The following is a 72,089-nucleotide window of genomic DNA, read 5'->3' on the forward strand; positions in this document are numbered from 1 at the left end:
AAGATTTTGACATTTTCACCTGAAGTGTACAATCAGGCTGAAAATGCATTTAAAGCCATAAAAAGTTCATTTTGGCTCTCACACCTTAACTAAATGTTGTAGACTCAAACTTTTTGCTGTCATTAGTGTATTTTAGCAAAATGAAGATGATTCAAGCATTAATTTCATTGTGCTTTTGCTCATTTTGAAGATTTTGACATTTTCACCTGAAGTGTACAATCGGGCTGAAAATGCATTTAAAGCAATAAAAAGTTCATTTTGGCTCTCACACCTTAACTAAATGTTGTAGATTCAAACTTTTTGCTGTCATTAGTGTATTTTAGCAAAATGAAGATGATTCAAGCATTAATTTCATTGTGCTTTTGCTCATTTTGAAGATTTTGACATTTTCACCTGAAGTGTACAATCAGGCTGAAAATGCATTTAAAGCCATAAAAAGTTCATTTTGGCTCTCACACCTTAACTAAATGTTGTAGATTCAAACTTTTTGCTGTCATTAGTGTATTTTAGCAAAATGAAGATGATTCAAGCATTAATTTCATTGTGCTTTTGCTCATTTTGAAGATTTTGACATTTTCACCTGAAGTGTACAATCAGGCTGAAAATGCATTTAAAGCCATAAAAAGTTCATTTTGGCTCTCACACCTTAACTAAATGTTGTAGACTCAAACTTTTTGCTGTCATTAGTGTATTTTAGCAAAATGAAGATGATTCAAGCATTAATTTCATTGTGCTTTTGCTCATTTTGAAGATTTTGACATTTTCACCTGAAGTGTACAATCAGGCTGAAAATGCATTTAAAGCCATAAAAAGTTCATTTTGGCTCTCACACCTTAACTAAATGTTGTAGACTCAAACTTTTTGCTGTCATTAGTGTATTTTAGCAAAATGAAGATGATTCAAGCATTAATTTCATTGTGCTTTTGCTCATTTTGAAGATTTTGACATTTTCACCTGAAGTGTACAATTAGGGGCTGAAAACGCGTTTAAAGCAATAAAAAGTTCATTTTGGCTCTCACACCTTAACTAAATGTTGTAGACTCAAACTTTTTGCTGTCATTAGTATATTTTAGCAAAATGAAGATGATTCAAGCATTAATTTTATTGTGCTTTTGCTCATTTTGAAGATTTTGACATTTTCACCTGAAGTGTACAATCGGGCTGAAAATGCATTTAAAGCCATAAAAAGTTCATTTTGGCTCTCACACCTTAACTAAATGTTGTAGACTCAAACTTTTTGCTGTCATTAGTGTATGTTAGCAAAATGAAGATGATTCAAGCATTAATTTCATTGTGCTTTTGCTCATTTTGAAGATTTTGACATTTTCACCTGAAGTGTACAATCAGGCTGAAAATGCATTTAAAGCCATAAAAAGTTCATTTTGGCACTCACACCTTAACTAAATGTTGTAGACTCAAACTTTTTGCTGTCATTAGTGTATTTTAGCAAAATGAAGATGATTCAAGCATTAATTTCATTGTGCTTTTGCTCATTTTGAAGATTTTTACATTTTCACCTGAAGTGTACAATCAGGCTGAAAATGCATTTAAAGCCATAAAAAGTTCATTTTGGCTCTCACACCTTAACTAAATGTTGTAGACTCAAACTTTTTGCTGTCATTAGTGTATTTTAGCAAAATGAAGATGATTCAAGCATTAATTTCATTGTGCTTTTGCTCATTTTGAAGATTTTGACATTTTCACCTGAAGTGTACAATTAGGGGCTGAAAACGCGTTTAAAGCAATAAAAAGTTCATTTTGGCTCTCACACCTTAACTAAATGTTGTAGACTCAAACTTTTTGCTGTCATTAGTATATTTTAGCAAAATGAAGATGATTCAAGCATTAATTTTATTGTGCTTTTGCTCATTTTGAAGATTTTGACATTTTCACCTGAAGTGTACAATCGGGCTGAAAATGCATTTAAAGCCATAAAAAGTTCATTTTGGCTCTCACACCTTAACTAAATGTTGTAGACTCAAACTTTTTGCTGTCATTAGTGTATGTTAGCAAAATGAAGATGATTCAAGCATTAATTTCATTGTGCTTTTGCTCATTTTGAAGATTTTGACATTTTCACCTGAAGTGTACAATCAGGCTGAAAATGCATTTAAAGCCATAAAAAGTTCATTTTGGCTCTCACACCTTAACTAAATGTTGTAGACTCAAACTTTTTGCTGTCATTAGTGTATTTTAGCAAAATGAAGATGATTCAAGCATTAATTTCATTGTGCTTTTGCTCATTTTGAAGATTTTGACATTTTCACCTGAAGTGTACAATCAGGCTGAAAATGCATTTAAAGCCATAAAAAGTTCATTTTGGCTCTCACACCTTAACTAAATGTTGTAGACTCAAACTTTTTGCTGTCATTAGTGTATTTTAGCAAAATGAAGATGATTCAAGCATTAATTTCATTGTGCTTTTGCTCATTTTGAAGATTTTGACATTTTCACCTGAAGTGTACAATTAGGGGCTGAAAACGCGTTTAAAGCAATAAAAAGTTCATTTTGGCTCTCACACCTTAACTAAATGTTGTAGACTCAAACTTTTTGCTGTCATTAGTATAGCAAAATGAAGATGATTCAAGCATTAATTTCATTGTGCTTTTGCTCATTTTGAAGATTTTGACATTTTCACCTGAAGTGTAAAATCAGGCTGAAAATGCATTTAAAGCCATAAAAAGTTCATTTTGGCTCTCACACCTTAACTAAATGTTGTAGACTCAAACTTTTTGCTGTCATTAGTGTATTTTAGCAAAATGAAGATGATTCAAGCATTAATTTCATTGTGCTTTTGCTCATTTTGAAGATTTTGACATTTTCACCTGAAGTGTACAATCAGGCTGAAAATGCATTTAAAGCCATAAAAAGTTCATTTTGGCTCTCACACCTTAACTAAATGTTGTAGACTCAAACTTTTTGCTGTCATTAGTGTATTTTAGCAAAATGAAGATGATTCAAGCATTAATTTCATTGTGCTTTTGCTCATTTTGAAGATTTTGACATTTTCACCTGAAGTGTACAATCGGGCTGAAAATGCATTTAAAGCCATAAAAAGTTCATTTTGGCTCTCACACCTTAACTAAATGTTGTAGACTCAAACTTTTTGCTGTCATTAGTGTATGTTAGCAAAATGAAGATGATTCAAGCATTAATTTCATTGTGCTTTTGCTCATTTTGAAGATTTTGACATTTTCACCTGAAGTGTAAAATCAGGCTGAAAATGCATTTAAAGCCATAAAAAGTTCATTTTGGCTCTCACACCTTAACTAAATGTTGTAGACTCAAACTTTTTGCTGTCATTAGTGTATTTTAGCAAAATGAAGATGATTCAAGCATTAATTTCATTGTGCTTTTGCTCATTTTGAAGATTTTGACATTTTCACCTGAAGTGTACAATCAGGCTGAAAATGCATTTAAAGCCATAAAAAGTTCATTTTGGCTCTCACACATTAACTAAATGTTGTAGACTCAAACTTTTTGCTGTCATTAGTGTATGTTAGCAAAATGAAGATGATTCAAGCATTAATTTCATTGTGCTTTTGCTCATTTTGAAGATTTTGACATTTTCACCTGAAGTGTACAATCAGGCTGAAAATGCATTTAAAGCCATAAAAAGTTCATTTTGGCTCTCACACCTTAACTAAATGTTGTAGACTCAAACTTTTTGCTGTCATTAGTGTATTTTAGCAAAATGAAGATGATTCAAGCATTAATTTCATTGTGCTTTTGCTCATTTTGAAGATTTTGACATTTTCACCTGAAGTGTACAATTAGGGGCTGAAAACGCGTTTAAAGCAATAAAAAGTTCATTTTGGCTCTCACACCTTAACTAAATGTTGTAGACTCAAACTTTTTGCTGTCATTAGTATATTTTAGCAAAATGAAGATGATTCAAGCATTAATTTTATTGTGCTTTTGCTCATTTTGAAGATTTTGACATTTTCACCTGAAGTGTACAATCGGGCTGAAAATGCATTTAAAGCCATAAAAAGTTCATTTTGACTCTCACACCTTAACTAAATGTTGTAGACTCAAACTTTTTGCTGTCATTAGTGTATGTTAGCAAAATGAAGATGATTCAAGCATTAATTTCATTGTGCTTTTGCTCATTTTGAAGATTTTGACATTTTCACCTGAAGTGTACAATCAGGCTGAAAATGCATTTAAAGCCATAAAAAGTTCATTTTGGCTCTCACACCTTAACTAAATGTTGTAGACTCAAACTTTTTGCTGTCATTAGTGTATGTTAGCAAAATGAAGATGATTCAAGCATTAATTTCATTGTGCTTTTGCTCATTTTGAAGATTTTGACATTTTCACCTGAAGTGTAAAATCAGGCTGAAAATGCATTTAAAGCCATAAAAAGTTCATTTTGGCTCTCACACCTTAACTAAATGTTGTAGACTCAAACTTTTTGCTGTCATTAGTGTATTTTAGCAAAATGAAGATGATTCAAGCATTAATTTCATTGTGCTTTTGCTCATTTTGAAGATTTTGACATTTTCACCTGAAGTGTACAATCAGGCTGAAAATGCATTTAAAGCCATAAAAAGTTCATTTTGGCTCTCACACATTAACTAAATGTTGTAGACTCAAACTTTTTGCTGTCATTAGTGTATGTTAGCAAAATGAAGATGATTCAAGCATTAATTTCATTGTGCTTTTGCTCATTTTGAAGATTTTGACATTTTCACCTGAAGTGTACAATCAGGCTGAAAATGCATTTAAAGCCATAAAAAGTTCATTTTGGCTCTCACACCTTAACTAAATGTTGTAGACTCAAACTTTTTGCTGTCATTAGTGTATTTTAGCAAAATGAAGATGATTCAAGCATTAATTTCATTGTGCTTTTGCTCATTTTGAAGATTTTGACATTTTCACCTGAAGTGTACAATCGGGCTGAAAATGCATTTAAAGCCATAAAAAGTTCATTTTGGCTCTCACACCTTAACTAAATGTTGTAGACTCAAACTTTTTGCTGTCATTAGTGTATGTTAGCAAAATGAAGATGATTCAAGCATTAATTTCATTGTGCTTTTGCTCATTTTGAAGATTTTGACATTTTCACCTGAAGTGTAAAATCAGGCTGAAAATGCATTTAAAGCCATAAAAAGTTCATTTTGGCTCTCACACCTTAACTAAATGTTGTAGACTCAAACTTTTTGCTGTCATTAGTGTATTTTAGCAAAATGAAGATGATTCAAGCATTAATTTCATTGTGCTTTTGCTCATTTTGAAGATTTTGACATTTTCACCTGAAGTGTACAATCAGGCTGAAAATGCATTTAAAGCCATAAAAAGTTCATTTTGGCTCTCACACATTAACTAAATGTTGTAGACTCAAACTTTTTGCTGTCATTAGTGTATGTTAGCAAAATGAAGATGATTCAAGCATTAATTTCATTGTGCTTTTGCTCATTTTGAAGATTTTGACATTTTCACCTGAAGTGTACAATCAGGCTGAAAATGCATTTAAAGCCATAAAAAGTTCATTTTGGCTCTCACACCTTAACTAAATGTTGTAGACTCAAACTTTTTGCTGTCATTAGTGTATTTTAGCAAAATGAAGATGATTCAAGCATTAATTTCATTGTGCTTTTGCTCATTTTGAAGATTTTGACATTTTCACCTGAAGTGTACAATCGGGCTGAAAATGCATTTAAAGCCATAAAAAGTTCATTTTGGCTCTCACACCTTAACTAAATGTTGTAGACTCAAACTTTTTGCTGTCATTAGTGTATGTTAGCAAAATGAAGATGATTCAAGCATTAATTTCATTGTGCTTTTGCTCATTTTGAAGATTTTGACATTTTCACCTGAAGTGTAAAATCAGGCTGAAAATGCATTTAAAGCCATAAAAAGTTCATTTTGGCTCTCACACCTTAACTAAATGTTGTAGACTCAAACTTTTTGCTGTCATTAGTGTATTTTAGCAAAATGAAGATGATTCAAGCATTAATTTCATTGTGCTTTTGCTCATTTTGAAGATTTTGACATTTTCACCTGAAGTGTACAATCAGGCTGAAAATGCATTTAAAGCCATAAAAAGTTCATTTTGGCTCTCACACATTAACTAAATGTTGTAGACTCAAACTTTTTGCTGTCATTAGTGTATGTTAGCAAAATGAAGATGATTCAAGCATTAATTTCATTGTGCTTTTGCTCATTTTGAAGATTTTGACATTTTCACCTGAAGTGTACAATCAGGCTGAAAATGCATTTAAAGCCATAAAAAGTTCATTTTGGCTCTCACACCTTAACTAAATGTTGTAGACTCAAACTTTTTGCTGTCATTAGTGTATTTTAGCAAAATGAAGATGATTCAAGCATTAATTTCATTGTGCTTTTGCTCATTTTGAAGATTTTGACATTTTCACCTGAAGTGTACAATTAGGGGCTGAAAACGCGTTTAAAGCAATAAAAAGTTCATTTTGGCTCTCACACCTTAACTAAATGTTGTAGACTCAAACTTTTTGCTGTCATTAGTATATTTTAGCAAAATGAAGATGATTCAAGCATTAATTTTATTGTGCTTTTGCTCATTTTGAAGATTTTGACATTTTCACCTGAAGTGTACAATCGGGCTGAAAATGCATTTAAAGCCATAAAAAGTTCATTTTGACTCTCACACCTTAACTAAATGTTGTAGACTCAAACTTTTTGCTGTCATTAGTGTATGTTAGCAAAATGAAGATGATTCAAGCATTAATTTCATTGTGCTTTTGCTCATTTTGAAGATTTTGACATTTTCACCTGAAGTGTACAATCAGGCTGAAAATGCATTTAAAGCCATAAAAAGTTCATTTTGGCTCTCACACCTTAACTAAATGTTGTAGACTCAAACTTTTTGCTGTCATTAGTGTATGTTAGCAAAATGAAGATGATTCAAGCATTAATTTCATTGTGCTTTTGCTCATTTTGAAGATTTTGACATTTTCACCTGAAGTGTAAAATCAGGCTGAAAATGCATTTAAAGCCATAAAAAGTTCATTTTGGCTCTCACACCTTAACTAAATGTTGTAGACTCAAACTTTTTGCTGTCATTAGTGTATTTTAGCAAAATGAAGATGATTCAAGCATTAATTTCATTGTGCTTTTGCTCATTTTGAAGATTTTGACATTTTCACCTGAAGTGTACAATCAGGCTGAAAATGCATTTAAAGCCATAAAAAGTTCATTTTGGCTCTCACACCTTAACTAAATGTTGTAGACTCAAACTTTTTGCTGTCATTAGTGTATTTTAGCAAAATGAAGATGATTCAAGCATTAATTTCATTGTGCTTTTGCTCATTTTGAAGATTTTGACATTTTCACCTGAAGTGTACAATCGGGCTGAAAATGCATTTAAAGCCATAAAAAGTTCATTTTGGCTCTCACACCTTAACTAAATGTTGTAGACTCAAACTTTTTGCTGTCATTAGTGTATGTTAGCAAAATGAAGATGATTCAAGCATTAATTTCATTGTGCTTTTGCTCATTTTGAAGATTTTGACATTTTCACCTGAAGTGTAAAATCAGGCTGAAAATGCATTTAAAGCCATAAAAAGTTCATTTTGGCTCTCACACCTTAACTAAATGTTGTAGACTCAAACTTTTTGCTGTCATTAGTGTATTTTAGCAAAATGAAGATGATTCAAGCATTAATTTCATTGTGCTTTTGCTCATTTTGAAGATTTTGACATTTTCACCTGAAGTGTACAATCAGGCTGAAAATGCATTTAAAGCCATAAAAAGTTCATTTTGGCTCTCACACATTAACTAAATGTTGTAGACTCAAACTTTTTGCTGTCATTAGTGTATGTTAGCAAAATGAAGATGATTCAAGCATTAATTTCATTGTGCTTTTGCTCATTTTGAAGATTTTGACATTTTCACCTGAAGTGTACAATCAGGCTGAAAATGCATTTAAAGCCATAAAAAGTTCATTTTGGCTCTCACACCTTAACTAAATGTTGTAGACTCAAACTTTTTGCTGTCATTAGTGTATTTTAGCAAAATGAAGATGATTCAAGCATTAATTTCATTGTGCTTTTGCTCATTTTGAAGATTTTGACATTTTCACCTGAAGTGTACAATTAGGGGCTGAAAACGCGTTTAAAGCAATAAAAAGTTCATTTTGGCTCTCACACCTTAACTAAATGTTGTAGACTCAAACTTTTTGCTGTCATTAGTATATTTTAGCAAAATGAAGATGATTCAAGCATTAATTTTATTGTGCTTTTGCTCATTTTGAAGATTTTGACATTTTCACCTGAAGTGTACAATCAGGCTGAAAATGCATTTAAAGCCATAAAAAGTTCATTTTGGCTCTCACACCTTAACTAAATGTTGTAGACTCAAACTTTTTGCTGTCATTAGTGTATGTTAGCAAAATGAAGATGATTCAAGCATTAATTTCATTGTGCTTTTGCTCATTTTGAAGATTTTGACATTTTCACCTGAAGTGTAAAATCAGGCTGAAAATGCATTTAAAGCCATAAAAAGTTCATTTTGGCTCTCACACCTTAACTAAATGTTGTAGACTCAAACTTTTTGCTGTCATTAGTGTATTTTAGCAAAATGAAGATGATTCAAGCATTAATTTCATTGTGCTTTTGCTCATTTTGAAGATTTTGACATTTTCACCTGAAGTGTACAATCAGGCTGAAAATGCATTTAAAGCCATAAAAAGTTCATTTTGGCTCTCACACATTAACTAAATGTTGTAGACTCAAACTTTTTGCTGTCATTAGTGTATGTTAGCAAAATGAAGATGATTCAAGCATTAATTTCATTGTGCTTTTGCTCATTTTGAAGATTTTGACATTTTCACCTGAAGTGTACAATCAGGCTGAAAATGCATTTAAAGCCATAAAAAGTTCATTTTGGCTCTCACACCTTAACTAAATGTTGTAGACTCAAACTTTTTGCTGTCATTAGTGTATTTTAGCAAAATGAAGATGATTCAAGCATTAATTTCATTGTGCTTTTGCTCATTTTGAAGATTTTGACATTTTCACCTGAAGTGTACAATCGGGCTGAAAATGCATTTAAAGCCATAAAAAGTTCATTTTGGCTCTCACACCTTAACTAAATGTTGTAGACTCAAACTTTTTGCTGTCATTAGTGTATGTTAGCAAAATGAAGATGATTCAAGCATTAATTTCATTGTGCTTTTGCTCATTTTGAAGATTTTGACATTTTCACCTGAAGTGTAAAATCAGAAGTGTACAATCGGGCTGAAAATGCATTTAAAGCCATAAAAAGTTCATTTTGGCTCTCACACCTTAACTAAATGTTGTAGACTCAAACTTTTTGCTGTCATTAGTGTATTTTAGCAAAATGAAGATGATTCAAGCATTAATTTCATTGTGCTTTTGCTCATTTTGAAGATTTTGACATTTTCACCTGAAGTGTACAATCGGGCTGAAAATGCATTTAAAGCAATAAAAAGTTCATTTTGGCTCTCACACCTTAACTAAATGTTGTAGATTCAAACTTTTTGCTGTCATTAGTGTATTTTAGCAAAATGAAGATGATTCAAGCATTAATTTCATTGTGCTTTTGCTCATTTTGAAGATTTTGACATTTTCACCTGAAGTGTACAATTAGGGGCTGAAAACGCGTTTAAAGCAATAAAAAGTTCATTTTGGCTCTCACACCTTAACTAAATGTTGTAGACTCAAACTTTTTGCTGTCATTAGTGTATTTTAGCAAAATGAAGATGATTCAAGCATTAATTTCATTGTGCTTTTGCTCATTTTGAAGATTTTGACATTTTCACCTGAAGTGTACAATCAGGCTGAAAATGCATTTAAAGCCATAAAAAGTTCATTTTGGCTCTCACACCTTAACTAAATGTTGTAGACTCAAACTGTTTGCTGTCATTAGTATATTTTAGCAAAATGAAGATGATTCAAGCATTAATTTTATTGTGCTTTTGCTCATTTTGAAGATTTTGACATTTTCACCTGAAGTGTACAATCGGGCTGAAAATGCATTTAAAGCCATAAAAAGTTCATTTTGACTCTCACACCTTAACTAAATGTTGTAGACTCAAACTTTTTGCTGTCATTAGTGTATGTTAGCAAAATGAAGATGATTCAAGCATTAATTTCATTGTGCTTTTGCTCATTTTGAAGATTTTGACATTTTCACCTGAAGTGTACAATCAGGCTGAAAATGCATTTAAAGCCATAAAAAGTTCATTTTGGCTCTCACACCTTAACTAAATGTTGTAGACTCAAACTTTTTGCTGTCATTAGTGTATTTTAGCAAAATGAAGATGATTCAAGCATTAATTTCATTGTGCTTTTGCTCATTTTGAAGCTTTTGACATTTTCACCTGAAGTGTACAATTAGGGGCTGAAAACGCGTTTAAAGCAATAAAAAGTTCATTTTGGCTCTCACACCTTAACTAAATGTTGTAGACTCAAACTTTTTGCTGTCATTAGTATATTTTAGCAAAATGAAGATGATTCAAGCATTAATTTTATTGTGCTTTTGCTCATTTTGAAGATTTTGACATTTTCACCTGAAGTGTACAATCGGGCTGAAAATGCATTTAAAGCCATAAAAAGTTCATTTTGGCTCTCACACCTTAACTAAATGTTGTAGACTCAAACTTTTTGCTGTCATTAGTGTATGTTAGCAAAATGAAGATGATTCAAGCATTAATTTCATTGTGCTTTTGCTCATTTTGAAGATTTTGACATTTTCACCTGAAGTGTACAATCGGGCTGAAAATGCATTTAAAGCCATAAAAAGTTCATTTGGCTCTCACACCTTAACTAAATGTTGTAGACTCAAACTTTTTGCTGTCATTAGTGTATGTTAGCAAAATGAAGATGATTCAAGCATTAATTTCATTGTGCTTTTGCTCATTTTGAAGATTTTGACATTTTCACCTGAAGTGTACAATCAGGCTGAAAATGCATTTAAAGCCATAAAAAGTTCATTTTGGCTCTCACACCTTTACTAAATGTTGTAGACTCAAACTTTTTGCTGTCATTAGTGTATTTTAGCAAAATTAAGATGATTCAAGCATTAATTTCATTGTGCTTTTGCTCATTTTGAAGCTTTTGACATTTTCACCTGAAGTGTACAATTAGGGGCTGAAAACGCGTTTAAAGCAATAAAAAGTTCATTTTGGCTCTCACACCTTAACTAAATGTTGTAGACTCAAACTTTTTGCTGTCATTAGTATATTTTAGCAAAATGAAGATGATTCAAGCATTAATTTTATTGTGCTTTTGCTCATTTTGAAGATTTTGACATTTTCACCTGAAGTGTACAATCGGGCTGAAAATGCATTTAAAGCCATAAAAAGTTCATTTTGGCTCTCACACCTTAACTAAATGTTGTAGACTCAAACTTTTTGCTGTCATTAGTGTATGTTAGCAAAATGAAGATGATTCAAGCATTAATTTCATTGTGCTTTTGCTCATTTTGAAGATTTTGACATTTTCACCTGAAGTGTACAATCGGGCTGAAAATGCATTTAAAGCCATAAAAAGTTCATTTGGCTCTCACACCTTAACTAAATGTTGTAGACTCAAACTTTTTGCTGTCATTAGTGTATGTTAGCAAAATGAAGATGATTCAAGCATTAATTTCATTGTGCTTTTGCTCATTTTGAAGATTTTGACATTTTCACCTGAAGTGTACAATCCGGCTGAAAATGCATTTAAAGCCATAAAAAGTTCATTTTGGCTCTCACACCTTAACTAAATGTTGTAGACTCAAACTTTTTGCTGTCATTAGTGTATTTTAGCAAAATGAAGATGATTCAAGCATTAATTTTATTGTGCTTTTGCTCATTTTGAAGATTTTGACATTTTCACCTGAAGTGTACAATTAGGGGCTGAAAACGCGTTTAAAGCAATAAAAAGTTCATTTTGGCTCTCACACCTTAACTAAATGTTGTAGACTCAAACTTTTTGCTGTCATTAGTGTATTTTAGCAAAATGAAGATGATTCAAGCATTAATTTCATTGTGCTTTTGCTCATTTTGAAGATTTTGACATTTTCACCTGAAGTGTACAATCAGGCTGAAAATGCATTTAAAGCCTTAAAAAGTTCATTTTGGCTCTCACACCTTAACTAAATGTTGTAGACTCAAACTTTTTGCTGTCATTAGTGTATGTTAGCAAAATGAAGATGATTCAAGCATTAATTTCATTGTGCTTTTGCTCATTATGAAGATTTTGACATTTTCACCTGAAGTGTACAATCGGGCTGAAAATGCATTTAAAGCAATAAAAAGTTCATTTTGGCTCTCACACCTTAACTAAATGTTGTAGATTCAAACTTTTTGCTGTCATTAGTGTATTTTAGCAAAATGAAGATGATTCAAGCATTAATTTCATTGTGCTTTTGCTCATTTTGAAGATTTTGACATTTTCACCTGAAGTGTACAATCAGGCTGAAAATGCATTTAAAGCCATAAAAAGTTCATTTTGGCTCTCACACCTTAACTAAATGTTGTAGACTCAAACTTTTTGCTGTCATTAGTATATTTTAGCAAAATGAAGATGATTCAAGCATTAATTTTATTGTGCTTTTGCTCATTTTGAAGATTTTGACATTTTCACCTGAAGTGTACAATCGGGCTGAAAATGCATTTAAAGCCATAAAAAGTTCATTTTGGCTCTCACACCTTAACTAAATGTTGTAGACTCAAACTTTTTGCTGTCGTTAGTGTATGTTAGCAAAATGAAGATGATTCAAGCATTAATTTCATTGTGCTTTTGCTCATTTTGAAGATTTTGACATTTTCACCTGAAGTGTACAATCGGGCTGAAAATGCATTTAAAGCCATAAAAAGTTCATTTTGGCTCTCACACCTTAACTAAATGTTGTAGACTCAAATTTTTTGCTGTCATTAGTGTATGTTAGCAAAATGAAGATGATTCAAGCATTAATTTCATTGTGCTTTTGCTCATTTTTAAGATTTTGACAGTTTCACCTGAAGTGTACAATCAGGCTGAAAATGCATTTAAAGCCATAAAAAGTTCATTTTGGCTCTCACACCTTAACTAAATGTTGTAGACTCAAACTTTTTGCTGTCATTAGTGTATTTTAGCAAAATGAAGATGATTCAAGCATTAATTTCATTGTGCTTTTGCTCATTTTGAAGATTTTGACATTTTCACCTGAAGTGTACAATTAGGGGCTGAAAACGCGTTTAAAGCAATAAAAAGTTCATTTTGTCTCTCACACCTTAACTAAATGTTGTAGACTCAAACTTTTTGCTGTCATTAGTATATTTTAGCAAAATGAAGATGATTCAAGCATTAATTTCATTGTGCTTTTGCTCATTTTGAAGATTTTGACATTTTCACCTGAAGTGTACAATCAGGCTGAAAATGCATTTAAAGCCATAAAAAGTTCATTTTGGCTCTCACACCTTAACTAAATGTTGTAGACTCAAACTTTTTGCTGTCATTAGTGTATTTTAGCAAAATGAAGATGATTCAAGCATTAATTTCATTGTGCTTGTGCTCATTTTGAAGATTTTGACATTTTCACCTGAAGTGTACAATCGGGCTGAAAATGCATTTAAAGCAATAAAAAGTTCATTTTGGCTCTCACACCTTAACTAAATGTTGTAGACTCAAACTTTTTGCTGTCATTAGTATATTTTAGCAAAATGAAGATGATTCAAGCATTAATTTTATTGTGCTTTTGCTCATTTTGAAGATTTTGACATTTTCACCTGAAGTGTACAATCGGGCTGAAAATGCATTTAAAGCCATAAAAAGTTCATTTTGGCTCTCACACCTTAACTAAATGTTGTAGACTCAAACTTTTTGCTGTCATTAGTGTATGTTAGCAAAATGAAGATGATTCAAGCATTAATTTCATTGTGCTTTTGCTCATCTTGAAGATTTTGACATTTTCACCTGAAGTGTACAATCGGGCTGAAAATGCATTTAAAGCCATAAAAAGTTCATTTTGGCTCTCACACCTTAACTAAATGTTGTAGACTCAAACTTTTTGCTGTCATTAGTGTATGTTAGCAAAATGAAGATGATTCAAGCATTAATTTCATTGTGCTTTTGCTCATTTTGAAGATTTTGACATTTTCACCTGAAGTGTACAATCAGGCTGAAAATGCATTTAAAGCCATAAAAAGTTCATTTTGGCTCTCACACCTTAACTAAATGTTGTAGACTCAAACTTTTTGCTGTCATTAGTGTATTTTAGCAAAATGAAGATGATTCAAGCATTAATTTCATTGTGCTTTTGCTTATTTTGAAGATTTTGACATTTTCACCTGAAGTGTACAATCGGGCTGAAAATGCATTTAAAGCCATAAAAAGTTCATTTTGGCTCTCACACCTTAACTAAATGTTGTAGACTCAAACTTTTTGCTGTCATTAGTGTATTTTAGCAAAATGAAGATGATTCAAGCATTAATTTCATTGTGCTTTTGCTCATTTTGAAGATTTTGACATTTTCACCTGAAGTGTACAATCGGGCTGAAAATGCATTTAAAGCAATAAAAAGTTCATTTTGGCTCTCACACCTTAACTAAATGTTGTAGATTCAAACTTTTTGCTGTCATTAGTGTATTTTAGCAAAATGAAGATGATTCAAGCATTAATTTCATTGTGCTTTTGCTCATTTTGAAGATTTTGACATTTTCACCTGAAGTGTACAATTAGGGGCTGAAAACGCGTTTAAAGCAATAAAAAGTTCATTTTGGCTCTCACACCTTAACTAAATGTTGTAGACTCAAACTTTTTGCTGTCATTAGTGTATTTTAGCAAAATGAAGATGATTCAAGCATTAATTTCATTGTGCTTTTGCTCATTTTGAAGATTTTGACATTTTCACCTGAAGTGTACAATCAGGCTGAAAATGCATTTAAAGCCATAAAAAGTTCATTTTGGCTCTCACACCTTAACTAAATGTTGTAGACTCAAACTGTTTGCTGTCATTAGTATATTTTAGCAAAATGAAGATGATTCAAGCATTAATTTTATTGTGCTTTTGCTCATTTTGAAGATTTTGACATTTTCACCTGAAGTGTACAATCGGGCTGAAAATGCATTTAAAGCCATAAAAAGTTCATTTTGACTCTCACACCTTAACTAAATGTTGTAGACTCAAACTTTTTGCTGTCATTAGTGTATGTTAGCAAAATGAAGATGATTCAAGCATTAATTTCATTGTGCTTTTGCTCATTTTGAAGATTTTGACATTTTCACCTGAAGTGTACAATCAGGCTGAAAATGCATTTAAAGCCATAAAAAGTTCATTTTGGCTCTCACACCTTAACTAAATGTTGTAGACTCAAACTTTTTGCTGTCATTAGTGTATTTTAGCAAAATGAAGATGATTCAAGCATTAATTTCATTGTGCTTTTGCTCATTTTGAAGCTTTTGACATTTTCACCTGAAGTGTACAATTAGGGGCTGAAAACGCGTTTAAAGCAATAAAAAGTTCATTTTGGCTGTCACACCTTAACTAAATGTTGTAGACTCAAACTTTTTGCTGTCATTAGTATATTTTAGCAAAATGAAGATGATTCAAGCATTAATTTTATTGTGCTTTTGCTCATTTTGAAGATTTTGACATTTTCACCTGAAGTGTACAATCGGGCTGAAAATGCATTTAAAGCCATAAAAAGTTCATTTTGGCTCTCACACCTTAACTAAATGTTGTAGACTCAAACTTTTTGCTGTCATTAGTGTATGTTAGCAAAATGAAGATGATTCAAGCATTAATTTCATTGTGCTTTTGCTCATTTTGAAGATTTTGACATTTTCACCTGAAGTGTACAATCGGGCTGAAAATGCATTTAAAGCCATAAAAAGTTCATTTGGCTCTCACACCTTAACTAAATGTTGTAGACTCAAACTTTTTGCTGTCATTAGTGTATGTTAGCAAAATGAAGATGATTCAAGCATTAATTTCATTGTGCTTTTGCTCATTTTGAAGATTTTGACATTTTCACCTGAAGTGTACAATCAGGCTGAAAATGCATTTAAAGCCATAAAAAGTTCATTTTGGCTCTCACACCTTTACTAAATGTTGTAGACTCAAACTTTTTGCTGTCATTAGTGTATTTTAGCAAAATGAAGATGATTCAAGCATTAATTTCATTGTGCTTTTGCTCATTTTGAAGATTTTGACATTTTCACCTGAAGTGTACAATTAGGGGCTGAAAACGCGTTTAAAGCAATAAAAAGTTCATTTTGGCTCTCACACCTTAACTAAATGTTGTAGACTCAAACTTTTTGCTGTCATTAGTATATTTTAGCAAAATGAAGATGATTCAAGCATTAATTTTATTGTGCTTTTGCTCATTTTGAAGATTTTGACATTTTCACCTGAAGTGTACAATCGGGCTGAAAATGCATTTAAAGCCATAAAAAGTTCATTTTGGCTCTCAAAACCTTAACTAAATGTTGTAGACTCAAACTTTTTGCTGTCATTAGTGTATGTTAGCAAAATGAAGATGATTCAAGCATTAATTTCATTGTGCTTTTGCTCATTTTGAAGATTTTGACATTTTCACCTGAAGTGTACAATCGGGCTGAAAATGCATTTAAAGCCATAAAAAGTTCATTTGGCTCTCACACCTTAACTAAATGTTGTAGACTCAAACTTTTTGCTGTCATTAGTGTATGTTAGCAAAATGAAGATGATTCAAGCATTAATTTCATTGTGCTTTTGCTCATTTTGAAGATTTTGACATTTTCACCTGAAGTGTACAATCAGGCTGAAAATGCATTTAAAGCCATAAAAAGTTCATTTTGGCTCTCACACCTTTACTAAATGTTGTAGACTCAAACTTTTTGCTGTCATTAGTGTATTTTAGCAAAATGAAGATGATTCAAGCATTAATTTCATTGTGCTTTTGCTCATTTTGAAGATTTTGACATTTTCACCTGAAGTGTACAATCAGGCTGAAAATGCATTTAAAGCCATAAAAAGTTCATTTTGGCTCTCACACCTTAACTAAATGTTGTAGACTCAAACTTTTTGCTGTCATTAGTATATTTTAGCAAAATGAAGATGATTCAAGCATTAATTTTATTGTGCTTTTGCTCATTTTGAAGATTTTGACATTTTCACCTGAAGTGTACAATCGGGCTGAAAATGCATTTAAAGCCATAAAAAGTTCATTTTGGCTCTCACACCTTAACTAAATGTTGTAGACTCAAACTTTTTGCTGTCATTAGTGTATGTTAGCAAAATGAAGATGATTCAAGCATTAATTTCATTGTGCTTTTGCTCATTTTGAAGATTTTGACATTTTCACCTGAAGTGTACAATCGGGCTGAAAATGCATTTAAAGCCATAAAAAGTTCATTTGGCTCTCACACCTTAACTAAATGTTGTAGACTCAAACTTTTTGCTGTCATTAGTGTATGTTAGCAAAATGAAGATGATTCAAGCATTAATTTCATTGTGCTTTTGCTCATTTTGAAGATTTTGACATTTTCACCTGAAGTGTACAATCCGGCTGAAAATGCATTTAAAGCCATAAAAAGTTCATTTTGGCTCTCACACCTTAACTAAATGTTGTAGACTCAAACTTTTTGCTGTCATTAGTGTATTTTAGCAAAATGAAGATGATTCAAGCATTAATTTTATTGTGCTTTTGCTCATTTTGAAGATTTTGACATTTTCACCTGAAGTGTACAATTAGGGGCTGAAAACGCGTTTAAAGCAATAAAAAGTTCATTTTGGCTCTCACACCTTAACTAAATGTTGTAGACTCAAACTTTTTGCTGTCATTAGTGTATTTTAGCAAAATGAAGATGATTCAAGCATTAATTTCATTGTGCTTTTGCTCATTTTGAAGATTTTGACATTTTCACCTGAAGTGTACAATCAGGCTGAAAATGCATTTAAAGCCTTAAAAAGTTCATTTTGGCTCTCACACCTTAACTAAATGTTGTAGACTCAAACTTTTTGCTGTCATTAGTGTATGTTAGCAAAATGAAGATGATTCAAGCATTAATTTCATTGTGCTTTTGCTCATTATGAAGATTTTGACATTTTCACCTGAAGTGTACAATCGGGCTGAAAATGCATTTAAAGCAATAAAAAGTTCATTTTGGCTCTCACACCTTAACTAAATGTTGTAGATTCAAACTTTTTGCTGTCATTAGTGTATTTTAGCAAAATGAAGATGATTCAAGCATTAATTTCATTGTGCTTTTGCTCATTTTGAAGATTTTGACATTTTCACCTGAAGTGTACAATCAGGCTGAAAATGCATTTAAAGCCATAAAAAGTTCATTTTGGCTCTCACACCTTAACTAAATGTTGTAGACTCAAACTTTTTGCTGTCATTAGTATATTTTAGCAAAATGAAGATGATTCAAGCATTAATTTTATTGTGCTTTTGCTCATTTTGAAGATTTTGACATTTTCACCTGAAGTGTACAATCGGGCTGAAAATGCATTTAAAGCCATAAAAAGTTCATTTTGGCTCTCACACCTTAACTAAATGTTGTAGACTCAAACTTTTTGCTGTCGTTAGTGTATGTTAGCAAAATGAAGATGATTCAAGCATTAATTTCATTGTGCTTTTGCTCATTTTGAAGATTTTGACATTTTCACCTGAAGTGTACAATCGGGCTGAAAATGCATTTAAAGCCATAAAAAGTTCATTTTGGCTCTCACACCTTAACTAAATGTTGTAGACTCAAATTTTTTGCTGTCATTAGTGTATGTTAGCAAAATGAAGATGATTCAAGCATTAATTTCATTGTGCTTTTGCTCATTTTTAAGATTTTGACAGTTTCACCTGAAGTGTACAATCAGGCTGAAAATGCATTTAAAGCCATAAAAAGTTCATTTTGGCTCTCACACCTTAACTAAATGTTGTAGACTCAAACTTTTTGCTGTCATTAGTGTATTTTAGCAAAATGAAGATGATTCAAGCATTAATTTCATTGTGCTTTTGCTCATTTTGAAGATTTTGACATTTTCACCTGAAGTGTACAATTAGGGGCTGAAAACGCGTTTAAAGCAATAAAAAGTTCATTTTGTCTCTCACACCTTAACTAAATGTTGTAGACTCAAACTTTTTGCTGTCATTAGTATATTTTAGCAAAATGAAGATGATTCAAGCATTAATTTCATTGTGCTTTTGCTCATTTTGAAGATTTTGACATTTTCACCTGAAGTGTACAATCAGGCTGAAAATGCATTTAAAGCCATAAAAAGTTCATTTTGGCTCTCACACCTTAACTAAATGTTGTAGACTCAAACTTTTTGCTGTCATTAGTGTATTTTAGCAAAATGAAGATGATTCAAGCATTAATTTCATTGTGCTTGTGCTCATTTTGAAGATTTTGACATTTTCACCTGAAGTGTACAATCGGGCTGAAAATGCATTTAAAGCAATAAAAAGTTCATTTTGGCTCTCACACCTTAACTAAATGTTGTAGACTCAAACTTTTTGCTGTCATTAGTATATTTTAGCAAAATGAAGATGATTCAAGCATTAATTTTATTGTGCTTTTGCTCATTTTGAAGATTTTGACATTTTCACCTGAAGTGTACAATCGGGCTGAAAATGCATTTAAAGCCATAAAAAGTTCATTTTGGCTCTCACACCTTAACTAAATGTTGTAGACTCAAACTTTTTGCTGTCATTAGTGTATGTTAGCAAAATGAAGATGATTCAAGCATTAATTTCATTGTGCTTTTGCTCATCTTGAAGATTTTGACATTTTCACCTGAAGTGTACAATCGGGCTGAAAATGCATTTAAAGCCATAAAAAGTTCATTTTGGCTCTCACACCTTAACTAAATGTTGTAGACTCAAACTTTTTGCTGTCATTAGTGTATGTTAGCAAAATGAAGATGATTCAAGCATTAATTTCATTGTGCTTTTGCTCATTTTGAAGATTTTGACATTTTCACCTGAAGTGTACAATCAGGCTGAAAATGCATTTAAAGCCATAAAAAGTTCATTTTGGCTCTCACACCTTAACTAAATGTTGTAGACTCAAACTTTTTGCTGTCATTAGTGTATTTTAGCAAAATGAAGATGATTCAAGCATTAATTTCATTGTGCTTTTGCTTATTTTGAAGATTTTGACATTTTCACCTGAAGTGTACAATCGGGCTGAAAATGCATTTAAAGCCATAAAAAGTTCATTTTGGCTCTCACACCTTAACTAAATGTTGTAGACTCAAACTTTTTGCTGTCATTAGTGTATTTTAGCAAAATGAAGATGATTCAAGCATTAATTTCATTGTGCTTTTGCTCATTTTGAAGATTTTGACATTTTCACCTGAAGTGTACAATCGGGCTGAAAATGCATTTAAAGCAATAAAAAGTTCATTTTGGCTCTCACACCTTAACTAAATGTTGTAGATTCAAACTTTTTGCTGTCATTAGTGTATTTTAGCAAAATGAAGATGATTCAAGCATTAATTTCATTGTGCTTTTGCTCATTTTGAAGATTTTGACATTTTCACCTGAAGTGTACAATTAGGGGCTGAAAACGCGTTTAAAGCAATAAAAAGTTCATTTTGGCTCTCACACCTTAACTAAATGTTGTAGACTCAAACTTTTTGCTGTCATTAGTGTATTTTAGCAAAATGAAGATGATTCAAGCATTAATTTCATTGTGCTTTTGCTCATTTTGAAGATTTTGACATTTTCACCTGAAGTGTACAATCAGGCTGAAAATGCATTTAAAGCCATAAAAAGTTCATTTTGGCTCTCACACCTTAACTAAATGTTGTAGACTCAAACTGTTTGCTGTCATTAGTATATTTTAGCAAAATGAAGATGATTCAAGCATTAATTTTATTGTGCTTTTGCTCATTTTGAAGATTTTGACATTTTCACCTGAAGTGTACAATCGGGCTGAAAATGCATTTAAAGCCATAAAAAGTTCATTTTGACTCTCACACCTTAACTAAATGTTGTAGACTCAAACTTTTTGCTGTCATTAGTGTATGTTAGCAAAATGAAGATGATTCAAGCATTAATTTCATTGTGCTTTTGCTCATTTTGAAGATTTTGACATTTTCACCTGAAGTGTACAATCAGGCTGAAAATGCATTTAAAGCCATAAAAAGTTCATTTTGGCTCTCACACCTTAACTAAATGTTGTAGACTCAAACTTTTTGCTGTCATTAGTGTATTTTAGCAAAATGAAGATGATTCAAGCATTAATTTCATTGTGCTTTTGCTCATTTTGAAGCTTTTGACATTTTCACCTGAAGTGTACAATTAGGGGCTGAAAACGCGTTTAAAGCAATAAAAAGTTCATTTTGGCTGTCACACCTTAACTAAATGTTGTAGACTCAAACTTTTTGCTGTCATTAGTATATTTTAGCAAAATGAAGATGATTCAAGCATTAATTTTATTGTGCTTTTGCTCATTTTGAAGATTTTGACATTTTCACCTGAAGTGTACAATCGGGCTGAAAATGCATTTAAAGCCATAAAAAGTTCATTTTGGCTCTCACACCTTAACTAAATGTTGTAGACTCAAACTTTTTGCTGTCATTAGTGTATGTTAGCAAAATGAAGATGATTCAAGCATTAATTTCATTGTGCTTTTGCTCATTTTGAAGATTTTGACATTTTCACCTGAAGTGTACAATCGGGCTGAAAATGCATTTAAAGCCATAAAAAGTTCATTTGGCTCTCACACCTTAACTAAATGTTGTAGACTCAAACTTTTTGCTGTCATTAGTGTATGTTAGCAAAATGAAGATGATTCAAGCATTAATTTCATTGTGCTTTTGCTCATTTTGAAGATTTTGACATTTTCACCTGAAGTGTACAATCAGGCTGAAAATGCATTTAAAGCCATAAAAAGTTCATTTTGGCTCTCACACCTTTACTAAATGTTGTAGACTCAAACTTTTTGCTGTCATTAGTGTATTTTAGCAAAATGAAGATGATTCAAGCATTAATTTCATTGTGCTTTTGCTCATTTTGAAGATTTTGACATTTTCACCTGAAGTGTACAATTAGGGGCTGAAAACGCGTTTAAAGCAATAAAAAGTTCATTTTGGCTCTCACACCTTAACTAAATGTTGTAGACTCAAACTTTTTGCTGTCATTAGTATATTTTAGCAAAATGAAGATGATTCAAGCATTAATTTTATTGTGCTTTTGCTCATTTTGAAGATTTTGACATTTTCACCTGAAGTGTACAATCGGGCTGAAAATGCATTTAAAGCCATAAAAAGTTCATTTTGGCTCTCAAAACCTTAACTAAATGTTGTAGACTCAAACTTTTTGCTGTCATTAGTGTATGTTAGCAAAATGAAGATGATTCAAGCATTAATTTCATTGTGCTTTTGCTCATTTTGAAGATTTTGACATTTTCACCTGAAGTGTACAATCGGGCTGAAAATGCATTTAAAGCCATAAAAAGTTCATTTGGCTCTCACACCTTAACTAAATGTTGTAGACTCAAACTTTTTGCTGTCATTAGTGTATGTTAGCAAAATGAAGATGATTCAAGCATTAATTTCATTGTGCTTTTGCTCATTTTGAAGATTTTGACATTTTCACCTGAAGTGTACAATCAGGCTGAAAATGCATTTAAAGCCATAAAAAGTTCATTTTGGCTCTCACACCTTTACTAAATGTTGTAGACTCAAACTTTTTGCTGTCATTAGTGTATTTTAGCAAAATGAAGATGATTCAAGCATTAATTTCATTGTGCTTTTGCTCATTTTGAAGATTTTGACATTTTCACCTGAAGTGTACAATCAGGCTGAAAATGCATTTAAAGCCATAAAAAGTTCATTTTGGCTCTCACACCTTAACTAAATGTTGTAGACTCAAACTTTTTGCTGTCATTAGTGTATTTTAGCAAAATGAAGATGATTCAAGCATTAATTTCATTGTGCTTTTGCTCATTTTGAAGATTTTGACATTTTCACCTGAAGTGTACAATTAGGGGCTGAAAACGCGTTTAAAGCAATAAAAAGTTCATTTTGGCTCTCACACCTTAACTAAATGTTGTAGACTCAAACTTTTTGCTGTCATTAGTATATTTTAGCAAAATGAAGATGATTCAAGCATTAATTTTATTGTGCTCTTGCTCATTTTGAAGATTTTGACATTTTCACCTGAAGTGTACAATCAGGCTGAAAATGCATTTAAAGCCATAAAAAGTTCATTTTGGCTCTCACACCTTAACTAAATGTTGTAGACTCAAACTTTTTGCTGTCATTAGTGTATTTTAGCAAAATGAAGATGATTCAAGCATTAATTTCATTGTGCTTTTGCTCATTTTGAAGATTTTGACATTTTCACCTGAAGTGTACAATCAGGCTGAAAATGCATTTAAAGCCATAAAAAGTTCATTTTGGCTCTCACACCTTCACTAAATGTTGTAGACTCAAACTTTTTGCTGTCATTAGTGTATTTTAGCAAAATGAAGATGATTCAAGCATTAATTTCATTGTGCTTTTGCTCATTTTGAAGATTTTGACATTTTCACCTGAAGTGTACAATTAGGGGCTGAAAACGCGTTTAAAGCAATAAAAAGTTCATTTTGGCTCTCACACCTTAACTAAATGTTGTAGACTCAAACTTTTTGCTGTCATTAGTGTATGTTAGCAAAATGAAGATGATTCAAGCATTAATTTCATTGTGCTTTTGCTCATTTTGAAGATTTTGACATTTTCACCTGAAGTGTACAATCAGGCTGAAAATGCATTTAAAGCCATAAAAAGTTCATTTTGGCTCTCACACATTAACTAAATGTTGTAGACTCAAACTTTTTGCTGTCATTAGTATATTTTAGCAAAATGAAGATGATTCAAGCATTAATTTTATTGTTTTTTTGCTCATTTTGAAGATTTTGACATTTTCACCTGAAGTGTACAATCGGGCTGAAAATGCATTTAAAGCCATAAAAAGTTCATTTTGGCTCTCACACCTTAACTAAATGTTGTAGACTCAAACTTTTTGCTGTCATTAGTGTATGTTAGCAAAATGAAGATGATTCAAGCATTAATTTCATTGTGCTTTTGCTCATTTTGAAGATTTTGACATTTTCACCTGAAGTGTACAATTAGGGGCTGAAAACGCGTTTAAAGCAATAAAAAGTTCATTTTGGCTCTCACACCTTAACTAAATGTTGTAGACTCAAACTTTTTGCTGTCATTAGTATATTTTAGAAAAATGAAGATGATTCAAGCATTAATTTTATTGTGCTTTTGCTCATTTTGAAGATTTTGACATTTTCACCTGAAGTGTACAATCGGGCTGAAAATGCATTTAAAGCCATAAAAAGTTCATTTTGGCTCTCACACCTTAACTAAATGTTGTAGACTCAAACTTTTTGCTGTCATTAGTGTATGTTAGCAAAATGAAGATGATTCAAGCATTAATTTCATTGTGCTTTTGCTAATTTTGAAGATTTTTTTCATTTTCACCTGAAGTGTACAATCAGGCTGAAAATGCATTTAAAGCCATAAAAAGTTCATTTTGGCTCTCACACCTTAACTAAATGTTGTAGACTCAAACTTTTTGCTGTCATTAGTGTATTTTGGCAAAATGAAGATGATTCAGGCATTAATTTCATTGTGCTTTTGCTCATTTTGAAGATTTTGACATTTTCACCTGAAGTGTACAATCGGGCTGAAAATGCATTTAAAGCCATAAAAAGTTCATTTTGGCTCTCACACCTTAACTAAATGTTGTAGACTCAAACTTTTTGCTGTCATTAGTGTATGTTAGCAAAATGAAGATGATTCAAGCATTAATTTCATTGTGCTTTTGCTCATTTTGAAGATTTTGACATTTTCACCTGAAGTGTACAATCAGGCTGAAAATGCATTTAAAGCCATAAAAAGTTCATTTTGGCTCTCACACCTTAACTAAATGTTGTAGACTCAAACTTTTTGCTGTCATTAGTGTATTTTAGCAAAATGAAGATGATTCAAGCATTAATTTCATTGTGCTTTTGCTTATTTTGAAGATTTTGACATTTTCACCTGAAGTGTACAATCGGGCTGAAAATGCATTTAAAGCCATAAAAAGTTCATTTTGGCTCTCACACCTTAACTAAATGTTGTAGACTCAAACTTTTTGCTGTCATTAGTGTATTTTAGCAAAATGAAGATGATTCAAGCATTAATTTCATTGTGCTTTTGCTCATTTTGAAGATTTTGACATTTTCACCTGAAGTGTACAATCGGGCTGAAAATGCATTTAAAGCAATAAAAAGTTCATTTTGGCTCTCACACCTTAACTAAATGTTGTAGATTCAAACTTTTTGCTGTCATTAGTGTATTTTAGCAAAATGAAGATGATTCAAGCATTAATTTCATTGTGCTTTTGCTCATTTTGAAGATTTTGACATTTTCACCTGAAGTGTACAATTAGGGGCTGAAAACGCGTTTAAAGCAATAAAAAGTTCATTTTGGCTCTCACACCTTAACTAAATGTTGTAGACTCAAACTTTTTGCTGTCATTAGTGTATTTTAGCAAAATGAAGATGATTCAAGCATTAATTTCATTGTGCTTTTGCTCATTTTGAAGATTTTGACATTTTCACCTGAAGTGTACAATCAGGCTGAAAATGCATTTAAAGCCATAAAAAGTTCATTTTGGCTCTCACACCTTAACTAAATGTTGTAGACTCAAACTGTTTGCTGTCATTAGTATATTTTAGCAAAATGAAGATGATTCAAGCATTAATTTTATTGTGCTTTTGCTCATTTTGAAGATTTTGACATTTTCACCTGAAGTGTACAATCGGGCTGAAAATGCATTTAAAGCCATAAAAAGTTCATTTTGACTCTCACACCTTAACTAAATGTTGTAGACTCAAACTTTTTGCTGTCATTAGTGTATGTTAGCAAAATGAAGATGATTCAAGCATTAATTTCATTGTGCTTTTGCTCATTTTGAAGATTTTGACATTTTCACCTGAAGTGTACAATCAGGCTGAAAATGCATTTAAAGCCATAAAAAGTTCATTTTGGCTCTCACACCTTTACTAAATGTTGTAGACTCAAACTTTTTGCTGTCATTAGTGTATTTTAGCAAAATGAAGATGATTCAAGCATTAATTTCATTGTGCTTTTGCTCATTTTGAAGCTTTTGACATTTTCACCTGAAGTGTACAATTAGGGGCTGAAAACGCGTTTAAAGCAATAAAAAGTTCATTTTGGCTCTCACACCTTAACTAAATGTTGTAGACTCAAACTTTTTGCTGTCATTAGTATATTTTAGCAAAATGAAGATGATTCAAGCATTAATTTTATTGTGCTTTTGCTCATTTTGAAGATTTTGACATTTTCACCTGAAGTGTACAATCGGGCTGAAAATGCATTTAAAGCCATAAAAAGTTCATTTTGGCTCTCACACCTTAACTAAATGTTGTAGACTCAAACTTTTTGCTGTCATTAGTGTATGTTAGCAAAATGAAGATGATTCAAGCATTAATTTCATTGTGCTTTTGCTCATTTTGAAGATTTTGACATTTTCACCTGAAGTGTACAATCGGGCTGAAAATGCATTTAAAGCCATAAAAAGTTCATTTGGCTCTCACACCTTAACTAAATGTTGTAGACTCAAACTTTTTGCTGTCATTAGTGTATGTTAGCAAAATGAAGATGATTCAAGCATTAATTTCATTGTGCTTTTGCTCATTTTGAAGATTTTGACATTTTCACCTGAAGTGTACAATCAGGTGAAAATGCATTTAAAGCCATAAAAAGTTCATTTTGGCTCTCACACCTTTACTAAATGTTGTAGACTCAAACTTTTTGCTGTCATTAGTGTATTTTAGCAAAATGAAGATGATTCAAGCATTAATTTTATTGTGCTTTTGCTCATTTTGAAGATTTTGACATTTTCACCTGAAGTGTACAATCAGGCTGAAAATGCATTTAAAGCCATAAAAAGTTCATTTTGGCTCTCACACCTTAACTAAATGTTGTAGACTCAAACTTTTTGCTGTCATTAGTGTATTTTAGCAAAATGAAGATGATTCAAGCATTAATTTCATTGTGCTTTTGCTCATTTTGAAGATTTTGACATTTTCACCTGAAGTGTACAATTAGGGGCTGAAAACGCGTTTAAAGCAATAAAAAGTTCATTTTGGCTCTCACACCTTAACTAAATGTTGTAGACTCAAACTTTTTGCTGTCATTAGTATATTTTAGCAAAATGAAGATGATTCAAGCATTAATTTTATTGTGCTTTTGCTCATTTTGAAGATTTTGACATTTTCACCTGAAGTGTACAATCAGGCTGAAAATGCATTTAAAGCCATAAAAAGTTCATTTTGGCTCTCACACCTTAACTAAATGTTGTAGACTCAAACTTTTTGCTGTCATTAGTGTATTTTAGCAAAATGAAGATGATTCAAGCATTAATTTCATTGTGCTTTTGCTCATTTTGAAGATTTTGACATTTTCACCTGAAGTGTACAATCAGGCTGAAAATGCATTTAAAGCCATAAAAAGTTCATTTTGGCTCTCACACCTTCACTAAATGTTGTAGACTCAAACTTTTTGCTGTCATTAGTGTATTTTAGCAAAATGAAGATGATTCAAGCATTAATTTCATTGTGCTTTTGCTCATTTTGAAGATTTTGACATTTTCACCTGAAGTGTACAATTAGGGGCTGAAAACGCGTTTAAAGCAATAAAAAGTTCATTTTGGCTCTCACACCTTAACTAAATGTTGTAGACTCAAACTTTTTGCTGTCATTAGTATATTTTAGCAAAATGAAGATGATTCAAGCATTAATTTTATTGTGCTTTTGCTCATTTTGAAGATTTTGACATTTTCACCTGAAGTGTACAATCGGGCTGAAAATGCATTTAAAGCCATAAAAAGTTCATTTTGACTCTCACACCTTAACTAAATGTTGTAGACTCAAACTTTTTGCTGTCATTAGTGTATGTTAGCAAAATGAAGATGATTCAAGCATTAATTTCATTGTGCTTTTGCTCATTTTGAAGATTTTGACATTTTCACCTGAAGTGTACAATCAGGCTGAAAATGCATTTAAAGCCATAAAAAGTTCATTTTGGCTCTCACACATTAACTAAATGTTGTAGACTCAAACTTTTTGCTGTCATTAGTATATTTTAGCAAAATGAAGATGATTCAAGCATTAATTTTATTGTTTTTTTGCTCATTTTGAAGATTTTGACATTTTCACCTGAAGTGTACAATCGGGCTGAAAATGCATTTAAAGCCATAAAAAGTTCATTTTGGCTCTCACACCTTAACTAAATGTTGTAGACTCAAACTTTTTGCTGTCATTAGTGTATTTTAGCAAAATGAAGATGATTCAAGCATTAATTTCATTGTGCTTTTGCTCATTTTGAAGATTTTGACATTTTCACCTGAAGTGTACAATTAGGGGCTGAAAACGCGTTTAAAGCAATAAAAAGTTCATTTTGGCTCTCACACCTTAACTAAATGTTGTAGACTCAAACTTTTTGCTGTCATTAGTATATTTTAGCAAAATGAAGATGATTCAAGCATTAATTTTATTGTGCTTTTGCTCATTTTGAAGATTTTGACATTTTCACCTGAAGTGTACCATCGGGCTGAAAATGCATTTAAAGCCATAAAAAGTTCATTTTGGCTCTCACACCTTAACTAAATGTTGTAGACTCAAACTTTTTGCTGTCATTAGTGTATGTTAGCAAAATGAAGATGATTCAAGCATTAATTTCATTGTGCTTTTGCTCATTTTGAAGATTTTGACATTTTCACCTGAAGTGTACAATCAGGCTGAAAATGCATTTAAAGCCATAAAAAGTTCATTTTGGCTCTCACACCTTAACTAAATGTTGTAGACTCAAACTTTTTGCTGTCATTAGTGTATTTTAGCAAAATAAAGATGATTCAAGCATTAATTTCATTGTGCTTTTGCTCATTTTGAAGATTTTGACATTTTCACCTGAAGTGTACAATTAGGGGCTGAAAACGCGTTTAAAGCAATAAAAAGTTCATTTTGGCTCTCACACCTTAACTAAATGTTGTAGACTCAAACTTGTTGCTGTCATTAGTGTATGTTAGCAAAATGAAGATGATTCAAGCATTAATTTCATTGTGCTTTTGCTCATTTTGAAGATTTTGACATTTTCACCTGAAGTGTACAATCAGGCTGAAAATGCATTTAAAGCCATAAAAAGTTCATTTTGGCTCTCACACCTTAACTAAATGTTGTAGACTCAAACTTTTTGCTGTCATTAGTGTATTTTAGCAAAATAAAGATGATTCAAGCATTAATTTCATTGTGCTTTTGCTCATTTTGAAGATTTTGACATTTTCACCTGAAGTGTACAATTAGGGGCTGAAAACGCGTTTAAAGCAATAAAAAGTTCATTTTGGCTCTCACACCTTAACTAAATGTTGTAGACTCAAACTTGTTGCTGTCATTAGTGTATGTTAGCAAAATGAAGATGATTCAAGCATTAATTTCATTGTGCTTTTGCTCATTTTGAAGATTTTGACATTTTCACCTGAAGTGTACAATCCGGCTGAAAATGCATTTAAAGCCATAAAAAGTTCATTTTGGCTCTCACACCTTAACTAAATGTTGTAGACTCAAACTTTTTGCTGTCATTAGTGTATTTTAGCAAAATGAAGATGATTCAAGCATTAATTTTATTGTGCTTTTGCTCATTTTGAAGATTTTGACATTTTCACCTGAAGTGTACAATTAGGGGCTGAAAACGCGTTTAAAGCAATAAAAAGTTCATTTTGGCTCTCACACCTTAACTAAATGTTGTAGACTCAAACTTTTTGCTGTCATTAGTGTATTTTAGCAAAATGAAGATGATTCAAGCATTAATTTCATTGTGCTTTTGCTCATTTTGAAGATTTTGACATTTTCACCTGAAGTGTACAATCAGGCTGAAAATGCATTTAAAGCCTTAAAAAGTTCATTTTGGCTCTCACACCTTAACTAAATGTTGTAGACTCAAACATTTTGCTGTCATTAGTGTATGTTAGCAAAATGAAGATGATTCAAGCATTAATTTCATTGTGCTTTTGCTCATTATGAAGATTTTGACATTTTCACCTGAAGTGTACAATCGGGCTGAAAATGCATTTAAAGCAATAAAAAGTTCATTTTGGCTCTCACACCTTAACTAAATGTTGTAGATTCAAACTTTTTGCTGTCATTAGTGTATTTTAGCAAAATGAAGATGATTCAAGCATTAATTTCATTGTGCTTTTGCTCATTTTGAAGATTTTGACATTTTCACCTGAAGTGTACAATTAGGGGCTGAAAACGCGTTTAAAGCAATAAAAAGTTCATTTTGGCTCTCACACCTTAACTAAATGTTGTAGACTCAAACTTTTTGCTGTCATTAGTGTATGTTAGCAAAATGAAGATGATTCAAGCATTAATTTCATTGTGCTTTTGCTCATTTTGAAGATTTTGACATTTTCACCTGAAGTGTACAATCAGGCTGAAAATGCATTTAAAGCCATAAAAAGTTCATTTTGGCTCTCACACATTAACTAAATGTTGTAGACTCAAACTTTTTGCTGTCATTAGTATATTTTAGCAAAATGAAGATGATTCAAGCATTAATTTTATTGTTTTTTTGCTCATTTTGAAGATTTTGACATTTTCACCTGAAGTGTACAATCGGGCTGAAAATGCATTTAAAGCCATAAAAAGTTCATTTTGGCTCTCACACCTTAACTAAATGTTGTAGACTCAAACTTTTTGCTGTCATTAGTGTATTTTAGCAAAATGAAGATGATTCAAGCATTAATTTCATTGTGCTTTTGCTCATTTTGAAGATTTTGACATTTTCACCTGAAGTGTACAATTAGGGGCTGAAAACGCGTTTAAAGCAATAAAAAGTTCATTTTGGCTCTCACACCTTAACTAAATGTTGTAGACTCAAACTTTTTGCTGTCATTAGTATATTTTAGCAAAATGAAGATGATTCAAGCATTAATTTTATTGTGCTTTTGCTCATTTTGAAGATTTTGACATTTTCACCTGAAGTGTACCATCGGGCTGAAAATGCATTTAAAGCCATAAAAAGTTCATTTTGGCTCTCACACCTTAACTAAATGTTGTAGACTCAAACTTTTTGCTGTCATTAGTGTATGTTAGCAAAATGAAGATGATTCAAGCATTAATTTCATTGTGCTTTTGCTCATTTTGAAGATTTTGACATTTTCACCTGAAGTGTACAATCAGGCTGAAAATGCATTTAAAGCCATAAAAAGTTCATTTTGGCTCTCACACCTTAACTAAATGTTGTAGACTCAAACTTTTTGCTGTCATTAGTGTATTTTAGCAAAATAAAGATGATTCAAGCATTAATTTCATTGTGCTTTTGCTCATTTTGAAGATTTTGACATTTTCACCTGAAGTGTACAATTAGGGGCTGAAAACGCGTTTAAAGCAATAAAAAGTTCATTTTGGCTCTCACACCTTAACTAAATGTTGTAGACTCAAACTTGTTGCTGTCATTAGTGTATGTTAGCAAAATGAAGATGATTCAAGCATTAATTTCATTGTGCTTTTGCTCATTTTGAAGATTTTGACATTTTCACCTGAAGTGTACAATCAGGCTGAAAATGCATTTAAAGCCATAAAAAGTTCATTTTGGCTCTCACACCTTAACTAAATGTTGTAGACTCAAACTTTTTGCTGTCATTAGTGTATTTTAGCAAAATAAAGATGATTCAAGCATTAATTTCATTGTGCTTTTGCTCATTTTGAAGATTTTGACATTTTCACCTGAAGTGTACAATTAGGGGCTGAAAACGCGTTTAAAGCAATAAAAAGTTCATTTTGGCTCTCACACCTTAACTAAATGTTGTAGACTCAAACTTGTTGCTGTCATTAGTGTATGTTAGCAAAATGAAGATGATTCAAGCATTAATTTCATTGTGCTTTTGCTCATTTTGAAGATTTTGACATTTTCACCTGAAGTGTACAATCCGGCTGAAAATGCATTTAAAGCCATAAAAAGTTCATTTTGGCTCTCACACCTTAACTAAATGTTGTAGACTCAAACTTTTTGCTGTCATTAGTGTATTTTAGCAAAATGAAGATGATTCAAGCATTAATTTTATTGTGCTTTTGCTCATTTTGAAGATTTTGACATTTTCACCTGAAGTGTACAATTAGGGGCTGAAAACGCGTTTAAAGCAATAAAAAGTTCATTTTGGCTCTCACACCTTAACTAAATGTTGTAGACTCAAACTTTTTGCTGTCATTAGTGTATTTTAGCAAAATGAAGATGATTCAAGCATTAATTTCATTGTGCTTTTGCTCATTTTGAAGATTTTGACATTTTCACCTGAAGTGTACAATCAGGCTGAAAATGCATTTAAAGCCTTAAAAAGTTCATTTTGGCTCTCACACCTTAACTAAATGTTGTAGACTCAAACATTTTGCTGTCATTAGTGTATGTTAGCAAAATGAAGATGATTCAAGCATTAATTTCATTGTGCTTTTGCTCATTATGAAGATTTTGACATTTTCACCTGAAGTGTACAATCGGGCTGAAAATGCATTTAAAGCAATAAAAAGTTCATTTTGGCTCTCACACCTTAACTAAATGTTGTAGATTCAAACTTTTTGCTGTCATTAGTGTATTTTAGCAAAATGAAGATGATTCAAGCATTAATTTCATTGTGCTTTTGCTCATTTTGAAGATTTTGACATTTTCACCTGAAGTGTACAATTAGGGGCTGAAAACGCGTTTAAAGCAATAAAAAGTTCATTTTGGCTCTCACACCTTAACTAAATGTTGTAGACTCAAACTTTTTGCTGTCATTAGTATATTTTAGCAAAATGAAGATGATTCAAGCATTAATTTTATTGTGCTTTTGCTCATTTTGAAGATTTTGACATTTTCACCTGAAGTGTACAATCGGGCTGAAAATGCATTTAAAGCCATAAAAAGTTCATTTTGGCTCTCACACCTTAACTAAATGTTGTAGACTCAAACTTTTTGCTGTCGTTAGTGTATGTTAGCAAAATGAAGATGATTCAAGCATTAATTTCATTGTGCTTTTGCTCATTTTGAAGATTTTGACATTTTCACCTGAAGTGTACAATCGGGCTGAAAATGCATTTAAAGCCATAAAAAGTTCATTTTGGCTCTCACACCTTAACTAAATGTTGTAGACTCAATTTTTTTGCTGTCATTAGTGTATGTTAGCAAAATGAAGATGATTCAAGCATTAATTTCATTGTGCTTTTGCTCATTTTTAAGATTTTGACAGTTTCACCTGAAGTGTACAATCAGGCTGAAAATGCATTTAAAGCCATAAAAAGTTCATTTTGGCTCTCACACCTTAACTAAATGTTGTAGACTCAAACTTTTTGCTGTCATTAGTGTATTTTAGCAAAATGAAGATGATTCAAGCATTAATTTCATTGTGCTTTTGCTCATTTTGAAGATTTTGACATTTTCACCTGAAGTGTACAATTAGGGGCTGAAAACGCGTTTAAAGCAATAAAAAGTTCATTTTGTCTCTCACACCTTAACTAAATGTTGTAGACTCAAACTTTTTGCTGTCATTAGTATATTTTAGCAAAATGAAGATGATTCAAGCATTAATTTCATTGTGCTTTTGCTCATTTTGAAGATTTTGACATTTTCACCTGAAGTGTACAATCAGGCTGAAAATGCATTTAAAGCCATAAAAAGTTCATTTTGGCTCTCACACCTTAACTAAATGTTGTAGACTCAAACTTTTTGCTGTCATTAGTGTATTTTAGCAAAATGAAGATGATTCAAGCATTAATTTCATTGTGCTTGTGCTCATTTTGAAGATTTTGACATTTTCACCTGAAGTGTACAATCGGGCTGAAAATGCATTTAAAGCAATAAAAAGTTCATTTTGGCTCTCACACCTTAACTAAATGTTGTAGACTCAAACTTTTTGCTGTCATTAGTATATTTTAGCAAAATGAAGATGATTCAAGCATTAATTTTATTGTGCTTTTGCTCATTTTGAAGATTTTGACATTTTCACCTGAAGTGTACAATCGGGCTGAAAATGCATTTAAAGCCATAAAAAGTTCATTTTGGCTCTCACACCTTAACTAAATGTTGTAGACTCAAACTTTTTGCTGTCATTAGTGTATGTTAGCAAAATGAAGATGATTCAAGCATTAATTTCATTGTGCTTTTGCTCATCTTGAAGATTTTGACATTTTCACCTGAAGTGTACAATCGGGCTGAAAATGCATTTAAAGCCATAAAAAGTTCATTTTGGCTCTCACACCTTAACTAAATGTTGTAGACTCAAACTTTTTGCTGTCATTAGTGTATGTTAGCAAAATGAAGATGATTCAAGCATTAATTTCATTGTGCTTTTGCTCATTTTGAAGATTTTGACATTTTCACCTGAAGTGTACAATCAGGCTGAAAATTCATTTAAATTCATAAAAAGTTCATTTTGGCTCTCACACCTTAACTAAATGTTGTAGACTCAAACTTTTTGCTGTCATTAGTGTATGTTAGCAAATTGAAGATGATTCAAGCATTAATTTCATTGTGCTTTTGCTCATTTTGAAGATTTTGACATTTTCACCTGAAGTGTACAATCAGGCTGAAAATGCATTTAAAGCCATAAAAAGTTCATTTTGGCTCTCACACCTTAACTAAATGTTGTAGACTCAAACTTTTTGCTGTCATTAGTGTATTTTAGCAAAATGAAGATGATTCAAGCATTAATTTCATTGTGCTTTTGCTCATTTTGAAGATTTTGACATTTTCACCTGAAGTGTACAATTAGGGGCTGAAAACGCGTCTAAAGCAATAAAAAGTTCATTTTGGCTCTCACACCTTAACTAAATGTTGTAGACTCAAACTTTTTGCTGTCATTAGTGTATTTTAGCAAAATGAAGATGATTCAAGCATTAATTTCATTGTGCTTTTGCTCATTTTGAAGATTTTGACATTTTCACCTGAAGTGTACAATCGGGCTGAAAATGCATTTAAAGCCATAAAAAGTTCATTTTGGCTCTCACACCTTAACTAAATGTTGTAGACTCAAACTTTTTGCTGTCATTAGTGTATTTTAGCAAAATGAAGATGATTCAAGCATTAATTTCATTGTGCTTTTGCTCATTATGAAGATTTTGACATTTTCACCTGAAGTGTACAATCGGGCTGAAAATGCATTTAAAGCAATAAAAAGTTCATTTTGGCTCTCACACCTTAACTAAATGTTGTAGATTCAAACTTTTTGCTGTCATTAGTGTATTTTAGCAAAATGAAGATGATTCAAGCATTAATTTCATTGTGCTTTTGCTCATTTTGAAGATTTTGACATTTTCACCTGAAGTGTACAATCAGGCTGAAAATGCATTTAAAGCCATAAAAAGTTCATTTTGGCTCTCACACCTTAACTAAATGTTGTAGACTCAAACTTTTTGCTGTCATTAGTGTATTTTAGCAAAATGAAGATGATTCAAGCATTAATTTCATTGTGCTTTTGCTCATTTTGAAGATTTTGACATTTTCACCTGAAGTGTACAATCGGGCTGAAAATGCATTTAAAGCCATAAAAAGTTCATTTTGGCTCTCACACCTTAACTAAATGTTGTAGACTCAAACTTTTTGCTGTCATTAGTGTATTTTAGCAAAATGAAGATGATTCAAGCATTAATTTCATTGTGCTTTTGCTCATTTTGAAGATTTTGACATTTTCACCTGAAGTGTACAATCGGGCTGAAAATGCATTTAAAGCCATAAAAAGTTCATTTTGGCTCTCACACCTTAACTAAATGTTGTAGACTCAAACTTTTTGCTGTCATTAGTGTATGTTAGCAAAATGAAGATGATTCAAGCATTAATTTCATTGTGCTTTTGCTCATTTTGAAGATTTTGACATTTTCACCTGAAGTGTACAATCAGGCTGAAAATGCATTTAAAGCCATAAAAAGTTCATTTTGGCTCTCACACCTTAACTAAATGTTGTAGACTCAAACTTTTTGCTGTCATTAGTGTATTTTAGCAAAATGAAGATGATTCAAGGATTAATTTCATTGTGCTTTTGCTCATTTTGAAGATTTTGACATTTTCACCTGAAGTGTACAATCGGGCTGAAAATGCATTTAAAGCCATAAAAAGTTCATTTTGGCTCTCACACCTTAACTAAATGTTGTAGACTCAAACTTTTTGCTGTCATTAGTATATTTTAGCAAAATGAAGATGATTCAAGCATTAATTTCATTATGCTTTTGCTCATTTTGAAGATTTTGACATTTTCACCTGAAGTGTACAATCAGGCTGAAAATGCATTTAAAGCCATAAAAAGTTCATTTTGGCTCTCACACCTTAACTAAATGTTGTAGACTCAAACTTTTTGCTGTCATTACTGTATGTTAGCAAAATGAAGATGATTCAAGCATTAATTTCATTGTGCTTTTGCTCATTTTGAAGATTTTGACATTTTCACCTGAAGTGTACAATTAGGGGCTGAAAACGCGTTTAAAGCAATAAAAAGTTCATTTTGGCTCTCACACCTTAACTAAATGTTGTAGACTCAAATTTTTTGCTGTCATTAGTATATTTTAGCAAAATGAAGATGATTCAAGCATTAATTTTATTGTGCTTTTGCTCATTTTGAAGATTTTGACATTTTCACCTGAAGTGTACAATCGGGCTGAAAATGCATTTAAAGCCATAAAAAGTTCATTTTGGCTCTCACACCTTAACTAAATGTTGTAGACTCAAACTTTTTGCTGTCATTAGTGTATGTTAGCAAAATGAAGATGATTCAAGCATTAATTTCATTGTGCTTTTGCTCATTTTGAAGATTTTGACATTTTCACCTGAAGTGTACAATCGGGCTGAAAATGCATTTAAAGCCATAAAAAGTTCATTTTGGCTCTCACACCTTAACTAAATGTTGTAGACTCAAACTTTTTGCTGTCATTAGTGTATTTTAGCAAAATGAAGATGATTCAAGCATTAATTTCATTGTGCTTTTGCTCATTTTGAAGATTTTGACATTTTCACCTGAAGTGTACAATCGGGCTGAAAATGCATTTAAAGCCATAAAAAGTTAATTTTGGCTCTCACACCTTAACTAAATGTTGTAGACTCAAACTTTTTTCTGTCATTAGTGTATGTTAGCAAAATGAAGATGATTCAAGCATTAATTTCATTGTGCTTTTGCTCATTTTGAAGATTTTGACATTTTCACCTGAAGTGTACAATCAGGCTGAAAATGCATTTAAAGCCATAAAAAGTTCATTTTGGCTCTCACACCTTAACTAAATGTTGTAGACTCAAACTTTTTGCTGTCATTAGTGTATTTTAGCAAAATGAAGATGATTCAAGGATTAATTTCATTGTGCTTTTGCTCATTTTGAAGATTTTGACATTTTCACCTGAAGTGTACAATCGGGCTGAAAATGCATTTAAAGCCATAAAAAGTTCATTTTGGCTCTCACACCTTAACTAAATGTTGTAGACTCAAACTTTTTGCTGTCATTAGTATATTTTAGCAAAATGAAGATGATTCAAGCATTAATTTCATTATGCTTTTGCTCATTTTGAAGATTTTGACATTTTCACCTGAAGTGTACAATCAGGCTGAAAATGCATTTAAAGCCATAAAAAGTTCATTTTGGCTCTCACACCTTAACTAAATGTTGTAGACTCAAACTTTTTGCTGTCATTAGTGTATTTTAGCAAAATGAAGATGATTCAAGCATTAATTTCATTGTGCTTTTGCTCATTTTGAAGATTTTGACATTTTCACCTGAAGTGTACAATCAGGCTGAAAATGCATTTAAAGCCATAAAAAGTTCATTTTGGCTCTCACACCTTAACTAAATGTTGTAGACTCAAACTTTTTGCTGTCATTAGTGTATTTTAGCAAAATGAAGATGATTCAAGCATTAATTTCATTGTGCTTTTGCTCATTTTGAAGATTTTGACATTTTCACCTGAAGTGTACAATCAGGCTGAAAATGCATTTAAAGCCATAAAAAGTTCATTTTGGCTCTCACACCTTAACTAAATGTTGTAGACTCAAACTTTTTGCTGTCATTAGTGTATTTTAGCAAAATGAAGATGATTCAAGCATTAATTTCATTGTGCTTTTGCTCATTTTGAAGATTTTGACATTTTCACCTGAAGTGTACAATTAGGGGCTGAAAACGCGTTTAAAGCAATAAAAAGTTCATTTTGGCTCTCACACCTTAACTAAATGTTGTAGACTCAAACTTTTTGCTGTCATTAGTATATTTTAGCAAAATGAAGATGATTCAAGCATTAATTTTATTGTGCTTTTGCTCATTTTGAAGATTTTGACATTTTCACCTGAAGTGTACAATCGGGCTGAAAATGCATTTAAAGCCATAAAAAGTTCATTTTGACTCTCACACCTTAACTAAATGTTGTAGACTCAAACTTTTTGCTGTCATTAGTGTATGTTAGCAAAATGAAGATGATTCAAGCATTAATTTCATTGTGCTTTTGCTCATTTTGAAGATTTTGACATTTTCACCTGAAGTGTACAATCAGGCTGAAAATGCATTTAAAGCCATAAAAAGTTCATTTTGGCTCTCACACATTAACTAAATGTTGTAGACTCAAACTTTTTGCTGTCATTAGTATATTTTAGCAAAATGAAGATGATTCAAGCATTAATTTTATTGTTTTTTTGCTCATTTTGAAGATTTTGACATTTTCACCTGAAGTGTACAATCGGGCTGAAAATGCATTTAAAGCCATAAAAAGTTCATTTTGGCTCTCACACCTTAACTAAATGTTGTAGACTCAAACTTTTTGCTGTCATTAGTGTATTTTAGCAAAATGAAGATGATTCAAGCATTAATTTCATTGTGCTTTTGCTCATTTTGAAGATTTTGACATTTTCACCTGAAGTGTACAATTAGGGGCTGAAAACGCGTTTAAAGCAATAAAAAGTTCATTTTGGCTCTCACACCTTAACTAAATGTTGTAGACTCAAACTTTTTGCTGTCATTAGTATATTTTAGCAAAATGAAGATGATTCAAGCATTAATTTTATTGTGCTTTTGCTCATTTTGAAGATTTTGACATTTTCACCTGAAGTGTACCATCGGGCTGAAAATGCATTTAAAGCCATAAAAAGTTCATTTTGGCTCTCACACCTTAACTAAATGTTGTAGACTCAAACTTTTTGCTGTCATTAGTGTATGTTAGCAAAATGAAGATGATTCAAGCATTAATTTCATTGTGCTTTTGCTCATTTTGAAGATTTTGACATTTTCACCTGAAGTGTACAATCAGGCTGAAAATGCATTTAAAGCCATAAAAAGTTCATTTTGGCTCTCACACCTTAACTAAATGTTGTAGACTCAAACTTTTTGCTGTCATTAGTGTATTTTAGCAAAATAAAGATGATTCAAGCATTAATTTCATTGTGCTTTTGCTCATTTTGAAGATTTTGACATTTTCACCTGAAGTGTACAATTAGGGGCTGAAAACGCGTTTAAAGCAATAAAAAGTTCATTTTGGCTCTCACACCTTAACTAAATGTTGTAGACTCAAACTTGTTGCTGTCATTAGTGTATGTTAGCAAAATGAAGATGATTCAAGCATTAATTTCATTGTGCTTTTGCTCATTTTGAAGATTTTGACATTTTCACCTGAAGTGTACAATCAGGCTGAAAATGCATTTAAAGCCATAAAAAGTTCATTTTGGCTCTCACACCTTAACTAAATGTTGTAGACTCAAACTTTTTGCTGTCATTAGTGTATTTTAGCAAAATAAAGATGATTCAAGCATTAATTTCATTGTGCTTTTGCTCATTTTGAAGATTTTGACATTTTCACCTGAAGTGTACAATTAGGGGCTGAAAACGCGTTTAAAGCAATAAAAAGTTCATTTTGGCTCTCACACCTTAACTAAATGTTGTAGACTCAAACTTGTTGCTGTCATTAGTGTATGTTAGCAAAATGAAGATGATTCAAGCATTAATTTCATTGTGCTTTTGCTCATTTTGAAGATTTTGACATTTTCACCTGAAGTGTACAATCCGGCTAAAAATGCATTTAAAGCCATAAAAAGTTCATTTTGGCTCTCACACCTTAACTAAATGTTGTAGACTCAAACTTTTTGCTGTCATTAGTGTATTTTAGCAAAATGAAGATGATTCAAGCATTAATTTTATTGTGCTTTTGCTCATTTTGAAGATTTTGACATTTTCACCTGAAGTGTACAATTAGGGGCTGAAAACGCGTTTAAAGCAATAAAAAGTTCATTTTGGCTCTCACACCTTAACTAAATGTTGTAGACTCAAACTTTTTGCTGTCATTAGTGTATTTTAGCAAAATGAAGATGATTCAAGCATTAATTTCATTGTGCTTTTGCTCATTTTGAAGATTTTGACATTTTCACCTGAAGTGTACAATCAGGCTGAAAATGCATTTAAAGCCTTAAAAAGTTCATTTTGGCTCTCACACCTTAACTAAATGTTGTAGACTCAAACATTTTGCTGTCATTAGTGTATGTTAGCAAAATGAAGATGATTCAAGCATTAATTTCATTGTGCTTTTGCTCATTATGAAGATTTTGACATTTTCACCTGAAGTGTACAATCGGGCTGAAAATGCATTTAAAGCAATAAAAAGTTCATTTTGGCTCTCACACCTTAACTAAATGTTGTAGATTCAAACTTTTTGCTGTCATTAGTGTATTTTAGCAAAATGAAGATGATTCAAGCATTAATTTCATTGTGCTTTTGCTCATTTTGAAGATTTTGACATTTTCACCTGAAGTGTACAATTAGGGGCTGAAAACGCGTTTAAAGCAATAAAAAGTTCATTTTGGCTCTCACACCTTAACTAAATGTTGTAGACTCAAACTTTTTGCTGTCATTAGTATATTTTAGCAAAATGAAGATGATTCAAGCATTAATTTTATTGTGCTTTTGCTCATTTTGAAGATTTTGACATTTTCACCTGAAGTGTACAATCGGGCTGAAAATGCATTTAAAGCCATAAAAAGTTCATTTTGGCTCTCACACCTTAACTAAATGTTGTAGACTCAAACTTTTTGCTGTCGTTAGTGTATGTTAGCAAAATGAAGATGATTCAAGCATTAATTTCATTGTGCTTTTGCTCATTTTGAAGATTTTGACATTTTCACCTGAAGTGTACAATCGGGCTGAAAATGCATTTAAAGCCATAAAAAGTTCATTTTGGCTCTCACACCTTAACTAAATGTTGTAGACTCAATTTTTTTGCTGTCATTAGTGTATGTTAGCAAAATGAAGATGATTCAAGCATTAATTTCATTGTGCTTTTGCTCATTTTTAAGATTTTGACAGTTTCACCTGAAGTGTACAATCAGGCTGAAAATGCATTTAAAGCCATAAAAAGTTCATTTTGGCTCTCACACCTTAACTAAATGTTGTAGACTCAAACTTTTTGCTGTCATTAGTGTATTTTAGCAAAATGAAGATGATTCAAGCATTAATTTCATTGTGCTTTTGCTCATTTTGAAGATTTTGACATTTTCACCTGAAGTGTACAATTAGGGGCTGAAAACGCGTTTAAAGCAATAAAAAGTTCATTTTGTCTCTCACACCTTAACTAAATGTTGTAGACTCAAACTTTTTGCTGTCATTAGTATATTTTAGCAAAATGAAGATGATTCAAGCATTAATTTCATTGTGCTTTTGCTCATTTTGAAGATTTTGACATTTTCACCTGAAGTGTACAATCAGGCTGAAAATGCATTTAAAGCCATAAAAAGTTCATTTTGGCTCTCACACCTTAACTAAATGTTGTAGACTCAAACTTTTTGCTGTCATTAGTGTATTTTAGCAAAATGAAGATGATTCAAGCATTAATTTCATTGTGCTTGTGCTCATTTTGAAGATTTTGACATTTTCACCTGAAGTGTACAATCGGGCTGAAAATGCATTTAAAGCAATAAAAAGTTCATTTTGGCTCTCACACCTTAACTAAATGTTGTAGACTCAAACTTTTTGCTGTCATTAGTATATTTTAGCAAAATGAAGATGATTCAAGCATTAATTTTATTGTGCTTTTGCTCATTTTGAAGATTTTGACATTTTCACCTGAAGTGTACAATCGGGCTGAAAATGCATTTAAAGCCATAAAAAGTTCATTTTGGCTCTCACACCTTAACTAAATGTTGTAGACTCAAACTTTTTGCTGTCATTAGTGTATGTTAGCAAAATGAAGATGATTCAAGCATTAATTTCATTGTGCTTTTGCTCATCTTGAAGATTTTGACATTTTCACCTGAAGTGTACAATCGGGCTGAAAATGCATTTAAAGCCATAAAAAGTTCATTTTGGCTCTCACACCTTAACTAAATGTTGTAGACTCAAACTTTTTGCTGTCATTAGTGTATGTTAGCAAAATGAAGATGATTCAAGCATTAATTTCATTGTGCTTTTGCTCATTTTGAAGATTTTGACATTTTCACCTGAAGTGTACAATCAGGCTGAAAATTCATTTAAATTCATAAAAAGTTCATTTTGGCTCTCACACCTTAACTAAATGTTGTAGACTCAAACTTTTTGCTGTCATTAGTGTATGTTAGCAAATTGAAGATGATTCAAGCATTAATTTCATTGTGCTTTTGCTCATTTTGAAGATTTTGACATTTTCACCTGAAGTGTACAATCAGGCTGAAAATGCATTTAAAGCCATAAAAAGTTCATTTTGGCTCTCACACCTTAACTAAATGTTGTAGACTCAAACTTTTTGCTGTCATTAGTGTATTTTAGCAAAATGAAGATGATTCAAGCATTAATTTCATTGTGCTTTTGCTCATTTTGAAGATTTTGACATTTTCACCTGAAGTGTACAATTAGGGGCTGAAAACGCGTCTAAAGCAATAAAAAGTTCATTTTGGCTCTCACACCTTAACTAAATGTTGTAGACTCAAACTTTTTGCTGTCATTAGTGTATTTTAGCAAAATGAAGATGATTCAAGCATTAATTTCATTGTGCTTTTGCTCATTTTGAAGATTTTGACATTTTCACCTGAAGTGTACAATCGGGCTGAAAATGCATTTAAAGCCATAAAAAGTTCATTTTGGCTCTCACACCTTAACTAAATGTTGTAGACTCAAACTTTTTGCTGTCATTAGTGTATTTTAGCAAAATGAAGATGATTCAAGCATTAATTTCATTGTGCTTTTGCTCATTATGAAGATTTTGACATTTTCACCTGAAGTGTACAATCGGGCTGAAAATGCATTTAAAGCAATAAAAAGTTCATTTTGGCTCTCACACCTTAACTAAATGTTGTAGATTCAAACTTTTTGCTGTCATTAGTGTATTTTAGCAAAATGAAGATGATTCAAGCATTAATTTCATTGTGCTTTTGCTCATTTTGAAGATTTTGACATTTTCACCTGAAGTGTACAATCAGGCTGAAAATGCATTTAAAGCCATAAAAAGTTCATTTTGGCTCTCACACCTTAACTAAATGTTGTAGACTCAAACTTTTTGCTGTCATTAGTGTATTTTAGCAAAATGAAGATGATTCAAGCATTAATTTCATTGTGCTTTTGCTCATTTTGAAGATTTTGACATTTTCACCTGAAGTGTACAATCGGGCTGAAAATGCATTTAAAGCCATAAAAAGTTCATTTTGGCTCTCACACCTTAACTAAATGTTGTAGACTCAAACTTTTTGCTGTCATTAGTGTATTTTAGCAAAATGAAGATGATTCAAGCATTAATTTCATTGTGCTTTTGCTCATTTTGAAGATTTTGACATTTTCACCTGAAGTGTACAATCGGGCTGAAAATGCATTTAAAGCCATAAAAAGTTCATTTTGGCTCTCACACCTTAACTAAATGTTGTAGACTCAAACTTTTTGCTGTCATTAGTGTATGTTAGCAAAATGAAGATGATTCAAGCATTAATTTCATTGTGCTTTTGCTCATTTTGAAGATTTTGACATTTTCACCTGAAGTGTACAATCAGGCTGAAAATGCATTTAAAGCCATAAAAAGTTCATTTTGGCTCTCACACCTTAACTAAATGTTGTAGACTCAAACTTTTTGCTGTCATTAGTGTATTTTAGCAAAATGAAGATGATTCAAGGATTAATTTCATTGTGCTTTTGCTCATTTTGAAGATTTTGACATTTTCACCTGAAGTGTACAATCGGGCTGAAAATGCATTTAAAGCCATAAAAAGTTCATTTTGGCTCTCACACCTTAACTAAATGTTGTAGACTCAAACTTTTTGCTGTCATTAGTATATTTTAGCAAAATGAAGATGATTCAAGCATTAATTTCATTATGCTTTTGCTCATTTTGAAGATTTTGACATTTTCACCTGAAGTGTACAATCAGGCTGAAAATGCATTTAAAGCCATAAAAAGTTCATTTTGGCTCTCACACCTTAACTAAATGTTGTAGACTCAAACTTTTTGCTGTCATTACTGTATGTTAGCAAAATGAAGATGATTCAAGCATTAATTTCATTGTGCTTTTGCTCATTTTGAAGATTTTGACATTTTCACCTGAAGTGTACAATCGGGCTGAAAATGCATTTAAAGCCATAAAAAGTTCATTTTGGCTCTCACACCTTAACTAAATGTTGTAGACTCAAACTTTTTGCTGTCATTAGTGTATTTTAGCAAAATGAAGATGATTCAAGCATTAATTTCATTGTGCTTTTGCTCATTTTGAAGATTTTGACATTTTCACCTGAAGTGTACAATTAGGGGCTGAAAACGCGTTTAAAGCAATAAAAAGTTCATTTTGGCTCTCACACCTTAACTAAATGTTGTAGACTCAAATTTTTTGCTGTCATTAGTATATTTTAGCAAAATGAAGATGATTCAAGCATTAATTTTATTGTGCTTTTGCTCATTTTGAAGATTTTGACATTTTCACCTGAAGTGTACAATCGGGCTGAAAATGCATTTAAAGCCATAAAAAGTTCATTTTGGCTCTCACACCTTAACTAAATGTTGTAGACTCAAACTTTTTGCTGTCATTAGTGTATGTTAGCAAAATGAAGATGATTCAAGCATTAATTTCATTGTGCTTTTGCTCATTTTGAAGATTTTGACATTTTCACCTGAAGTGTACAATCGGGCTGAAAATGCATTTAAAGCCATAAAAAGTTCATTTTGGCTCTCACACCTTAACTAAATGTTGTAGACTCAAACTTTTTGCTGTCATTAGTGTATTTTAGCAAAATGAAGATGATTCAAGCATTAATTTCATTGTGCTTTTGCTCATTTTGAAGATTTTGACATTTTCACCTGAAGTGTACAATCGGGCTGAAAATGCATTTAAAGCCATAAAAAGTTCATTTTGGCTCTTACACCTTAACTAAATGTTGTAGACTCAAACTTTTTGCTGTCATTAGTGTATGTTAGCAAAATGAAGATGATTCAAGCATTAATTTCATTGTGCTTTTGCTCATTTTGAAGATTTTGACATTTTCACCTGAAGTGTACAATCAGGCTGAAAATGCATTTAAAGCCATAAAAAGTTCATTTTGGCTCTCACACCTTAACTAAATGTTGTAGACTCAAACTTTTTGCTGTCATTAGTGTATTTTAGCAAAATGAAGATGATTCAAGGATTAATTTCATTGTGCTTTTGCTCATTTTGAAGATTTTGACATTTTCACCTGAAGTGTACAATCGGGCTGAAAATGCATTTAAAGCCATAAAAAGTTCATTTTGGCTCTCACACCTTAACTAAATGTTGTAGACTCAAACTTTTTGCTGTCATTAGTATATTTTAGCAAAATGAAGATGATTCAAGCATTAATTTCATTATGCTTTTGCTCATTTTGAAGATTTTGACATTTTCACCTGAAGTGTACAATCAGGCTGAAAATGCATTTAAAGCCATAAAAAGTTCATTTTGGCTCTCACACCTTAACTAAATGTTGTAGACTCAAACTTTTTGCTGTCATTACTGTATGTTAGCAAAATGAAGATGATTCAAGCATTAATTTCATTGTGCTTTTGCTCATTTTGAAGATTTTGACATTTTCACCTGAAGTGTACAATCGGGCTGAAAATGCATTTAAAGCCATAAAAAGTTCATTTTGGCTCTCACACCTTAACTAAATGTTGTAGACTCAAACTTTTTGCTGTCATTAGTGTATTTTAGCAAAATGAAGATGATTCAAGCATTAATTTCATTGTGCTTTTGCTCATTTTGAAGATTTTGACATTTTCACCTGAAGTGTACAATTAGGGGCTGAAAACGCGTTTAAAGCAATAAAAAGTTCATTTTGGCTCTCACACCTTAACTAAATGTTGTAGACTCAAATTTTTTGCTGTCATTAGTATATTTTAGCAAAATGAAGATGATTCAAGCATTAATTTTATTGTGCTTTTGCTCATTTTGAAGATTTTGACATTTTCACCTGAAGTGTACAATCGGGCTGAAAATGCATTTAAAGCCATAAAAAGTTCATTTTGGCTCTCACACCTTAACTAAATGTTGTAGACTCAAACTTTTTGCTGTCATTAGTGTATGTTAGCAAAATGAAGATGATTCAAGCATTAATTTCATTGTGCTTTTGCTCATTTTGAAGATTTTGACATTTTCACCTGAAGTGTACAATCAGGCTGAAAATGCATTTAAAGCCATAAAAAGTTAATTTTGGCTTTCACACCTTAACTAAATGTTGTAGACTCAAACTTTTTGCTGTCATTAGTGTATTTTAGCAAAATGAAGATAATTCAAGCATTAATTTCATTGTGCTTTTGCTCATTTTGAAGATTTTGACATTTTCACCTGAAGTGTACAATTAGGGGCTGAAAACGCGTTTAAAGCAATAAAAAGTTCATTTTGGCTCTCACACCTTAACTAAATGTTGTAGATTCAAACTGTTTGCTGTCATTAGTGTATTTTAGCAAACTGAAGATGATTCAAGCATTAATTTCATTGTGCTTTTGCTCATTTTGAAGATTTTGACATTTTCACCTGAAGTGTACAATCGGGCTGAAAATGCATTTAAAGCCATAAAAAGTTCATTTTGGCTCTCACACCTTAACTAAATGTTGTAGACTCAAACTTTTTGCTGTCATTAGTATATTTTAGCAAAATGAAGATGATTCAAGCATTAATTTTATTGTGCTTTTGCTCATTTTGAAGATTTTGACATTTTCACCTGAAGTGTACAATCGGGCTGAAAATGCATTTAAAGCCATAAAAAGTTCATTTTGGCTCTCACACCTTAACTAAATATTGTAGACTCAAACTTTTTGCTGTCATTAGTATATTTTAGCAAAATGAAGATGATTCAAGCATTAATTTTATTGTGCTTTTGCTCATTTTGAAGATTTTGACATTTTCACCTGAAGTGTACAATCGGGCTGAAAATGCATTTAAAGCCATAAAAAGTTCATTTTGGCTCTCACACCTTAACTAAATGTTGTAGACTCAAACTTTTTGCTGTCATTAGTGTATGTTAGCAAAATGAAGATGATTCAAGCATTCATTTCATTATGCTTTTGCTCATTTTGAAGATTTTGACATTTTCACCTGAAGTGTACAATCAGGCTGAAAATGCATTTAAAGCCATAAAAAGTTCATTTTGGCTCTCACACCTTAACTAAATGTTGTAGACTCAAACTTTTTGCTGTCATTAGTGTATGTTAGCAAAATGAAGATGATTCAAGCATTAATTTCATTGTGCTTTTGCTCATTTTGAAGATTTTGACATTTTCACCTGAAGTGTACAATCGGGCTGAAAATGCATTTAAAGCCATAAAAAGTTCATTTTGGCTCTCACACCTTAACTAAATGTTGTAGACTCAAACTTTTTGCTGTCATTAGTGTATTTTAGCAAAATGAAGATGATTCAAGCATTAATTTCATTGTGCTTTTGCTCATTTTGAAGATTTTGACATTTTCACCTGAAGTGTACAATTAGGGGCTGAAAACGCGTTTAAAGCAATAAAAAGTTCATTTTGGCTCTCACACCTTAACTAAATGTTGTAGACTCAAACTTTTTGCTGTCATTAGTATATTTTAGCAAAATGAAGATGATTCAAACATTAATTTTATTGTGCTTTTGCTCATTTTGAAGATTTTGACATTTTCACCTGAAGTGTACAATCGGGCTGAAAATGCATTTAAAGCCATAAAAAGTTCATTTTGGCTCTCACACCTTAACTAAATGTTGTAGACTCAAACTTTTTGCTGTCATTAGTGTATGTTAGCAAAATGAAGATGATTCAAGCATTAATTTCATTGTGCTTTTGCTCATTTTGAAGATTTTGACATTTTCACCTGAAGTGTACAATTAGGGGCTGAAAACGCGTTTAAAGCAATAAAAAGTTCATTTTGGCTCTCACACCTTAACTAAATGTTGTAGACTCAAACTTGTTGCTGTCATTAGTATATTTTAGCAAAATGAAGATGATTCAAGCATTAATTTCATTATGCTTTTGCTCATTTTGAAGATTTTGACATTTTCACCTGAAGTGTACAATCGGGCTGAAAATGCATTTAAAGCCATAAAAAGTTCATTGTGGCTCTCACACCTTAACTAAATGTTGTAGACTCAAACTTTTTGCTGTCATTAGTGTATTTTAGCAAAATTAAGATGATTCAAGCATTAATTTCATTGTGCTTTTGCTCATTTTGAAGATTTTGACATTTTCACCTGAAGTGTACAATTAGGGGCTGAAAACGCGTTTAAAGCAATAAAAAGTTCATTTTGGCTCTCACACCTTAACTAAATGTTGTAGACTCAAACTTTTTGCTGTCATTAGTATATTTTAGCAAAATGAAGATGATTCAAGCATTAATTTTATTGTGCTTTTGCTCATTTTGAAGATTTTGACATTTTCACCTGAAGTGTACAATCGGGCTGAAAATGCATTTAAAGCCATAAAAAGTTCATTTTGGCTCTCACACCTTAACTAAATGTTGGAGACTCAAAGTTTTTGCTGTCATTAGTGTATTTTAGCAAAATGAAGATGATTCAAGCAGTAATTTTATTGTGCTTTTGCTCATTTTGAAGATTTTGACATTTTCACCAGAAGTGTACAATCGGGCTGAAAATGCATTTAAAGCCATAAAAAGTTCATTTTGGCTCTCACACCTTAACTAAATGTTGTAGACTCAAACTTTTTGCTGTCATTTTTGTATGTTAGCAAAATGAAGATGATTCAAGCATTAATTTCATTGTGCTTTTGCTCATTTTGAAGATTTTGACATTTTCACCTGAAGTGTACAATTAGGGGCTGAAAACGCGTTTAAAGCAATAAAAAGTTCATTTTGGCTCTCACACCTTAACTAAATGTTGTAGACTCAAACTTTTTGCTGTCATTAGTATATTTTAGCAAAATGAAGATGATTCAAGCATTAATTTTATTGTGCTTTTGCTCATTTTGAAGATTTTGACATTTTCACCTGAAGTGTACAATCGGGCTGAAAATGCATTTAAAGCCATAAAAAGTTCATTTTGGTTCTCACACCTTAACTAAATGTTGTAGACTCAAACTTTTTGCTGTCATTAGTGTATTTTAGCAAAATGAAGATGATTCAAGCATTAATTTCATTGTGCTTTTGCTCATTTTGAAGATTTTGACATTTTCGACTGAAGTGTACAATTAGGGGCTGAAAACGCGTTTAAAGCCATAAAAAGTTCATTTTGGCTCTCACACCTTAACTAAATGTTGTAGACTCAAACTTTTTGCTGTCATTAGTGTATGTTAGCAAAATGAAGATGATTCAAGCATTAATTTCATTGTGCTTTTGCTCATTTTGAAGATTTTGACATTTTCACCTGAAGTGTACAATTAGGGGCTGAAAACGCGTTTAAAGCAATAAAAAGTTCATTTTGGCTCTCACACCTTAACTAAATGTTGTAGACTCAAACTTTTTGCTGTCATTAGTATATTTTAGCAAAATGAAGATGATTCAAGCATTAATTTCATTATGCTTTTGCTCATTTTGAAGATTTTGACATTTTCACCTGAAGTGTACAATCGGGCTGAAAATGCATTTAAAGCCATAAAAAGTTCATTGTGGCTCTCACACCTTAACTAAATGTTGTAGACTCAAACTTTTTGCTGTCATTAGTGTATTTTAGCAAAATTAAGATGATTCAAGCATTAATTTCATTGTGCTTTTGCTCATTTTGAAGATTTTGACATTTTCACCTGAAGTGTACAATTAGGGGCTGAAAACGCGTTTAAAGCAATAAAAAGTTCATTTTGGCTCTCACACCTTAACTAAATGTTGTAGACTCAAACTTTTTGCTGTCATTAGTATATTTTACCAAAATGAAGATGATTCAAGCATTAATTTTATTGTGCTTTTGCTCATTTTGAAGATTTTGACATTTTCACCTGAAGTGTACAATCGGGCTGAAAATGCATTTAAAGCCATAAAAAGTTCATTTTGGCTCTCACACCTTAACTAAATGTTGGAGACTCAAAGTTTTTGCTGTCATTAGTGTATTTTAGCAAAATGAAGATGATTCAAGCAGTAATTTTATTGTGCTTTTGCTCATTTTGAAGATTTTGACATTTTCACCAGAAGTGTACAATCGGGCTGAAAATGCATTTAAAGCCATAAAAAGTTCATTTTGGCTCTCACACCTTAACTAAATGTTGTAGACTCAAACTTTTTGCTGTCATTTTTGTATGTTAGCAAAATGAAGATGATTCAAGCATTAATTTCATTGTGCTTTTGCTCATTTTGAAGATTTTGACATTTTCACCTGAAGTGTACAATTAGGGGCTGAAAACGCGTTTAAAGCAATAAAAAGTTCATTTTGGCTCTCACACCTTAACTAAATGTTGTAGACTCAAACTTTTTGCTGTCATTAGTATATTTTAGCAAAATGAAGATGATTCAAGCATTAATTTTATTGTGCTTTTGCTCATTTTGAAGATTTTGACATTTTCACCTGAAGTGTACAATCGGGCTGAAAATGCATTTAAAGCCATAAAAAGTTCATTTTGGCTCTCACACCTTAACTAAATGTTGTAGACTCAAACTTTTTGCTGTCGTTAGTGTATGTTAGCAAAATGAAGATGATTCAAGCATTAATTTCATTGTGCTTTTGCTCATTTTGAAGATTTTGACATTTTCACCTGAAGTGTACAATCGGGCTGAAAATGCATTTAAAGCCATAAAAAGTTCATTTTGGCTCTCACACCTTAACTAAATGTTGTAGACTCAAATTTTTTGCTGTCATTAGTGTATGTTAGCAAAATGAAGATGATTCAAGCATTAATTTCATTGTGCTTTTGCTCATTTTGAAGATTTTGACATTTTCACCTGAAGTGTACAATCAGGCTGAAAATGCATTTAAAGCCATAAAAAGTTCATTTTGGCTCTCACACCTTAACTAAATGTTGTAGACTCAAACTTTTTGCTGTCATTAGTGTATTTTAGCAAAATGAAGATGATTCAAGCATTAATTTCATTGTGCTTTTGCTCATTTTGAAGATTTTGACATTTTCACCTGAAGTGTACAATTAGGGGCTGAAAACGCGTTTAAAGCAATAAAAAGTTCATTTTGTCTCTCACACCTTAACTAAATGTTGTAGACTCAAACTTTTTGCTGTCATTAGTATATTTTAGCAAAATGAAGATGATTCAAGCATTAATTTCATTGTGCTTTTGCTCATTTTGAAGATTTTGACATTTTCACCTGAAGTGTACAATCAGGCTGAAAATGCATTTAAAGCCATAAAAAGTTCATTTTGGCTCTCACACCTTAACTAAATGTTGTAGACTCAAACTTTTTGCTGTCATTAGTGTATTTTAGCAAAATGAAGATGATTCAAGCATTAATTTCATTGTGCTTGTGCTCATTTTGAAGATTTTGACATTTTCACCTGAAGTGTACAATCGGGCTGAAAATGCATTTAAAGCAATAAAAAGTTCATTTTGGCTCTCACACCTTAACTAAATGTTGTAGACTCAAACTTTTTGCTGTCATTAGTATATTTTAGCAAAATGAAGATGATTCAAGCATTAATTTTATTGTGCTTTTGCTCATTTTGAAGATTTTGACATTTTCACCTGAAGTGTACAATCGGGCTGAAAATGCATTTAAAGCCATAAAAAGTTCATTTTGGCTCTCACACCTTAACTAAATGTTGTAGACTCAAACTTTTTGCTGTCATTAGTGTATGTTAGCAAAATGAAGATGATTCAAGCATTAATTTCATTGTGCTTTTGCTCATCTTGAAGATTTTGACATTTTCACCTGAAGTGTACAATCGGGCTGAAAATGCATTTAAAGCCATAAAAAGTTCATTTTGGCTCTCACACCTTAACTAAATGTTGTAGACTCAAACTTTTTGCTGTCATTAGTGTATGTTAGCAAAATGAAGATGATTCAAGCATTAATTTCATTGTGCTTTTGCTCATTTTGAAGATTTTGACATTTTCACCTGAAGTGTACAATCAGGCTGAAAATTAATTTAAAGCCATAAAAAGTTCATTTTGGCTCTCACACCTTAACTAAATGTTGTAGACTCAAACTTTTTGCTGTCATTAGTGTATGTTAGCAAATTGAAGATGATTCAAGCATTAATTTCATTGTGCTTTTGCTCATTTTGAAGATTTTGACATTTTCACCTGAAGTGTACAATCAGGCTGAAAATGCATTTAAAGCCATAAAAAGTTCATTTTGGCTCTCACACCTTAACTAAATGTTGTAGACTCAAACTTTTTGCTGTCATTAGTGTATTTTAGCAAAATGAAGATGATTCAAGCATTAATTTCATTGTGCTTTTGCTCATTTTGAAGATTTTGACATTTTCACCTGAAGTGTACAATTAGGGGCTGAAAACGCGTCTAAAGCAATAAAAAGTTCATTTTGGCTCTCACACCTTAACTAAATGTTGTAGACTCAAACTTTTTGCTGTCATTAGTGTATTTTAGCAAAATGAAGATGATTCAAGCATTAATTTCATTGTGCTTTTGCTCATTTTGAAGATTTTGACATTTTCACCTGAAGTGTACAATCGGGCTGAAAATGCATTTAAAGCCATAAAAAGTTCATTTTGGCTCTCACACCTTAACTAAATGTTGTAGACTCAAACTTTTTGCTGTCATTAGTGTATTTTAGCAAAATGAAGATGATTCAAGCATTAATTTCATTGTGCTTTTGCTCATTATGAAGATTTTGACATTTTCACCTGAAGTGTACAATCGGGCTGAAAATGCATTTAAAGCAATAAAAAGTTCATTTTGGCTCTCACACCTTAACTAAATGTTGTAGATTCAAACTTTTTGCTGTCATTAGTGTATTTTAGCAAAATGAAGATGATTCAAGCATTAATTTCATTGTGCTTTTGCTCATTTTGAAGATTTTGACATTTTCACCTGAAGTGTACAATCAGGCTGAAAATGCATTTAAAGCCATAAAAAGTTCATTTTGGCTCTCACACCTTAACTAAATGTTGTAGACTCAAACTTTTTGCTGTCATTAGTGTATTTTAGCAAAATGAAGATGATTCAAGCATTAATTTCATTGTGCTTTTGCTCATTTTGAAGATTTTGACATTTTCACCTGAAGTGTACAATCGGGCTGAAAATGCATTTAAAGCCATAAAAAGTTCATTTTGGCTCTCACACCTTAACTAAATGTTGTAGACTCAAACTTTTTGCTGTCATTAGTGTATTTTAGCAAAATGAAGATGATTCAAGCATTAATTTCATTGTGCTTTTGCTCATTTTGAAGATTTTGACATTTTCACCTGAAGTGTACAATCGGGCTGAAAATGCATTTAAAGCCATAAAAAGTTCATTTTGGCTCTCACACCTTAACTAAATGTTGTAGACTCAAACTTTTTGCTGTCATTAGTGTATGTTAGCAAAATGAAGATGATTCAAGCATTAATTTCATTGTGCTTTTGCTCATTTTGAAGATTTTGACATTTTCACCTGAAGTGTACAATCAGGCTGAAAATGCATTTAAAGCCATAAAAAGTTCATTTTGGCTCTCACACCTTAACTAAATGTTGTAGACTCAAACTTTTTGCTGTCATTAGTGTATTTTAGCAAAATGAAGATGATTCAAGGATTAATTTCATTGTGCTTTTGCTCATTTTGAAGATTTTGACATTTTCACCTGAAGTGTACAATCGGGCTGAAAATGCATTTAAAGCCATAAAAAGTTCATTTTGGCTCTCACACCTTAACTAAATGTTGTAGACTCAAACTTTTTGCTGTCATTAGTATATTTTAGCAAAATGAAGATGATTCAAGCATTAATTTCATTATGCTTTTGCTCATTTTGAAGATTTTGACATTTTCACCTGAAGTGTACAATCAGGCTGAAAATGCATTTAAAGCCATAAAAAGTTCATTTTGGCTCTCACACCTTAACTAAATGTTGTAGACTCAAACTTTTTGCTGTCATTACTGTATGTTAGCAAAATGAAGATGATTCAAGCATTAATTTCATTGTGCTTTTGCTCATTTTGAAGATTTTGACATTTTCACCTGAAGTGTACAATCGGGCTGAAAATGCATTTAAAGCCATAAAAAGTTCATTTTGGCTCTCACACCTTAACTAAATGTTGTAGACTCAAACTTTTTGCTGTCATTAGTGTATTTTAGCAAAATGAAGATGATTCAAGCATTAATTTCATTGTGCTTTTGCTCATTTTGAAGATTTTGACATTTTCACCTGAAGTGTACAATTAGGGGCTGAAAACGCGTTTAAAGCAATAAAAAGTTCATTTTGGCTCTCACACCTTAACTAAATGTTGTAGACTCAAATTTTTTGCTGTCATTAGTATATTTTAGCAAAATGAAGATGATTCAAGCATTAATTTTATTGTGCTTTTGCTCATTTTGAAGATTTTGACATTTTCACCTGAAGTGTACAATCGGGCTGAAAATGCATTTAAAGCCATAAAAAGTTCATTTTGGCTCTCACACCTTAACTAAATGTTGTAGACTCAAACTTTTTGCTGTCATTAGTGTATGTTAGCAAAATGAAGATGATTCAAGCATTAATTTCATTGTGCTTTTGCTCATTTTGAAGATTTTGACATTTTCACCTGAAGTGTACAATCGGGCTGAAAATGCATTTAAAGCCATAAAAAGTTCATTTTGGCTCTCACACCTTAACTAAATGTTGTAGACTCAAACTTTTTGCTGTCATTAGTGTATTTTAGCAAAATGAAGATGATTCAAGCATTAATTTCATTGTGCTTTTGCTCATTTTGAAGATTTTGACATTTTCACCTGAAGTGTACAATCGGGCTGAAAATGCATTTAAAGCCATAAAAAGTTCATTTTGGCTCTCACACCTTAACTAAATGTTGTAGACTCAAACTTTTTGCTGTCATTAGTGTATGTTAGCAAAATGAAGATGATTCAAGCATTAATTTCATTGTGCTTTTGCTCATTTTGAAGATTTTGACATTTTCACCTGAAGTGTACAATCAGGCTGAAAATGCATTTAAAGCCATAAAAAGTTCATTTTGGCTCTCACACCTTAACTAAATGTTGTAGACTCAAACTTTTTGCTGTCATTAGTGTATTTTAGCAAAATGAAGATGATTCAAGGATTAATTTCATTGTGCTTTTGCTCATTTTGAAGATTTTGACATTTTCACCTGAAGTGTACAATCGGGCTGAAAATGCATTTAAAGCCATAAAAAGTTCATTTTGGCTCTCACACCTTAACTAAATGTTGTAGACTCAAACTTTTTGCTGTCATTAGTATATTTTAGCAAAATGAAGATGATTCAAGCATTAATTTCATTATGCTTTTGCTCATTTTGAAGATTTTGACATTTTCACCTGAAGTGTACAATCAGGCTGAAAATGCATTTAAAGCCATAAAAAGTTCATTTTGGCTCTCACACCTTAACTAAATGTTGTAGACTCAAACTTTTTGCTGTCATTACTGTATGTTAGCAAAATGAAGATGATTCAAGCATTAATTTCATTGTGCTTTTGCTCATTTTGAAGATTTTGACATTTTCACCTGAAGTGTACAATCGGGCTGAAAATGCATTTAAAGCCATAAAAAGTTCATTTTGGCTCTCACACCTTAACTAAATGTTGTAGACTCAAACTTTTTGCTGTCATTAGTGTATTTTAGCAAAATGAAGATGATTCAAGCATTAATTTCATTGTGCTTTTGCTCATTTTGAAGATTTTGACATTTTCACCTGAAGTGTACAATTAGGGGCTGAAAACGCGTTTAAAGCAATAAAAAGTTCATTTTGGCTCTCACACCTTAACTAAATGTTGTAGACTCAAATTTTTTGCTGTCATTAGTATATTTTAGCAAAATGAAGATGATTCAAGCATTAATTTTATTGTGCTTTTGCTCATTTTGAAGATTTTGACATTTTCACCTGAAGTGTACAATCGGGCTGAAAATGCATTTAAAGCCATAAAAAGTTCATTTTGGCTCTCACACCTTAACTAAATGTTGTAGACTCAAACTTTTTGCTGTCATTAGTGTATGTTAGCAAAATGAAGATGATTCAAGCATTAATTTCATTGTGCTTTTGCTCATTTTGAAGATTTTGACATTTTCACCTGAAGTGTACAATCGGGCTGAAAATGCATTTAAAGCCATAAAAAGTTCATTTTGGCTCTCACACCTTAACTAAATGTTGTAGACTCAAACTTTTTGCTGTCATTAGTGTATTTTAGCAAAATGAAGATGATTCAAGCATTAATTTCATTGTGCTTTTGCTCATTTTGAAGATTTTGACATTTTCACCTGAAGTGTACAATTAGGGGCTGAAAACGCGTTTAAAGCAATAAAAAGTTCATTTTGGCTCTCACACCTTAACTAAATGTTGTAGACTCAAACTTTTTGCTGTCATTAGTGTATGTTAGCAAAATGAAGATGATTCAAGCATTAATTTCATTGTGCTTTTGCTCATTTTGAAGATTTTGACATTTTCACCTGAAGTGTACAATCCGGCTGAAAATGCATTTAAAGCCATAAAAAGTTCCTTTTGGCTCTCACACCTTAACTAAATGTTGTAGACTCAAACTTTTTGCTGTCATTAGTGTATTTTAGCAAAATGAAGATGATTCAAGCATTAATTTTATTGTGCTTTTGCTCATTTTGAAGATTTTGACATTTTCACCTGAAGTGTACAATTAGGGGCTGAAAACGCGTTTAAAGCAATAAAAAGTTCATTTTGGCTCTCACACCTTAACTAAATGTTGTAGACTCAAACTTTTTGCTGTCATTAGTGTATTTTAGCAAAATGAAGATGATTCAAGCATTAATTTCATTGTGCTTTTGCTCATTTTGAAGATTTTGACATTTTCACCTGAAGTGTACAATCAGGCTGAAAATGCATTTAAAGCCATAAAAAGTTCATTTTGGCTCTCACACCTTAACTAAATGTTGTAGACTCAAACTTTTTGCTGTCATTAGTGTATGTTAGCAAAATGAAGATGATTCAAGTATTAATTTCATTGTGCTTTTGCTCATTATGAAGATTTTGACATTTTCACCTGAAGTGTACAATCGGGCTGAAAATGCATTTAAAGCAATAAAAAGTTCATTTTGGCTCTCACACCTTAACTAAATGTTGTAGATTCAAACGTTTTGCTGTCATTAGTGTATTTTAGCAAAATGAAGATGATTCAAGCATTAATTTCATTGTGCTTTTGCTCATTTTGAAGATTTTGACATTTTCACCTGAAGTGTACAATCGGGCTGAAAATGCATTTAAAGCCATAAAAAGTTCATTTTGGCTCTCACACCTTAACTAAATGTTGTAGACTCAAACTTTTTGCTGTCATTAGTGTATTTTAGCAAAATGAAGATGATTCAAGCATTAATTTCATTGTGCTTTTGCTCATTTTGAAGATTTTGACATTTTCACCTGAAGTGTACAATCGGGCTGAAAATGCATTTAAAGCCATAAAAAGTTCATTTTGGCTCTCACACCTTAACTAAATGTTGTAGACTCAAACTTTTTGCTGTCATTAGTATATTTTAGCAAAATGAAGATGATTCAAGCATTAATTTCATTGTGCTTTTGCTCATTTTGAAGATTTTGACATTTTCACCTGAAGTGTACAATCGGGCTGAAAATGCATTTAAAGCCATAAAAAGTTCATTTTGGTTCTCACACCTTAACTAAATGTTGTAGACTCAAACTTTTTGCTGTCATTAGTGTATTTTAGCAAAATGAAGATGATTCAAGCATTAATTTCAATGTGCTTTTGCTCATTTTGAAGATTTTGACATTTTCGACTGAAGTGTACAATTAGGGGCTGAAAACGCGTTTAAAGCCATAAAAAGTTCATTTTGGCTCTCACACCTTAACTAAATGTTGTAGACTCAAACTTTTTGCTGTCATTAGTGTATGTTAGCAAAATGAAGATGATTCAAGCATTAATTTCATTGTGCTTTTGCTCATTTTGAAGATTTTGACATTTTCACCTGAAGTGTACAATTAGGGGCTGAAAACGCGTTTAAAGCAATAAAAAGTTCATTTTGGCTCTCACACCTTAACTAAATGTTGTAGACTCAAACTTTTTGCTGTCATTAGTATATTTTAGCAAAATGAAGATGATTCAAGCATTAATTTTATTGTGCTTTTGCTCATTTTGAAGATTTTGACATTTTCACCTGAAGTGTACAATCGGGCTGAAAATGCATTTAAAGCCATAAAAAGTTCATTTTGGCTCTCACACCTTAACTAAATGTTGGAGACTCAAAGTTTTTGCTGTCATTAGTGTATTTTAGCAAAATGAAGATGATTCAAGCATTAATTTTATTGTGCTTTTGCTCATTTTGAAGATTTTTACATTTTCACCTGAAGTGTACAATCGGGCTGAAAATGCATTTAAAGCAATAAAAAGTTCATTTTGGCTCTCACACCTTAACTAAATGTTGTAGATTCAAACTTTTTGCTGTCATTAGTGTATTTTAGCAAAATGAAGATGATTCAAGCATTAATTTTATTGTGCTTTTGCTCATTTTGAAGATTTTGACATTTTCACCTGAAGTGTACAATTAGGGGCTGAAAACGCGTTTAAAGCAATAAAAAGTTCATTTTGGCTCTCACACCTTAACTAAATGTTGTAGACTCAAACTTTTTGCTGTCATTAGTATATTTTAGCAAAATGACGATGATTCAAGCATTAATTTTATTTTGCTTGTGCTCATTTTGAAGATTTTGACATTTTCACCTGAAGTGTACAATCGGGCTGAAAATGCATTTAAAGCCATAAAAAGTTCATTTTGGCTCTCACACCTTAACTAAATGTTGTAGACTCAAACTTTTTGCTGTCATTAGTGTATGTTAGCAAAATGAAGATGATTCAAGCATTAATTTCATTGTGCTTTTGCTCATTTTGAAGATTTTGACATTTTCACCTGAAGTGTACAATCGGGCTGAAAATGCATTTAAAGCCATAAAAAGTTCATTTTGGCTCTCACACCTTAACTAAATGTTGTAGACTCAAACTTTTTGCTGTCATTAGTGTATTTTAGCAAAATGAAGATGATTCAAGCATTAATTTCATTGTGCTTTTGCTCATTTTGAAGATTTTGACATTTTCACCTGAAGTGTACAATCGGGCTGAAAATGCATTTAAAGCCATAAAAAGTTCATTTTGGCTCTCACACCTTAACTAAATGTTGTAGACTCAAACTTTTTGCTGTCATTAGTGTATGTTAGCAAAATGAAGATGATTCAAGCATTAATTTCATTGTGCTTTTGCTCATTTTGAAGTTTTTGACATTTTCACCTGAAGTGTACAATCGGGCTGAAAATGCATTTAAAGCCATAAAAAGTTCATTTTGGCTCTCACACCTTAACTAAATGTTGTAGACTCTAACTTTTTGCTGTCATTAGTGTATTTTAGCAAAATGAAGATGATTCAAGCATTAATTTCATTGTGCTTTTGCTCATTTTGAAGATTTTGACATTTTCACCTGAAGTGTACAATCGGGCTGAAAATGCATTTAAAGCCATAAAAAGTTCATTTTGGCTCTCACACCTTAACTAAATGTTGTAGACTCAAACTTTTTGCTGTCATTAGTGTATGTTAGCAAAATGAAGATGATTCAAGCATTAATTTCATTGTGCTTTTGCTCATTTTGAAGATTTTGACATTTTCACCTGAAGTGTACAATCGGGCTGAAAATGCATTTAAAGCCATAAAAAGTTCATTTTGGCTCTCACACCTTAACTAAATGTTGTAGACTCAAACTTTTTGCTGTCATTAGTGTATTTTAGCAAAATGAAGATGATTCAAGCATTAATTTCATTGTGCTTTTGCTCATTATGAAGATTTTGACATTTTCACCTGAAGTGTACAATCGGGCTGAAAATGCATTTAAAGCAATAAAAAGTTCATTTTGGCTCTCACACCTTAACTAAATGTTGTAGATTCAAACTTTTTGCTGTCATTAGTGTATTTTAGCAAAATGAAGATGATTCAAGCATTAATTTCATTGTGCTTTTGCTCATTTTGAAGATTTTGACATTTTCACCTGAAGTGTACAATCAGGCTGAAAATGCATTTAAAGCCATAAAAAGTTCATTTTGGCTCTCACACCTTAACTAAATGTTGTAGACTCAAACTTTTTGCTGTCATTAGTGTATTTTAGCAAAATGAAGATGATTCAAGCATTAATTTCATTGTGCTTTTGCTCATTTTGAAGATTTTGACATTTTCACCTGAAGTGTACAATCGGGCTGAAAATGCATTTAAAGCCATAAAAAGTTCATTTTGGCTCTCACACCTTAACTAAATGTTGTAGACTCAAACTTTTTGCTGTCATTAGTGTATTTTAGCAAAATGAAGATGATTCAAGCATTAATTTCATTGTGCTTTTGCTCATTTTGAAGATTTTGACATTTTCACCTGAAGTGTACAATCGGGCTGAAAATGCATTTAAAGCAATAAAAAGTTCATTTTGGCTCTCACACCTTAACTAAATGTTGTAGACTCAAACTTTTTGCTGTCATTAGTATATTTTAGCAAAATGAAGATGATTCAAGCATTAATTTTATTGTGCTTTTGCTCATTTTGAAGATTTTGACATTTTCACCTGAAGTGTACAATGGGGCTGAAAATGCATTTAAAGCCATAAAAAGTTCATTTTGGCTCTCACACCTTAACTAAATGTTGTAGACTCAAACTTTTTGCTGTCATTAGTGTATGTTAGCAAAATAAAGATGATTCAAGCATTAATTTCATTGTGCTTTTGCTCATTTTGAAGATTTTGACATTTTCACCTGAAGTGTACAATCAGGCTGAAAATGCATTTAAAGCCATAAAAAGTTCATTTTGGCTCTCACACCTTAACTAAATGTTGTAGACTCAAACTTTTTGCTGTCATTAGTGTATTTTAGCAAAATGAAGATGATTCAAGGATTAATTTCATTGTGCTTTTGCTCATTTTGAAGATTTTGACATTTTCACCTGAAGTGTACAATCGGGCTGAAAATGCATTTAAAGCCATAAAAAGTTCATTTTGGCTCTCACACCTTAACTAAATGTTGTAGACTCAAACTTTTTGCTGTCATTAGTATATTTTAGCAAAATGAAGATGATTCAAGCATTAATTTCATTATGCTTTTGCTCATTTTGAAGATTTTGACATTTTCACCTGAAGTGTACAATCAGGCTGAAAATGCATTTAAAGCCATAAAAAGTTCATTTTGGCTCTCACACCTTAACTAAATGTTGTAGACTCAAACTTTTTGCTGTCATTAGTGTATGTTAGCAAAATGAAGATGATTCAAGCATTAATTTCATTGTGCTTTTGCTCATTTTGAAGATTTTGACATTTTCACCTGAAGTGTACAATCGGGCTGAAAATGCATTTAAAGCCATAAAAAGTTCATTTTGGCTCTCACACCTTAACTAAATGTTGTAGACTCAAACTTTTTGCTGTCATTAGTGTATTTTAGCAAAATGAAGATGATTCAAGCATTAATTTCATTGTGCTTTTGCTCATTTTGAAGATTTTGACATTTTCACCTGAAGTGTACAATTAGGGGCTGAAAACGCGTTTAAAGCAATAAAAAGTTCATTTTGGCTCTCACACCTTAACTAAATGTTGTAGACTCAAACTTTTTGCTGTCATTAGTATATTTTAGCAAAATGAAGATGATTCAAGCATTAATTTTATTGTGCTTTTGCTCATTTTGAAGATTTTGACATTTTCACCTGAAGTGTACAATCGGGCTGAAAATGCATTTAAAGCCATAAAAAGTTCATTTTGGCTCTCACACCTTAACTAAATGTTGTAGACTCAAACTTTTTGCTGTCATTAGTGTATGTTAGCAAAATGAAGATGATTCAAGCATTAATTTCATTGTGCTTTTGCTCATTTTGAAGATTTTGACATTTTCACCTGAAGTGTACAATCAGGCTGAAAATGCATTTAAAGCCATAAAAAGTTCATTTTGGCTCTCACACCTTAACTAAATGTTGTAGACTCAAACTTTTTGCTGTCATTAGTGTATTTTAGCAAAATGAAGATGATTCAAGCATTAATTTCATTGTGCTTTTGCTCATTTTGAAGATTTTGACATTTTCACCTGAAGTGTACAATTAGGGGCTGAAAACGCGTTTAAAGCAATAAAAAGTTCATTTTGGCTCTCACACCTTAACTAAATGTTGTAGACTCAAACTTTTTGCTGTCATTAGTGTATGTTAGCAAAATGAAGATGATTCAAGCATTAATTTCATTGTGCTTTTGCTCATTTTGAAGATTTTGACATTTTCACCTGAAGTGTACAATCCGGCTGAAAATGCATTTAAAGCCATAAAAAGTTCATTTTGGCTCTCACACCTTAACTAAATGTTGTAGACTCAAACTTTTTGCTGTCATTAGTGTATTTTAGCAAAATGAAGATGATTCAAGCATTAATTTTATTGTGCTTTTGCTCATTTTGAAGATTTTGACATTTTCACCTGAAGTGTACAATTAGGGGCTGAAAACGCGTTTAAAGCAATAAAAAGTTCATTTTGGCTCTCACACCTTAACTAAATGTTGTAGACTCAAACTTTTTGCTGTCATTAGTATATTTTAGCAAAATGAAGATGATTCAAGCATTAATTTTATTGTGCTTTTGCTCATTTTGAAGATTTTGACATTTTCACCTGAAGTGTACAATCGGGCTGAAAATGCATTTAAAGCCATAAAAAGTTCATTTTGGCTCTCACACCTTAACTAAATGTTGTAGACTCAAACTTTTTGCTGTCATTAGTGTATGTTAGCAAAATGAAGATGATTCAAGCATTAATTTCATTGTGCTTTTGCTCATTTTGAAGATTTTGACATTTTCACCTGAAGTGTACAATCAGGCTGAAAATGCATTTAAAGCCATAAAAAGTTCATTTTGGCTCTCACACCTTAACTAAATGTTGTAGACTCAAACTTTTTGCTGTCATTAGTGTATTTTAGCAAAATGAAGATGATTCAAGCATTAATTTCATTGTGCTTTTGCTCATTTTGAAGATTTTGACATTTTCACCTGAAGTGTACAATTAGGGGCTGAAAACGCGTTTAAAGCAATAAAAAGTTCATTTTGTCTCTCACACCTTAACTAAATGTTGTAGACTCAAACTTTTTGCTGTCATTAGTATATTTTAGCAAAATGAAGATGATTCAAGCATTAATTTCATTGTGCTTTTGCTCATTTTGAAGATTTTGACATTTTCACCTGAAGTGTACAATAAGGGGCTGAAAACGCGTTTAAAGCAATAAAAAGTTCATTTTGGCTCTCACACCTTAACTAAATGTTGTAGACTCAAACTTTTTGCTGTCATTAGTATATTTTAGCAAAATGAAGATGATTCAAGCATTAATTTTATTGTGCTTTTGCTCATTTTGAAGATTTTGACATTTTCACCTGAAGTGTACAATGGGGCTGAAAATGCATTTAAAGCCATAAAAAGTTCATTTTGGCTCTCACACCTTAACTAAATGTTGTAGACTCAAACTTTTTGCTGTCATTAGTGTATTTTAGCAAAATGAAGATGATTCAAGCATTAATTTCATTGTGCTTTTGCTCATTTTGAAGATTTTGACATTTTCACCTGAAGTGTACAATCGGGCTGAAAATGCATTTAAAGCCATAAAAAGTTCATTTTGGCTCTCACACCTTAACTAAATGTTGTAGACTCAAACTTTTTGCTGTCATTAGTGTATTTTAGCAAAATGAAGATGATTCAAGCATTAATTTCATTGTGCTTTTGCTCATTTTGAAGATTTTGACATTTTCACCTGAAGTGTACAATCGGGCTGAAAATGCATTTAAAGCAATAAAAAGTTCATTTTGGCTCTCACACCTTAACTAAATGTTGTAGACTCAAACTTTTTGCTGTCATTAGTATATTTTAGCAAAATGAAGATGATTCAAGCATTAATTTTATTGTGCTTTTGCTCATTTTGAAGATTTTGACATTTTCACCTGAAGTGTACAATGGGGCTGAAAATGCATTTAAAGCCATAAAAAGTTCATTTTGGCTCTCACACCTTAACTAAATGTTGTAGACTCAAACTTTTTGCTGTCATTAGTGTATGTTAGCAAAATGAAGATGATTCAAGCATTAATTTCATTGTGCTTTTGCTCATTTTGAAGATTTTGACATTTTCACCTGAAGTGTACAATCAGGCTGAAAATGCATTTAAAGCCATAAAAAGTTCATTTTGGCTCTCACACCTTAACTAAATGTTGTAGACTCAAACTTTTTGCTGTCATTAGTGTATTTTAGCAAAATGAAGATGATTCAAGGATTAATTTCATTGTGCTTTTGCTCATTTTGAAGATTTTGACATTTTCACCTGAAGTGTACAATCGGGCTGAAAATGCATTTAAAGCCATAAAAAGTTCATTTTGGCTCTCACACCTTAACTAAATGTTGTAGACTCAAACTTTTTGCTGTCATTAGTATATTTTAGCAAAATGAAGATGATTCAAGCATTAATTTCATTATGCTTTTGCTCATTTTGAAGATTTTGACATTTTCACCTGAAGTGTACAATCAGGCTGAAAATGCATTTAAAGCCATAAAAAGTTCATTTTGGCTCTCACACCTTAACTAAATGTTGTAGACTCAAACTTTTTGCTGTCATTAGTGTATGTTAGCAAAATGAAGATGATTCAAGCATTAATTTCATTGTGCTTTTGCTCATTTTGAAGATTTTGACATTTTCACCTGAAGTGTACAATCGGGCTGAAAATGCATTTAAAGCCATAAAAAGTTCATTTTGGCTCTCACACCTTAACTAAATGTTGTAGACTCAAACTTTTTGCTGTCATTAGTGTATTTTAGCAAAATGAAGATGATTCAAGCATTAATTTCATTGTGCTTTTGCTCATTTTGAAGATTTTGACATTTTCACCTGAAGTGTACAATTAGGGGCTGAAAACGCGTTTAAAGCAATAAAAAGTTCATTTTGGCTCTCACACCTTAACTAAATGTTGTAGACTCAAACTTTTTGCTGTCATTAGTATATTTTAGCAAAATGAAGATGATTCAAGCATTAATTTTATTGTGCTTTTGCTCATTTTGAAGATTTTGACATTTTCACCTGAAGTGTACAATCGGGCTGAAAATGCATTTAAAGCCATAAAAAGTTCATTTTGGCTCTCACACCTTAACTAAATGTTGTAGACTCAAACTTTTTGCTGTCATTAGTGTATGTTAGCAAAATGAAGATGATTCAAGCATTAATTTCATTGTGCTTTTGCTCATTTTGAAGATTTTGACATTTTCACCTGAAGTGTACAATCAGGCTGAAAATGCATTTAAAGCCATAAAAAGTTCATTTTGGCTCTCACACCTTAACTAAATGTTGTAGACTCAAACTTTTTGCTGTCATTAGTGTATTTTAGCAAAATGAAGATGATTCAAGCATTAATTTCATTGTGCTTTTGCTCATTTTGAAGATTTTGACATTTTCACCTGAAGTGTACAATTAGGGGCTGAAAACGCGTTTAAAGCAATAAAAAGTTCATTTTGGCTCTCACACCTTAACTAAATGTTGTAGACTCAAACTTTTTGCTGTCATTAGTGTATGTTAGCAAAATGAAGATGATTCAAGCATTAATTTCATTGTGCTTTTGCTCATTTTGAAGATTTTGACATTTTCACCTGAAGTGTACAATCCGGCTGAAAATGCATTTAAAGCCATAAAAAGTTCATTTTGGCTCTCACACCTTAACTAAATGTTGTAGACTCAAACTTTTTGCTGTCATTAGTGTATTTTAGCAAAATGAAGATGATTCAAGCATTAATTTTATTGTGCTTTTGCTCATTTTGAAGATTTTGACATTTTCACCTGAAGTGTACAATTAGGGGCTGAAAACGCGTTTAAAGCAATAAAAAGTTCATTTTGGCTCTCACACCTTAACTAAATGTTGTAGACTCAAACTTTTTGCTGTCATTAGTGTATTTTAGCAAAATGAAGATGATTCAAGCATTAATTTCATTGTGCTTTTGCTCATTTTGAAGATTTTGACATTTTCACCTGAAGTGTACAATCAGGCTGAAAATGCATTTAAAGCCATAAAAAGTTCATTTTGGCTCTCACACCTTAACTAAATGTTGTAGACTCAAACTTTTTGCTGTCATTAGTGTATGTTAGCAAAATGAAGATGATTCAAGCATTAATTTCATTGTGCTTTTGCTCATTATGAAGATTTTGACATTTTCACCTGAAGTGTACAATCGGGCTGAAAATGCATTTAAAGCAATAAAAAGTTCATTTTGGCTCTCACACCTTAACTAAATGTTGTAGATTCAAACTTTTTGCTGTCATTAGTGTATTTTAGCAAAATGAAGATGATTCAAGCATTAATTTCATTGTGCTTTTGCTCATTTTGAAGATTTTGACATTTTCACCTGAAGTGTACAATTAGGGGCTGAAAACGCGTTTAAAGCAATAAAAAGTTCATTTTGGCTCTCACACCTTAACTAAATGTTGTAGACTCAAACTTTTTGCTGTCATTAGTATATTTTAGCAAAATGAAGATGATTCAAGCATTAATTTTATTGTGCTTTTGCTCATTTTGAAGATTTTGACATTTTCACCTGAAGTGTACAATCGGGCTGAAAATGCATTTAAAGCCATAAAAAGTTCATTTTGGCTCTCACACCTTAACTAAATGTTGTAGACTCAAACTTTTTGCTGTCATTAGTGTATGTTAGCAAAATGAAGATGATTCAAGCATTAATTTCATTGTGCTTTTGCTCATTTTGAAGATTTTGACATTTTCACCTGAAGTGTACAATCAGGCTGAAAATGCATTTAAAGCCATAAAAAGTTCATTTTGGCTCTCACACCTTAACTAAATGTTGTAGACTCAAACTTTTTGCTGTCATTAGTGTATTTTAGCAAAATGAAGATGATTCAAGCATTAATTTCATTGTGCTTTTGCTCATTTTGAAGATTTTGACATTTTCACCTGAAGTGTACAATTAGGGGCTGAAAACGCGTTTAAAGCAATAAAAAGTTCATTTTGTCTCTCACACCTTAACTAAATGTTGTAGACTCAAACTTTTTGCTGTCATTAGTATATTTTAGCAAAATGAAGATGATTCAAGCATTAATTTCATTGTGCTTTTGCTCATTTTGAAGATTTTGACATTTTCACCTGAAGTGTACAATAAGGGGCTGAAAACGCGTTTAAAGCAATAAAAAGTTCATTTTGGCTCTCACACCTTAACTAAATGTTGTAGACTCAAACTTTTTGCTGTCATTAGTATATTTTAGCAAAATGAAGATGATTCAAGCATTAATTTTATTGTGCTTTTGCTCATTTTGAAGATTTTGACATTTTCACCTGAAGTGTACAATCGGGCTGAAAATGCATTTAAAGCCATAAAAAGTTCATTTTGGCTCTCACACCTTAACTAAATGTTGTAGACTCAAACTTTTTGCTGTCATTAGTGTATGTTAGCAAAATGAAGATGATTCAAGCATTAATTTCATTGTGCTTTTGCTCATTTTGAAGATTTTGACATTTTCACCTGAAGTGTACAATCGGGCTGAAAATGCATTTAAAGCCATAAAAAGTTCATTTTGGCTCTCACACCTTAACTAAATGTTGTAGACTCAATTTTTTTGCTGTCATTAGTGTATGTTAGCAAAATGAAGATGATTCAAGCATTAATTTCATTGTGCTTTTGCTCATTTTGAAGATTTTGACATTTTCACCTGAAGTGTACAATCAGGCTGAAAATGCATTTAAAGCCATAAAAAGTTCATTTTGGCTCTCACACCTTAACTAAATGTTGTAGACTCAAACTTTTTGCTGTCATTAGTGTATTTTAGCAAAATTAAGATGATTCAAGCATTAATTTCATTGTGCTTTTGCTCATTTTGAAGATTTTGACATTTTCACCTGAAGTGTACAATTAGGGGCTGAAAACGCGTTTAAAGCAATAAAAAGTTCATTTTGTCTCTCACACCTTAACTAAATGTTGTAGACTCAAACTTTTTGCTGTCATTAGTATATTTTAGCAAAATGAAGATGATTCAAGCATTAATTTCATTGTGCTTTTGCTCATTTTGAAGATTTTGACATTTTCACCTGAAGTGTACAATCAGGCTGAAAATGCATTTAAAGCCATAAAAAGTTCATTTTGGCTCTCACACCTTAACTAAATGTTGTAGACTCAAACTTTTTGCTGTCATTAGTGTATTTTAGCAAAATGAAGATGATTCAAGCATTAATTTCATTGTGCTTGTGCTCATTTTGAAGATTTTGACATTTTCACCTGAAGTGTACAATCGGGCTGAAAATGCATTTAAAGCAATAAAAAGTTCATTTTGGCTCTCACACCTTAACTAAATGTTGTAGACTCAAACTTTTTGCTGTCATTAGTATATTTTAGCAAAATGAAGATGATTCAAGCATTAATTTTATTGTGCTTTTGCTCATTTTGAAGATTTTGACATTTTCACCTGAAGTGTACAATCGGGCTGAAAATGCATTTAAAGCCATAAAAAGTTCATTTTGGCTCTCACACCTTAACTAAATGTTGTAGACTCAAACTTTTTGCTGTCATTAGTGTATGTTAGCAAAATGAAGATGATTCAAGCATTAATTTCATTGTGCTTTTGCTCATTTTGAAGATTTTGACATTTTCACCTGAAGTGTACAATCGGGCTGAAAATGCATTTAAAGCCATAAAAAGTTCATTTTGGCTCTCACACCTTAACTAAATGTTGTAGACTCAAACTTTTTGCTGTCATTAGTATATTTTAGCAAAATGAAGATGATTCAAGCATTAATTTTATTGTGCTTTTGCTCATTTTGAAGATTTTGACATTTTCACCTGAAGTGTACAATCGGGCTGAAAATGCATTTAAAGCCATAAAAAGTTCATTTTGGCTCTCACACCTTAACTAAATGTTGTAGACTCAAACTTTTTGCTGTCATTAGTATATTTTAGCAAAATGAAGATGATTCAAGCATTAATTTCATTGTGCTTTTGCTCATTTTGAAGATTTTGACATTTTCACCTGAAGTGTACAATCGGGCTGAAAATGCATTTAAAGCCATAAAAAGTTCATTTTGGCTCTCACACCTTAACTAAATGTTGTAGACTCAAACTTTTTGCTGTCATTAGTGTATTTTAGCAAAATGAAGATGATTCAAGCATTAATTTCATTGTGCTTTTGCTCATTTTGAAGATTTTGACATTTTCACCTGAAGTGTACAATTAGGGGCTGAAAACGCGTTTAAAGCAATAAAAAGTTCATTTTGGCTCTCACACCTTAACTAAATGTTGTAGACTCAAACTTTTTGCTGTCATTAGTATATTTTAGCAAAATGAAGATGATTCAAGCATTAATTTTATTGTGCTTTTGCTCATTTTGAAGATTTTGACATTTTCACCTGAAGTGTACAATCGGGCTGAAAATGCATTTAAAGCCATAAAAAGTTCATTTTGGCTCTCACACCTTAACTAAATGTTGTAGACTCAAACTTTTTGCTGTCATTAGTGTATGTTAGCAAAATGAAGATGATTCAAGCATTAATTTCATTGTGCTTTTGCTCATTTTGAAGATTTTGACATTTTCACCTGAAGTGTACAATCAGGCTGAAAATGCATTTAAAGCCATAAAAAGTTCATTTTGGCTCTCACACCTTAACTAAATGTTGTAGACTCAAACTTTTTGCTGTCATTAGTGTATTTTAGCAAAATGAAGATGATTCAAGCATTAATTTCATTGTGCTTTTGCTCATTTTGAAGATTTTGACATTTTCACCTGAAGTGTACAATTAGGGGCTGAAAACGCGTTTAAAGCAATAAAAAGTTCATTTTGGCTCTCACACCTTAACTAAATGTTGTAGACTCAAACTTTTTGCTGTCATTAGTGTATGTTAGCAAAATGAAGATGATTCAAGCATTAATTTCATTGTGCTTTTGCTCATTTTGAAGATTTTGACATTTTCACCTGAAGTGTACAATCCGGCTGAAAATGCATTTAAAGCCATAAAAAGTTCATTTTGGCTCTCACACCTTAACTAAATGTTGTAGACTCAAACTTTTTGCTGTCATTAGTGTATTTTAGCAAAATGAAGATGATTCAAGCATTAATTTTATTGTGCTTTTGCTCATTTTGAAGATTTTGACATTTTCACCTGAAGTGTACAATTAGGGGCTGAAAACGCGTTTAAAGCAATAAAAAGTTCATTTTGGCTCTCACACCTTAACTAAATGTTGTAGACTCAAACTTTTTGCTGTCATTAGTGTATTTTAGCAAAATGAAGATGATTCAAGCATTAATTTCATTGTGCTTTTGCTCATTTTGAAGATTTTGACATTTTCACCTGAAGTGTACAATCAGGCTGAAAATGCATTTAAAGCCATAAAAAGTTCATTTTGGCTCTCACACCTTAACTAAATGTTGTAGACTCAAACTTTTTGCTGTCATTAGTGTATGTTAGCAAAATGAAGATGATTCAAGCATTAATTTCATTGTGCTTTTGCTCATTATGAAGATTTTGACATTTTCACCTGAAGTGTACAATCGGGCTGAAAATGCATTTAAAGCAATAAAAAGTTCATTTTGGCTCTCACACCTTAACTAAATGTTGTAGATTCAAACTTTTTGCTGTCATTAGTGTATTTTAGCAAAATGAAGATGATTCAAGCATTAATTTCATTGTGCTTTTGCTCATTTTGAAGATTTTGACATTTTCACCTGAAGTGTACAATTAGGGGCTGAAAACGCGTTTAAAGCAATAAAAAGTTCATTTTGGCTCTCACACCTTAACTAAATGTTGTAGACTCAAACTTTTTGCTGTCATTAGTATATTTTAGCAAAATGAAGATGATTCAAGCATTAATTTTATTGTGCTTTTGCTCATTTTGAAGATTTTGACATTTTCACCTGAAGTGTACAATCGGGCTGAAAATGCATTTAAAGCCATAAAAAGTTCATTTTGGCTCTCACACCTTAACTAAATGTTGTAGACTCAAACTTTTTGCTGTCATTAGTGTATGTTAGCAAAATGAAGATGATTCAAGCATTAATTTCATTGTGCTTTTGCTCATTTTGAAGATTTTGACATTTTCACCTGAAGTGTACAATCAGGCTGAAAATGCATTTAAAGCCATAAAAAGTTCATTTTGGCTCTCACACCTTAACTAAATGTTGTAGACTCAAACTTTTTGCTGTCATTAGTGTATTTTAGCAAAATGAAGATGATTCAAGCATTAATTTCATTGTGCTTTTGCTCATTTTGAAGATTTTGACATTTTCACCTGAAGTGTACAATTAGGGGCTGAAAACGCGTTTAAAGCAATAAAAAGTTCATTTTGTCTCTCACACCTTAACTAAATGTTGTAGACTCAAACTTTTTGCTGTCATTAGTATATTTTAGCAAAATGAAGATGATTCAAGCATTAATTTCATTGTGCTTTTGCTCATTTTGAAGATTTTGACATTTTCACCTGAAGTGTACAATAAGGGGCTGAAAACGCGTTTAAAGCAATAAAAAGTTCATTTTGGCTCTCACACCTTAACTAAATGTTGTAGACTCAAACTTTTTGCTGTCATTAGTATATTTTAGCAAAATGAAGATGATTCAAGCATTAATTTTATTGTGCTTTTGCTCATTTTGAAGATTTTGACATTTTCACCTGAAGTGTACAATCGGGCTGAAAATGCATTTAAAGCCATAAAAAGTTCATTTTGGCTCTCACACCTTAACTAAATGTTGTAGACTCAA

This window comes from Leptonotus elevatus, unplaced genomic scaffold, assembly GCF_054856555.1.
Source record: "Leptonotus elevatus isolate MCC_2025b unplaced genomic scaffold, RoL_Lele_1.0 HiC_scaffold_24, whole genome shotgun sequence".
In the NCBI taxonomy this organism is placed as follows: domain Eukaryota; kingdom Metazoa; phylum Chordata; class Actinopteri; order Syngnathiformes; family Syngnathidae; genus Leptonotus; species Leptonotus elevatus.